General features: G+C 41.7%; 2 protein-coding genes across 2 annotated transcripts; both read left to right on the plus strand.

The window, feature by feature from the left end:
• Window positions 1-5,166: 5,166 nt before the first annotated feature.
• LOC120041684 (NACHT, LRR and PYD domains-containing protein 12-like) lies at window positions 5,167-20,504 on the plus strand. Its single transcript, XM_038986547.1, has 7 exons — window positions 5,167-5,325; window positions 5,575-5,627; window positions 6,774-8,550; window positions 11,049-11,234; window positions 11,736-11,909; window positions 12,239-12,412; window positions 20,429-20,504. Exons 1-7 carry the CDS (start codon window positions 5,321-5,323, stop codon window positions 20,502-20,504), a joined length of 2,445 nt encoding a protein of 814 aa, XP_038842475.1. The 5' UTR covers window positions 5,167-5,320.
• Window positions 20,505-23,634: 3,130 nt separating this feature from the next.
• Window positions 23,635-38,262, plus strand: LOC120041685. Its single transcript, XM_038986549.1, has 9 exons — window positions 23,635-23,644; window positions 24,642-26,197; window positions 27,626-27,684; window positions 27,792-28,006; window positions 33,875-34,125; window positions 34,422-34,547; window positions 34,685-34,826; window positions 37,493-37,519; window positions 37,901-38,262. Exons 1-9 carry the CDS (start codon window positions 23,635-23,637, stop codon window positions 38,179-38,181), a joined length of 2,667 nt encoding a protein of 888 aa, XP_038842477.1. The 3' UTR covers window positions 38,182-38,262.
• The last annotated feature ends 33,827 nt before the right edge of the window (window positions 38,263-72,089 follow it).

The following is a 72,089-nucleotide window of genomic DNA, read 5'->3' on the forward strand; positions in this document are numbered from 1 at the left end:
TTCAATCGGTGACGTCACCTGCTCTGAGACCTAGAAGTACTGATTTCCCTAGTTCTGCATCAGCCGCAGCTTTAGTGGGGGGATAGGTAACGAGTCTTGACGTAGATACATATCACATCATTGTATCTGGCCCATTGGCGTCTGTGAGAGTATGGGCAGCGCCATTGAGGCCATATCTATTTTGAAGAAGTCATTTGTCTTCCACTACTTTTCTGAGTTGGCAAGCAAACTGAAAGAGTGCACACTGCCACCTGGAGTGTGTTGTTTGAACAGGTATAAAGCCAAGGTTGGCTGATCCCTCCCGGTGACCTGGATGGAATTATGTGATCCTTCCTCTTAACCAATAGGAAGTCCAACCCAGTTGACTACTTCAAAATTGTGAAAGTCCTAAATGGCGCTGCCCATGCTAAAACAAGCTTTTGGGCCCAAGAGTCCTCTATCATTCTCTATGGTAACGATCCTTTTTGGATGACAGTTGTCGATGTGTTCAGAGGGTCCCTGGTTTGAGCCCAGAATAGAGTTCTAGTGTTCTAGATCTGAGTAGAGTTATAGGTCTGAGTAGAGTTATAGGTCTGAGTAGAGTTATAGATCTGAGTAGAGTTATAGATCTGAGTAGAGTTCTAGATCTGAGTAGAGTTCTAGATCTGAGTAGTGTTCTAGATCTGAGTAGAGTTCTAGTGTTCTAGATCTGAGTAGAGTTCTAGATCTGAGTAGAGTTCTAGATCTGAGTAGAGTTCTAGTGTTCTAGATCTGAGTAGAGTTCTAGTGTTCTAGATCTGAGTAGAGTTCTAGTGTTCTAGATCTGAGTAGAGTTTTAGATCTGAGTAGAGTTCTAGTGTTCTAGATCTGAGTAGAGTTCTAGTGTTCTTAGTGTTCTAGAACGAGGAGAGGATGGAAGCAATACTTTTGATATTGAGGGACTTACCCGAATTGTCCAATAAGAAACTCTTGTTTTCATTGCAAAAAGTTTTCTGTTGTGGCCAATGATGTCGTCTCAGAATGGGTTGAAAAACCTGACAGAAATATGACTATGGCTGATGCTTTTCAACATCTGCAGTTGTATTTTGTGTGTTTTATTTGAGGTTTTAAATACAATACAAATAATTGGGTATGAGTCCAATAACACATGTAGTTTTATGTGTTCACTCACAGGTCTCATAGATCAAGACTCTTTAGAGACAACGAGATGGGGAGCAACTGCATCAAAAGGACGAGAGAAGAGGAGAGCATTCCCCCTGTCAGGTGGAGACGCTCAGGGAGGAGATGTGGGGTCTCTATGTTGTAGTACCATGTTGAGGACACAGGGGGCGGTGTTACCAGATACTGTATATACAAAATGGGTCTCCAACCTTTAGCATAAAATATGTAACATGTCTTGAGCTACTCATTGTTTTCTAGCTTTCAAATAGGCACATTCTTCACTTCTCCTCTCCCCTGCAACTCTTCCCCTGGTCCTTAGAGAGAAAGTAGTGCCCTATGTTATCAACTCTTCCCCTGGTCCTTAGAGAGAAAGTAGTGCCCTATGTTATCAACTCTTCCCCTGGTCCTTAGAGAGAAAGTAGTGCCCTATGTTATCAACTCTCCCCCTGGTCCTTACTCACTTCATGGTAAAGTTTGCAAACAACAAATGATAGATACAAATGATATATTTACTCATGATAGACTTCTGCCAGGTAAGCCTACTTTGCAGAGAACATTTAATTGAGAAGGCTTTTGAGAAAGTTTTTCGGTCAACCCACAAGACGGTTATCACATCAACTGGCTACACAGGGAGTGATAGGCAGACGTGCGCACCACACAGACACAGGAGAAATATTGCTGGAAATTAATTGGCAGATACTGTGTTTGGGGAAGGGTCAAGTGCAAGTACTGGTTCAGGTGAGGAGGAGGATTATTATATAATACAAATCAATATATTGAGTTTATTGATTTACTTTGTGTTCACTCACAGTGCTCACACCTCTCATGGATTAAGTATATCCACCGGGTTGGATAGCAACTGGTTCAGGGTTGGAGGAGGATTATTTAACATACTGTTTGAAGAGGGGGACAGTAAAACATCTGAAGGGGGGGACAGTAAAACATCTGAAGGGGACAGTAAAACATCTGAAGGGGGGGACAGTAAAACATCTGAAGAGGGGGACAGTAAAACATCTGAAGGGGGGGACAGTAAAACATCTGAAGAGGGGGACAGTAAAACATCTGAAGGGGGGGACAGTAAAACATCTGAAGAGGGGGACAGTAAAACATCTGAAGAGGGGGACAGTAAAACATCTGAAGGGGGGGACAGTAAAACATCTGAAGGGGGGGACAGTAAAACATCTGAAGGGGGGGACAGTAAAACATCTGAAGGGGGGGACAGTAAAACATCTGAAGGGGGGGACAGTAAAACATCTGAAGGGGGGGACAGTAAAACATCTGAAGGGGGGGACAGTAAAACATCTGAAGAGGGGGACAGTAAAACATCTGAAGGGGGGGACAGTAAAACATCTGAAGGGGGGGACAGTAAAACATCTGAAGGGGGGGACAGTAAAACATCTGAAGGGGGGGACAGTAAAACATCTGAAGGGGGGGACAGTAAAACATCTGAAGGGGGGGACAGTAAAACATCTGAAGGGGGGGACAGTAAAACATCTGAAGAGGGGGACAGTAAAACATCTGAAGAGGGGGACAGTAAAACATCTGAAGAGGGGGACAGTAAAACATCTGAAGAGGGGGACAGTAAAACATCTGAAGGGGGGGACAGTAAAACATCTGAAGGGGGGGACAGTAAAACATCTGAAGGGGGGGACAGTAAAACATCTGAAGGGGGGGACAGTAAAACATCTGAAGGGGGGGACAGTAAAACATCTGAAGGGGGGGACAGTAAAACATCTGAAGGGGGGGACAGTAAAACATCTGAAGGGGGGGACAGTAAAACATCTGAAGGGGGGGACAGTAAAACATCTGAAGGGGGGGACAGTAAAACATCTGAAGGGGGGGACAGTAAAACATCTGAAGGGGGGGACAGTAAAACATCTGAAGGGGGGGACAGTAAAACATCTGAAGGGGGGGACAGTAAAACATCTGAAGAGGGGGACAGTAAAACATCTGAAGAGGGGGACAGTAAAACATCTGAAGAGGGGGACAGTAAAACATCTGAAGAGGGGGACAGTAAAACATCTGAAGAGGACGACAGTAAAACATCTGAAGAGGACGACAGTAAAACATCTGAAGAGGACGACAGTAAAACATCTGAAGAGGACGACAGTAAAACATCTGAAGAGGACGACAGTAAAACATCTGAAGAGGACGACAGTAAAACATCTGAAGGGGGGGACAGTAAAACATCTGAAGGGGACAGTAAAACATCTGAAGAGGGGGGACAGTAAAACATCTGAAGGGGGGGACAGTAAAACATCTGAAGGGGGGGACAGTAAAACATCTGAAGAGTGGGACAGTAAAACATCTGAAGGGGGGGACAGTAAAACATCTGAAGAGGGGGACAGTAAAACATCTGAAGAGGGGGACAGTAAAACATCTGAAGAGGGGGACAGTAAAACATCTGAAGAGGGGGACAGTAAAACATCTGAAGAGGGGGACAGTAAAACATCTGAAGGGGGGGACAGTAAAACATCTGAAGAGGGGGACAGTAAAACATCTGAAGGGGACAGTAAAACATCTGAAGGGGGGGACAGTAAAACATCTGAAGGGGGGGACAGTAAAACATCTGAAGGGGACAGTAAAACATCTGAAGGGGGGGACAGTAAAACATCTGAAGGGGACAGTAAAACATCTGAAGGGGACAGTAAAACATCTGAAGAGGACAGTAAAACATCTGAAGGGGGGGACAGTAAAACATCTGAAGAGGGGGACAGTAAAACATCTGAAGAGGACAGTAAAACATCTGAAGGGGACAGTAAAACATCTGAAGAGGGGGACAGTAAAACATCTGAAGAGGGGGACAGTAAAACATCTGAAGAGGGGGACAGTAAAACATCTGAAGGGGGGGACAGTAAAACATCTGAAGGGGGGGACAGTAAAACATCTGAAGAGGGGGACAGTAAAACATCTGAAGGGGGGGACAGTAAAACATCTGAAGGGGGGGACAGTAAAACATCTGAAGGGGGGGACAGTAAAACATCTGAAGGGGGGGACAGTAAAACATCTGAAGGGGGGGACAGTAAAACATCTGAAGAGGGGGACAGTAAAACATCTGAAGAGGGGGACAGTAAAACATCTGAAGGGGGGGACAGTAAAACATCTGAAGAGGGGGACAGTAAAACATCTGAAGGGGGGGACAGTAAAACATCTGAAGAGGGGGACAGTAAAACATCTGAAGAGGGGGACAGTAAAACATCTGAAGGGGGGGACAGTAAAACATCTGAAGAGGGGGACAGTAAAACATCTGAAGAGGGGGACAGTAAAACATCTGAAGAGGGGGACAGTAAAACATCTGAAGGGGGGGACAGTAAAACATCTGAAGGGGGGGACAGTAAAACATCTGAAGAGGGGGACAGTAAAACATCTGAAGAGGGGGACAGTAAAACATCTGAAGAGGGGGACAGTAAAACATCTGAAGAGGGGGACAGTAAAACATCTGAAGAGGACAGTAAAACATCTGAAGAGGGGGACAGTAAAACATCTGAAGGGGGGGACAGTAAAACATCTGAAGGGGGGGACAGTAAAACATCTGAAGGGGGGGACAGTAAAACATCTGAAGAGGGGGACAGTAAAACATCTGAAGAGGGGGACAGTAAAACATCTGAAGAGGGGGACAGTAAAACATCTGAAGAGGGGGACAGTAAAACATCTGAAGAGGGGGACAGTAAAACATCTGAAGAGGGGGACAGTAAAACATCTGAAGAGGACAGTAAAACATCTGAAGGGGACAGTAAAACATCTGAAGAGGACAGTAAAACATCTGAAGGGGGGGACAGTAAAACATCTGAAGAGGGGGACAGTAAAACATCTGAAGAGGGGGACAGTAAAACATCTGAAGAGGGGGACAGTAAAACATCTGAAGAGGGGGACAGTAAAACATCTGAAGAGGGGGACAGTAAAACATCTGAAGAGGGGGACAGTAAAACATCTGAAGGGGGGGACAGTAAAACATCTGAAGAGGGGGACAGTAAAACATCTGAAGGGGGGGACAGTAAAACATCTGAAGGGGGGGACAGTAAAACATCTGAAGAGGACAGTAAAAAAATCTGAATTGTATATAGTCGTTTTTCTATGGTCAACATATTATATAATACAAATCAATATATTGGCTTTATTGATTTACTATGTGTTCACTCACAGGGATGATGGATCACATCTTCATGACTTTAGCTACATTATGAGGTGAGGAGGAGGATTAAACTATTGGCTAAACTATAGACCTGTGGCCCTTCTTTTCTTTCAACCCTAGCCAGTCAGGCTACAAGACGGGTCAATCTCGGTTGAGGAACAGAAGATCGTTCTGAGAGCGATAACGAGAAAGTGTTTTGGAAAGAAAAGAAGGGACACAGGTCTATTTTATTACTGGTAGCTTTCGATCGACCTCTTGGAGACCCATGATATACAATGTGTCCATGTTTGTTGTTGTTCCAGATCCGCCCACCGTTTTGAGGACGTTGAGACAGAGAAGATATGTGAGGAAACCGGTAAGTAAAGCTGTGACACTGAGTTGAAACACCAGAAAGGGTCTCCTTATGAAGTAATGTATCTGAGGTGAAACACCAGAAATGGTCTCCTTATGAAGTAATGTATCTGAGGTGAAACACCAGAAATGGTCTCCTTATGAAGTAATGTATCTGAGGTGAAACACCAGAAATGGTCTCCTTATGAAGTAATGTATCTGAGGTGAAACACCAGAAATGGTCTCCTCATGAAGTAATGTATCTGAGGTGAAACACCAGAAATGGTCTCCTTATGAAGTAATGTATCTGAGGTGAAACACCAGAAATGGTCTCCTTATGAAGTAATGTATCTGAGGTGAAACACCAGAAATGGTCTCCTCATGAAGTAATGTATCTGAGGTGAAACACCAGAAATGGTCTCCTCATGAAGTAATGTATCTGAGGTGAAACACCAGAAATGGTCTCCTCATGAAGTAATGTAGCTGAATATAGCTTTATCTTTCTATTATTTACATCCATTTTGTTTATTGTTCTATTTTAAACTGGTCTTGTATGTCAAAGATCTATAGGATATACTTTTGATTTACTGGTCTGTTTCTTACCTAGATTTACATGTAACATAAAGTGTGTATGTGTATGGGGGAAAAAAACAATAGCTATGTTTACATTTTTACTGGTCAAACCACAACTGAGCTAGCCAAATCCAACATTTTTACTGGTCAAACCACAACTGAGCTAGCCAAATCCAACATTTTTACTGGTCAAACCACAACTGAGCTAGCCAAATCCAACATTTTTGTTTTACCCAATCTCTGACACTAGAACCTCTTATTTCAGTCTCTGAAAAGTGATTTTTTTCTACGCTTTTTTGGGGGGTTGCGCCTGTAGGCTATTTCATGGTACGGCGCTGTATATTCCCCATGGGCATTAAAGGAATGACTTTGACCATATATGGTTAATTAGGGGTGTTTCTAAGGTCATGGCCAAGGTCATGCACGAGCACTGAGGCTGAGAACAATTGGTATTTATCAATGGTTATCTCCTACCACTGTGCCTATGACACTTATAGGATTGTTTGATAAATCACACTTTTTGTATGCATACGGATATTCTAAATTATGTTCTTAAGTAATATATATATATATATTTTTAATGTGTTCTTCTTTCCAGTGGATGACATCACACAGAGAGTTAAAGGGAAACTGAAAGCCAGTCTGAAGAAGAAGTTTAGATGTGCGTTTGAAGGCACAGCTGAGGAACAAACTGGACTTGATAGCGTTTACACACAGCTCTACATCACACAAGAAGAGGTTAATAAAGAACATGAGGTTCAACGGATTGAATATACATCCAAGAGAAACATATCAGACACTCCAATAAACTGCAATGACATCTTCAAACCATTACCTGGAGAAGAGAAGAGACCCATCAGAACTGTAATGACAAAGGGAATCACTGGCATTGGAAAAACAATCTCTGTACATAAGTTCATCCTCGACTGGGCAGAAGGAACTGCCAATCAGGATGTTGATTTCATCTTTGTTCTTCCTTTCCGAGAGCTGAATTTGATTAAAGATGAGCAGTACAGTCTTCATGGACTTCTGAATGAATTCCACCCTGAACTAACAGAGATAGTAGAAGCAAAGATTTATGCTACCTGCAAAGTTCTGTTCATCTTTGATGGTCTGGATGAAAGCCAACTGCCTGTGGATTTTGAAAAACACAAGAGGGTGACTGATGTTACACAGACATCATCGGTGGATGTGCTGCTGACAAGCCTCATCAAGGGGAATCTGCTTCCTAAAGCTCTCCTCTGGATAACCTCCAGACCAGCAGCAGCCAATCAGATCCTGCGTCAGTATATCAGCAAGGTGACAGAAGTACGAGGGTTCAACGACAAACAGAAAGAAGAGTACTTTAGGAAGAGATTCACAGATCAGAACCGGGCCAGCAGAATCATCTCACACATTAATACATCAAGGAGCCTCCACATCATGTGCCACATACCAGTCTTCTGTTGGATTACTGCCAGGGTTCTTGAGCAAATGTTGAGTGATGATAAGAGCAGAGAGATCACAACTCTGACTGAGATGTACAATCACCTTCTACTCATTGATACAAACCTGAAAAGCAAGACGTATAGTGGGGAAAATGTGACGGATCTGACCATAATCGTAGAAAGAAACAAAGAAAACATTGTGAAACTGGCTCAACTGGCATTTAAACAGCTGGTGAAGGGCAATCTGATATTCTCTAAGAAAGACCTGGAGGAAAGTGGCATTGATGTCAGTGAAGCCTCAGTGTACTCTGGGTTTTGCACAGAAATCTTGAAAGAAGAGCATGGGTTGTATCGGAAGGAGGTGTACTGCTTTGTTCACCTGAGTTTCCAGGAGTTCCTTGCTGCTCTGTACGTGTTCCACTGCTGTGTGAGCAAGAACATCAAGGCCCTGGAGTCTTTCATTGGGGATGTGTCTTCAGAGCTGCCCTTGCATGAGCTGCTGAAGATGATGGTGGATAAAGCCTTGGAGAGTGAGAATGGACACCTGGATCTGTTCCTCCGCTTCCTTGTTGGCATCTCAACAGAATCCAACCAGAGACTGTTACAAGACCTACTGCCACAAACAGAGATCAGCTCAGAGACTGTTGACGAAATTAAGAAATACCTCAGGAAGCCAAATGTAGAGCAAGTTTCACCTGATAGGTACATCAATCTACTCATCTGCTTGACTGAGATGAAAGATGATTCAGTACATGAGGACATTGACAAGTTCCTGAAGTCTGGAAAACCTGCAGAAATAGAAAGGTCACCTGGTGACTGCTCAGCATTGGTCAATGCGCTGCTGATATCAAAGGGCGTGCTGGATGACCTTGACCTGCAGAGATACAACACATCTGAGGAGGGGCGTTTGAGACTGATCCCAGCTGTGAGGAATTGCAGAAAGGCAATGTAAGTAATAATGTAAATCTCGCAAATACCATACTTAAAGCCCCCAAACCGTATTTGTGTGTGTTTATTTTCTGAAAATAGCTCCAAATACGTTTTTATTCATTTATTTCTCGGAGCCTCCTTTTGCCATTGAAATGCTCAGTCTGATCTTGTAGGTGTGTTGATACAAATTGTAATATATTTACATACACAGCCCTGATTTAAAAAATATATATAATTGGCAGATACTGTAGGATCGTTTAGACTCAACTTTGGACCCTCTAATCAGGGAGTGATTTAGAACTGGGACACCAGGTGGGTGCAGTTAATTATCCGGTTGAACAGAAAACCTGCAGGCTCCGGACCTAGTAGAGTAAAAGTTGAATACCCCTGGTCTAGAGCCTACCCCCCTTACCACTTCAAAGTAGGACGATACATATGCAAATAAAAGATGACTGGTCACTGGTCAGAATAATAATAATCAAATCAGATTGTGATGTCATGCTGTGGTCCAAAAACTCCATCCCACCTGAACAAGCTCTTACATTAAAAAACTATTACAGTATCATTATTTTCACAATTTCAGTGATATTTCGACCTCATAGTGTGGAAATATCAGAAACAGAAAAATCACGTTTTTTTTTACTGCACTGCCCTTTTAAAACCATTTTGAAACCTAACCAATATTTCTGAAAATAAATGAATTGCTTACTTGTGAAGTAGTTGAAAACTAATCATTTTAAACTTTTATGCTCATTTTGAACAAATCAACTAGCTCCCTTTCAATCACATATACTTTTTTATTAGAAATGTTAAAATGTCACAACAGGTTTAGAAACATTATGCATATAGGAAGGAGGTCATGTAACCTTCCTTAAGACCTGCTGTTATATTCAGAGCTGCCAAGGCTTTTGAATCATGTGGACAACCATGGTTCGTTACCCAGATGGTCACGCATATACTGTACATGGAAGGAAATTCCATTGAATGAATACGGATTATAATACTGAATATGCTAAGATGCTCTTAATTAAAGCAATTATTTATAACTTTTCTTTGACAGTTTATTTGGGACTCGTTGAAAAAATAGTTATCGTTGTTTCAAACAATTTCAAATTGGATAACTTCAAAGAATATCAATATTTAAATACCTACAAATATTATTGTATTTTTGCAAGACTTGTTTTTTAATATCAAAATAAATGTTTTCCTTTTATCATCTATGTTTGACTAACTCAACTATCTGGATTTTTTGATGAAATACATATATGATATATTTTTGGCCCAGGTCTTAATATCACCGTAATCAGAGAATCACTAGTGTTAAACATCCCCAACTCGCACTTCAACACAATCTGTCTGGGGTCTGGGGGTCCTCCCTCAGAACTTTCTGGGGCATCTAAAGCTCATTTCCACACAATTTAATATAACCCTTTTGGGGTAATTTTGGGGTCACTTTATTGTAATTAAGAATAGAATATGTTTCTAAACCCTTCTACATGATTTTGGATGCTACCATGATTATGGACCATGCTGAATGAATTGTGAATAATGATGAGTGAGAAAGTTATAGACACATGAATATCATACCCCACCAAAAATGCTAACCTCCCCTGATATTGTAATGGTGAGAGGTTAGCATGTCTTGGGGGTATGATATTTGTGCGTCTGTAACTTTCTCACTCATCATTATTCATAATTAATTCAGGACTATCCGTAATGATGGTAGCATCCACATTAATGTAGAAGTGTTTAGAAACATATTCTATTCTTACTTACAATAAAAGGGACTCCAAAAATGACACAATACATTATTTACCATTAATTTCTATTGGGCACAAAATAATCTGAAACACAACCAAAACAAACAGCAAATGCATCTAACAAATGTGTAGAGTCACAAGCTTGATGTAGTCATCGCGTGCTATGAATGTAGGACCAAATACTTCACTCTTTACTACTTTAATACACATACAAGTTCACCCGATTAATGGTACATCAACTGGCGAAAACTAGCCAAGTTAATTTACTTCTGTTGAAACGGGACAAAACAAAGGCTACAAAACATTTCCATACACACAACAGCTGTGACGGATACTGATATAGCTAGAAGCTAGAGCTGAACTAGCTGTGGTAGCTACTAGCTAGCTCAGCACTGGGAATCTACTTTTTCCCCTGTTAAGTCAAACACCAGTTACCTTGCATCAGTCAAATAAACTAGCCAGTTTCTGTTCTGCTTGCCTTTACAACTCGGAGAAAAAGCACAACACACAGCATCTGCCTCTGTTCATCTCTCCCGTGGCGGTCCTATAAGCCAGCCTTTCAGAAACTTTTCCTTCACACTGTCCAGGCTGAAACCACCAAACAGCCTACCTGACCGCTCTGAGGCATACGCTTGTTCCTAAAGCACACCGATAACACTTTTTGTATCACAGTGCAATGATAAAACTGGGAGGGGACAAAAAAATGCAGTTTCAGAATGAAGTGAAAGTTGCGCCCCTGCATCTCTGTTTCTGCAGACTAGCAGGCTGTAGACTCCTACCTGAGCACTATGAATCACTGGCCTTCGTTCTCCAATCAGCAGACTCATCCTTGAGAGAGCTCGACCTGAGGAACTGTACGCTGTCTGATGGTGATGATGAGGGCAGACTGAGTGTTCTCTTTGCTGCATTGAAACATCCACTCTGTAAACTGGAGACACTGAGGTCAGTACTTTGGGAGGTGTTTTCAGATGACGAGAACCTGAAGATTGTTGGATAGCTTTTAGGGTCATTTTGTCACCCTGACAGCTTGTATATGTACTGATCATATGTTCTTGATCATTGTTGTAATGGCGGCAGGTAGCCTAGAGTGTTGGGCCAGTAACCAAAAGGTCATTGGTTCAAATACCTGAGCCAACAATGTGTCAAATCTGTCAACGTGCCCTTAAGCAAGGCACTTAACCCTAATTTGCTCTAGGGGTTTCGTACTATGTCTGACCCTGTAAAACAACACATTTCACTGCACCTATCTGGTGTATGGGACAATAATACTAATATATAACATCTATTATTTGTTTTAACACTTAGCTTAGGGTATGAATGCATATCAAACCTTTCCTCACAAGAATGTTGATGTTTTTTGGGTAGCACTTTCTTTGTAGTATAGTCTTATGAAGTATTATATATAAATATCCTATCATAAAATGGTTTTCTCTGTTGTTGCAGACTTGCTGGCTGTGAACTCACTGAGTGGTTTTATGAAGTGTTGGCCTCAGTTCTCAGCTCAAATGACTCTCACCTGAGAGAGCTGGATCTGAGTCACAATGACCTGCAGGATTCAGGAGTGAAGCTGCTCTCTGCTGGACTGGGGAATCCACACTGTCAACTAGAGACACTGAGGTCAGTACTTAGAAACATTGTTACTGTTACTGAGACCAAAATGTCTGTGTAAGAAAACAATCCATCCTCAGTTTTTTGGAACAGTTTAAAAAATATATAGTATACTGCTATATTGACTGACCATATATTGTTGAGTCAGAATATCCACAGGGGCCCATTCCTTCAGAAAATATACCTTAAACACCTTAGTTTCTCCAATCCATCTATCTTATATAACAAGACTGTCCCTTTTAGAATAATGTGTCCATTAGATATTTTGTATTGCTCAATAATGTTACCAAATAAATGTTATATTTTGATGTGTTTTACCCTACCTCTGTTCACTGCAGGATGTCATTCTGTAGAGTCACAGAGGAAGGCTGTGCTTCTCTGGCTTCAGCTCTGAGGTCAAACCCCTCCCACATGAGAGAACTGGACCTGAGCTTCAATCACCCAGGTGACTCAGGAGTCAGACTGCTCTCTGCTAGACTGGAGGATCCACACTGTAGACTGGAGAAACTCAAGTTAGTAAAGTTCCTGTGGAAACCATACATTTCTAGTGCCTTTCTTTCCCATTTATACCACCTCCTTTGAGTTCTGACCAAAACAGAATGCCAAACAGTCTTGTAACTGATTGATTGAATATTGCATTTGTCTTATTATTCTGAGAACAGCCAGGTATGGATATGGGGTAGAGCTCTTACTTTGTCACCTTTTTGGACTAGACTAGACAGTCTGGACTAGACTACACTTCATACAGGCTGGACTAGACTACACTTCATACAGGCTGGACTAGACTACACTTCACACAGGCTGGACTAGACTACACTTCACACAGGCTGGACTAGACTACACTTCACACAGGCTGGACTAGACTACACTTCATACAGGCTGGACTAGACTACACTTCATACAGGCTGGACTAGACTACACTTCATACAGGCTGGACTAGACTACACTTCATACAGGCTGGACTAGACTACACTTCATACAGGCTGGACTAGACTACACTTTATACAGGCTGGACTAGACTAGACTTCACACAGGCTGGACTAGACTAGACTTCATACAGGCTGGACTAGACTAGACTTCATACAGGCTGGACTAGACTAGACTTCATACAGGCTGGACTAGACTAGACTTCATACAGGCTGGACTAGACTAGACTTCATACAGTCTGGACTAGACTAGACTTCATACAGTCTGTACTAGACTACACTTCATACAGGCTGGACTAGACTAGACTTCATACAGTCTGGACTAGACTAGACTTCATACAGTCTGGACTAGACTAGACTTCATACAGTCTGGACTAGACTAGACTTCATACAGTCTGGACTAGACTAAACTTCATACAGGCTGGACTAGACTAGACTTCATACAGGCTGGACTAGACTAGACTTCATACAGGCTGGACTAGACTAGACTTCATACAGGCTGGACTAGACTAGACTTCATACAGTCTGGACTAGACTAGACTTCATACAGTCTGGACTAGACTAGACTTCATACAGGCTGGACTAGACTAGACTTCATACAGGCTGGACTAGACTAGACTTCATACAGGCTGGACTAGACTAGACTTCATACAGGCTGGACTAGACTTCATACAGGCTGGACTAGACTTCATACAGGCTGGACTAGACTAGACTTCATACAGGCTGGACTAGACTAGACTTCATACAGGCTGGACTAGACTAGACTTCATACAGGCTGGACTAGACTACACTTCATACAGGCTGGACTAGACTACACTTCATACAGTCTGGGCTAGACTACACTTCATACAGGCTGGACTAGACTACACTTCATACAGGCTGGACTAGACTACACTTCATACAGGCTGGACTAGACTACACTTCATACAGGCTGGACTAGACTACACTCCACACAGGCTGGACTAGACTACACTCCACACAGGCTGGACTAGACTACACGTCACACAGGCTGGACTAGACTACACGTCACACAGGCTGGACTAGACTACACGTCACACAGGCTGGACTAGACTACACTTCACACAGGCTGGACTAGACTACACTCCATACAGGCTGGACTAGACTACACTTCACACAGGCTGGACTAGACTACACTTCACACAGGCTGGACTAGACTACACTTCACACAGGCTGGACTAGACTACACTTCATACAGGCTGGACTAGACTACACTTCATACAGGCTGGACTAGACTACACTTCATACAGGCTGGACTAGACTACACTTCATACAGGCTGGACTAGACTACACTTCATACAGGCTGGACTAGACTACTCTTCATACAGGCTGGACTAGACTACTCTTCATACAGGCTGGACTAGACTACACTTCACACAGGCTGGACTAGACTACACTTCACACAGGCTGGACTAGACTACACTTCACACAGGCTGGACTAGACTACACTTCACACAGGCTGGACTAGACTTCATACAGGCTGGACTAGACTTCATACAGGCTGGACTAGACTAGATTTCATACAGTCTGGACTAGACTACACTTCATACAGTCTGGACTAGACTACACGTCATACAGGCTGGTCTAGACTACACGTCATACAGGCTGGTCTAGACTACACGTCATACAGGCTGGTCTAGACTACACGTCATACAGGCTGGACTGGACTACACTTCATACAGGCTGGACTAGACTACACTCCACACAGGCTGGACTAGACTACACTCCACACAGGCTGGACTAGACTACACTCCACACAGGCTGGACTAGACTACACTTCACACAGGCTGGACTAGACTACACTCCATACAGGCTGGACTAGACTACACTCCATACAGGCTGGACTAGACTACACTTCATACAGGCTGGACTAGACTACACTTCATACAGGCTGGACTAGACTAGACTTCATACAGTCTGGACTAGACTTCATACAGGCTGGACTAGACTAGACTTCATACAGGCTGGACTAGACTACACTTCATACAGGCTGGACTAGACTACACTTCATACAGGCTGGACTAGACTACTCTTCATACAGGCTGGACTAGACTACACTCCACACAGGCTGGACTAGACTACACTCCACACAGGCTGGACTAGACTACACTCCACACAGGCTGGACTAGACTACACTCCACACAGGCTGGACTAGACTACACGTCACACAGGCTGGACTAGACTACACTTCACACAGGCTGGACTAGACTACACTTCACACAGGCTGGACTAGACTAGACTTCATACAGGTTGGACTAGACTAGACTTCATACAGGCTGGACTAGACTAGACTTCATACAGGTTGGACTAGACTACACTTCATACAGGCTGGACTAGACTACACATTATACAGGCTGGACTAGACTACACTTCATACAGGCTGGACTAGACTAGACTTCACACAGGCTGGACTAGACTAGACTTCATACAGGCTGGACTAGACTAGACTTCATACAGGCTGGACTAGACTAGACTTCATACAGGCTGGACTAGACTAGACTTCATACAGTCTGGACTAGACTAGACTTCATACAGTCTGGACTAGACTAGACTTCATACAGTCTGGACTAGACTAGACTTCATACAGGCTGGACTAGACTAGACTTCATACAGGCTGGACTAGACTAGACTTCATACAGTCTGGACTAGACTAGACTTCATACAGTCTGTACTAGACTACACTTCATACAGGCTGGACTAGACTAGACTTCATACAGGCTGGACTAGACTAGACTTCATACAGGCTGGACTAGACTAGACTTCATACAGGCTGGACTAGACTAGACTTCATACAGTCTGGACTAGACTAGACTTCATACAGGCTGGACTAGACTAGACTTCATACAGGCTGGACTAGACTTCATACAGGCTGGACTAGACTAGACTTCATACAGGCTGGACTAGACTAGACTTCATACAGGCTGGACTAGACTAGACTTCATACAGGCTGGACTAGACTAGACTTCATACAGGCTGGACTAGACTTCATACAGGCTGGACTAGACTTCATACAGGCTGGACTAGACTTCATACAGGCTGGACTAGACTAGACTTCATACAGGCTGGACTAGACTAGACTTCATACAGGCTGGACTAGACTAGACTTCATACAGGCTGGACTAGACTAGACTTCATACAGGCTGGACTAGACTAGACTTCATACAGGCTGGACTAGACTACACTTCATACAGGCTGGACTAGACTACACGTCATACAGGCTGGACTAGACTACACGTCATACAGGCTGGACTAGACTACACTCCACACAGGCTGGACTAGACTACACGTCACACAGGCTGGACTAGACTACACGTCACACAGGCTGGACTAGACTACACTTCACACAGGCTGGACTAGACTACACTCCACACAGGCTGGACTAGACTACACTTCACACAGGCTGGACTAGACTACACTTCACACAGGCTGGACTAGACTACACTTCACACAGGCTGGACTAGACTACACTTCATACAGGCTGGACTAGACTACACTTCATACAGGCTGGACTAGACTACACTTCATACAGGCTGGACTAGACTACACTTCATACAGGCTGGACTAGACTACACTTCATACAGGCTGGACTAGACTACTCTTCATACAGGCTGGACTAGACTACTCTTCATACAGGCTGGACTAGACTACACTTCACACAGGCTGGACTAGACTACACTTCACACAGGCTGGACTAGACTACACTTCACACAGGCTGGACTAGACTACACTTCACACAGGCTGGACTAGACTTCATACAGGCTGGACTAGACTTCATACAGGCTGGACTAGACTAGACTTCATACAGACTGGACTAGACTAGACTTCATACAGACTGGACTAGACTAGACTTCATACAGACTGGACTAGACTACACTTCATACAGTCTGGTCTAGACTACACGTCATACAGGCTGGTCTAGACTACACGTCATACAGGCTGGACTGGACTACACTTCATACAGGCTGGACTAGACTACACGTCATACAGGCTGGACTAGACTACACTTTATACAGACTGGACTAGACTACACTCCACACAGGCTGGACTAGACTACACTTCACACAGGCTGGACTAGACTAGACTTCATACAGGCTGGACTGGACTAGACTTCATACAGACTGGACTAGACTAGACTTCATACAGGCTGGACTAGACTAGACTTCATACAGGCTGGACTAGACTACACTTCATACAGGCTGGACTAGACTAGACTTCATACAGGCTGGACTAGACTACACTTCATACAGGCTGGACTAGACTACACTTCATACAGGCTGGACTAGACTACACTTCATACAGGCTGGACTAGACTACACTTCATACAGGCTGGACTAGACTACACTCCATACAGGCTGGACTAGACTACACTCCACACAGGCTGGACTAGACTACACTCCACACAGGCTGGACTAGACTACACGTCACACAGGCTGGACTAGACTACACGTCACACAGGCTGGACTAGACTACACTTCACACAGGCTGGACTAGACTACACTCCATACAGGCTGGACTAGACTACACTTCACACAGGCTGGACTAGACTACACTTCACACAGGCTGGACTAGACTACACTTCACACAGGCTGGACTAGACTACACTTCATACAGGCTGGACTAGACTACACTTCATACAGGCTGGACTAGACTACACTTCATACAGGCTGGACTAGACTACACTTCATACAGGCTGGACTAGACTACACTTCATACAGGCTGGACTAGACTACTCTTCATACAGGCTGGACTAGACTACACTTCATACTGGCTGGACTAGACTACACTTCATACAGGCTGGACTAGACTACACTTCATACAGACTGGACTAGACTTCATACAGACTGGACTAGACTTCATACAGACTGGACTAGACTTCATACAGGCTGGACTAGACTAGACTTCATACAGGCTGGACTAGACTAGACTTCATACAGGCTGGACTAGACTAGACTTCATACAGACTGGACTAGACTAGACTTCATACAGGCTGGACTAGACTACACGTCATACAGGCTGGTCTAGACTACACGTCATACAGGCTGGACTAGACTACACATCATACAGGCTGGACTAGACTACACGTCATACAGGCTGGACTAGACTACACGTCATACAGGCTGGACTAGACTACACTCCACACAGGCTGGACTAGACTACACTCCACACAGGCTGGACTAGACTACACTCCACACAGGCTGGACTAGACTACACTTCACACAGGCTGGACTAGACTACACTCCATACAGGCTGGACTAGACTACACTTCACACAGGCTGGACTAGACTACACTTCACACAGGCTGGACTAGACTACACTTCATACAGGCTGGACTAGACTACACTTCATACAGGCTGGACTAGACTACACTTCATACAGGCTGGACTAGACTACACTTCATACAGGCTGGACTAGACTAGACTTCATACAGGCTGGACTAGACTAGACTTCATACAGGCTGGACTAGACTAGACTTCATACAGGCTGGACTAGACTAGACTTCATACAGGCTGGACTAGACTAGACTTCATACAGGCTGGACTAGACTAGACTTCATACAGTCTGGACTAGACTAGACTTCATACAGGCTGGACTAGACTAGACTTCATACAGGCTGGACTAGACTAGACTTCATACAGTCTGGGCTAGACTACACTTCATACAGGCTGGACTAGACTAGACTTCATACAGGCTGGACTAGACTAGACTTCATACAGGCTGGACTAGACTAGACTTCATACAGGCTGGACTAGACTAGACTTCATACAGTCTGGACTAGACTAGACTTCATACAGGCTGGACTAGACTAGACTTCATACAGTCTGGACTAGACTAGACTTCATACAGGCTGGACTAGACTAGACTTCATACAGGCTGGACTAGACTAGACTTCATACAGGCTGGACTAGACTTCATACAGGCTGGACTAGACTTCATACAGGCTGGACTAGACTTCATACAGGCTGGACTAGACTAGACTTCATACAGGCTGGACTAGACTAGACTTCATACAGGCTGGACTAGACTACACTTCATACAGGCTGGACTAGACTACACGTCATACAGGCTGGTCTAGACTACACGTCATACAGACTGGACTAGACTACACTCCACACAGGCTGGACTAGACTACACTCCACACAGGCTGGACTAGACTACACTCCACACAGGCTGGACTAGACTACACGTCACACAGGCTGGACTAGACTACACGTCACACAGGCTGGACTAGACTACACTTCACACAGGCTGGACTAGACTACACTCCATACAGGCTGGACTAGACTACACTTCACACAGGCTGGACTAGACTACACGTCACACAGGCTGGACTAGACTACACGTCACACAGGCTGGACTAGACTACACTTCACACAGGCTGGACTAGACTACACTTCATACAGGCTGGACTAGACTACACTTCATACAGGCTGGACTAGACTACACTTCATACAGGCTGGACTAGACTACACTTCATACAGGCTGGACTAGACTACACTTCATACAGGCTGGACTAGACTACTCTTCATACAGGCTGGACTAGACTACTCTTCATACAGGCTGGACTAGACTACACTTCATACAGGCTGGACTAGACTACACTTCACACAGGCTGGACTAGACTACACTTCACACAGGCTGGACTAGACTAGACTTCACACAGGCTGGACTAGACTTCATACAGGCTGGACTAGACTTCATACAGGCTGGACTAGACTAGACTTCATACAGACTGGACTAGACTAGACTTCATACAGTCTGGACTAGACTACACGTCATACAGGCTGGTCTAGACTACACGTCATACAGGCTGGTCTAGACTACACGTCATACAGGCTGGTCTAGACTACACGTCATACAGGCTGGACTGGACTACACTTCATACAGGCTGGACTAGACTACACTCCACACAGGCTGGACTAGACTACACTCCACACAGGCTGGACTAGACTACACTCCACACAGGCTGGACTAGACTACACGTCACACAGGCTGGACTAGACTACACGTCACACAGGCTGGACTAGACTACACTTCACACAGGCTGGACTAGACTACACTCCATACAGGCTGGACTAGACTACACTTCACACAGGCTGGACTAGACTACACTTCACACAGGCTGGACTAGACTACACTTCACACAGGCTGGACTAGACTACACTTCACACAGGCTGGACTAGACTACACTTCATACAGGCTGGACTAGACTACACTTCATACAGGCTGGACTAGACTACACTTCATACAGGCTGGACTAGACTACACTTCATACAGGCTGGACTAGACTACACTTCATACAGGCTGGACTAGACTACTCTTCATACAGGCTGGACTAGACTACACTTCATACAGGCTGGACTAGACTACACTTCACACAGGCTGGACTAGACTACACTTCACACAGGCTGGACTAGACTACACTTCACACAGGCTGGACTAGACTACACTTCACACAGGCTGGACTAGTCTACACTCCATACAGGCTGGACTAGACTACACTTCATACAGGCTGGACTAGACTAGACTCCACTTCATACAGGCTGTGTGTCATTCACTCTGTCTGTTCCTCTGTCACTCCCACAGTGTGGAACATAATGAAGAAATTTGGGTAAAACCACAGCTGATAAAGAAATGTAAGTGTGATAAAGAACTGGAATAGAACTTTATGAAATATTATTATTCTATTCTATTCTCTTTTATTATATGATTTTTTAAAAACATTTATAAATCACACATTGTTTTTTAATCTTTATTTTTGAGAGGCTATTTTCAGATTTGATTGAACACCATGTCAGCATAGGTTTGATTCTGGCCTACTGCTCTTTGACACAACCTCTCTCTATCTTTCCCAACTGTCATTCTCTTCCTGGTCCATTTCAATACAGAAATCTTCCAATAGAATATTCTATCAGATTTTGGAACCTATCCTATAGGACTTGTTCCAAAATCTGATAGGATTATTGTATAGGAATCATATAGGATACTATAAGATAAAATCCTATAGGATAGAATCCCATAGGAGTCCAAAGGACTGGTTCCAAAATATGATAGGATTGTATTACTCCTATATTGTGGTGGTGTGTTGAACAGGTTGAGAACCTCAGGGAATTACTATTGGTGTGAGTAGGCAAAGAGATGGAGATTGTGCTCCAGAGAGACATTGGAGAAAGACTGTTCCTCAGTTTACTGGTCTTGATTGCCGTTTAACATCTATGTGCAGATTTCTGTGCCATATTTAGCTGTGAGATTGTCCAATAAAGCTACATATTAGAATGTTTAAGATTATTTCTGTTAATTTCCTGTACGTGGACAGTATGTGATACTACATTACACAACCTCATGATTTGACCACTTCAAATTGAGGGTAATTACACAACCTTTTTACTTCAGATTAGTATAAATGTTTATAGTAATCACATTGACAAAATTGATTGCTTAAAACAGATCAATATCATTGGTTTTGTCATACTCACCAGCGGTTTTAGGACTTCTATGAAACTCAAATGACAGGGAAAAATTGGGGTGCTATCTGTATAAAAGTCACTGGCCTCACAACAAATACATGGGCTTGCGAGTCAAATTATCACTAAAATAACAGCCAACCCTTGTCACTGTTGATATTCTATGGAGGGTTGTGATTTGTTTCCTGCCCCGTTTCGGCAGCCTCTGAAAACTTCGACCTTATAGAATTTAGAGGACTGTCTTCAGCAAATTCTCTTCTAATCAGTGATATACAAATTATTCTCAGATTCACTGTAGCCTTTGAATAATGTTAGTTTTAACAGCGCATACACGTTTTCCCCCGATCGAATGATTCCAAATTGAAATCGACATGAATGATTAACAAAATAGTGTTGTGTTTAGCTTTCTGCGTTGGCGACCCACTTGAAACAAAATGCAACAATCCACAATGTAGCTGGCTGTCTGTGTGTCTATGTACGCTGCTGACTCAACACTATACACTTCGGCTGCAACAATAAAATAAATAACTGAGACACTTAACATAGATTTCTAGTCAGTTTTATAATGTGTAACTAGCAATAGACTGGTGCTAAATTATCTCAAACTAAAAGCATCATTTTTGGGACAAATCACTCGCTCAACGCTAAACCTCGTTTGGATTCATTATTGAATAATGTGGCTATTGAGCAAGTTGAGGAGACTAAACCGCTGGGTGTCACCCTAGATAGCAAGCTGTCATGGTCAAAACATAGACTCAATGGTTGCTAAAATGGGAATTGGTCTGTCCATGATAGGGCGTTGCTCTGTCTTGACTTCTCAGTTGACCAGACATGTCCTACAGGCCCTAGTTTAGTCGCATCTGGACTACTGCCCAGCTGTGTGGTCATGTCCTACAGGCCCTAGTTTAGTCGCATCTGGACTACTGCCCAGCTGTGTGGTCATGTCCTACAGGCCCTAGTTTAGTCGCACCTGGACTACTGCCCAGCTGTGTGGTCATGTCCTACCGGCCCTAGTTTAGTCGCACCTGGACTACTGCCCAGCTGTGTGGTCATGTCCTACAGGCCCTAGTTTAGTCGCACCTGGACTACTGCCCAGCTGTGTGGTCATGTGTTTAGTCGCACCTGGACTACTGCCCAGCTGTGTGGTCATGTCCTACAGGCCCTAGTTTAGTCGCACCTGGACTACTGCCCAGCTGTGTGGTCATGTGTTTAGTCGCACCTGGACTACTGCCCAGCTGTGTGGCCATGTCCTACAGGCCCTAGTTTAGTCGCATCTGGACTACTGCCCAGCTGTGTGGTCATGTGTTTAGTCGCACCTGGACTGCTGCCCAGCTGTTTGGTCATGTCCTACAGGCCCTAGTTTAGTCGCATCTGGACTGCTGCCCAGCTGTGTGGTCATGTGTTTAGTCGCACCTGGACTGCTGCCCAGCTGTGTGGTCATGTCCTACCGGCCCTAGTTTAGTCGCATCTGGACTGCTGCCCAGCTGTGTGGCCATGTCCTACAGGCCCTAGTTTAGTCGCATCTGGACTACTGCCCAGCTGTGTGGTCATGTGTTTAGTCGCACCTGGACTACTGCCCAGCTGTGTGGCCATGTCCTACAGGCCCTAGTTTAGTCGCATCTGGACTGCTGCCCAGCTGTGTGGTCATGTGTTTAGTCGCACCTGGACTGCTGCCCAGCTGTGTGGTCATGTCCTACCGGCCCTAGTTTAGTCGCATCTGGACTACTGCCCAGCTGTGTGGTCATGTCCTACAGGCCCTAGTTTAGTCGCATCTGGACTGCTGCCCAGCTGTGTGGTCATGTCCTACAGGCCCTAGTTTAGTTGCACCTGGACTGCTGCCCAGCTGTGTGGTCATGTCCTACAGGCCCTAGTTTAGTTGCACCTGGACTGCTGCCCAGCTGTGTGGCCATGTCCTACAGGCCCTAGTTTAGTCTCATCTGGACTACTGCCCAGCTGTGTGGTCATGTCCTACAGGCCCTAGTTTAGTCGCATCTGGACTGCTGCCCAGCTGTGTGGTCATGTGTTTAGTCGCACCTGGACTACTGCCCAGCTGTGTGGCCATGTCGCATCTGGACTACTGCCCAGCTGTGTGGTCATGTCCTACAGGCCCTAGTTTAGTTGCACCTGGACTGCTGCCCAGCTGTGTGGTCATGTCCTACAGGCCCTAGTTTAGTTGCACCTGGACTGCTGCCCAGCTGTGTGGTCATGTGCTGCAGGGAAGGACAAAGCAGCACATATCACACTTTGATGCACACGGAGAGAAAGTGTCAGTAACTTGCATGTCAGTCTCTCCTGGCTCAAAGAGGAGGATGGATTGACTGCATCACTATGGGTCGTTGTGAGAGGTGTTGACGTGTTGAAGGTACCCAACTGTCTGTTCAAGCAGTTGGCACACAGATCAGACACTCATCAGTACAACACTAGACATGTAACCAGAGGTCTCTTCACAGTTCCAGGTCCAGAACAGAGGCTGGGAAACACACAGTATTAAATAGAGCCATGACTACATGGAACTCTTTGCCACCCTTTAAACAAAAGAACACCTTACTGCACAAAGGGGACTGTGAAGAGACACAGCCATTTTATATATATTGTATTGTAATTTGCACTGTGCTAAGTATTAGACCTAGATATTGTGTGTATGTACTGATATGTAGGCTATGCTTGACGTTTTAAAGGTGTGTAGTTCAGTCCTTGACTAATAATGTCCTGTACTATGTATTATGTCATGTTTCATTTGGATCTCAGGAAGAGTAGCTGGTGATTTTACAGCGGCTAATGGGGATCCTGATTAATTACCAAAATACCTAAAAAACTGTTACAAAGATAATGTTAGGAAACCAGAGATTCTCTGCACAGCCACAGGCGGCGAGCTGAACTTGGTAGTTAATTAACACTGCAAGCCTGTGGTAGCTGTGATGTCATCAGTCATTCTTAAAAGGGACAATAGGATTCTTTTTGATTCCCAATAAGAAAAAAGTAGTCCAATAGGATTCTGATAAAGGTGTCCAAAATCATATAGTATTGTGAGAATCCAATAGGATTCCAATAGGATTCTGATAAAGGTGTCCAAAATCCTATAGTATTGTGAGAATCCAATAGGATTCTATAGGAAAAGTCACTATTCCTAAAGGATATTTTGACTAGGGCTTTCACTGTCCATTCAATAACATCTGAAAATACTCCTTAAAAAACACAATGTGTGAAAGAATTTAGAGAAAGTTTACTAAACATATTGTAGTATTGAGACATTAGATATAATTTGTTTTCAGCACAAACACTGATCTAATCCAGCCAACTCTCTCCTAAACCTCTCCTCCTGTCTGCAGATGCCTGTGATCTCACACTGGACCCAAACACAGCACACAGAAACCTCTCTCTGTCTGAGGGGAACAGAAGGGTGGAGAGGGTTAAAGAGGAGCAGCCGTATCCTGATCAGCCAGAGAGATTTGATTTGGTTCCCCATGTGCTGTGTAGAGAGGGTCTGACTGGGCGCTGTTACTGGGAGGTCGAGTGGAGCGGGCTGGCTGACATAGGAGTGACATATAAAGGCAACAGCAGAAAAGGAGACGGTTCTTTCTGTGACTTTGGATACAATAACAAGTCCTGGCGTCTGGCCTGCCGTGGGAATCATTACATTGCTCTCCACAATAATGAATATACTACTATACCTGCACCACACCTCATCAACCCTCCTCAACCCCAGGGAGACCTGTCCTCCTCCACTCCACACCTCATCAACCCTCCTCAACCCCAGGGAGACCTGTCATCCTCCCCTCCACACCTCATCAACCCTCCTCAACCCCAGGGAGACCTGTCCTCCTCCCCTCCACACCTCATCAACCCTCCTCAACCCCAGGGAGACCTGTCCTCCTCCCCTCCACACCTCATCAACCCTCCTCAACCCCAGGGAGACCTGTCCTCCTCCACTCCACACCTCATCAACCCTCCTCAACCCCAGGGAGACCTGTCCTCCTCCCCTCCACACCTCATCAACCCTCCTCAACCCCAGGGAGACCTGTCCTCCTCCCCTCCACACCTCATCAACCCTCCTCAACCCCAGGGAGACCTGTCCTCCTCCCCTCCACACCTCATCAACCCTCCTCAACCCCAGGGAGACCTGTCCTCCTCCACTCCACGCCTCATCAACCCTCCTCAACCCCAGGGAGACCTGTCCTCCTCCCCTCCACACCTCATCAACCCTCCTCAACCCCAGGGAGACCTGTCCTCCTCCCCTCCACACCTCATCAACCCTCCTCAACCCCAGGGAGACCTGTCCTCCTCCCCTCCACACCTCATCAACCCTCCTCAACCCCAGGGAGACCTGTCCTCCTCCACTCCACGCCTCATCAACCCTCCTCAACCCCAGGGAGACCTGTCCTCCTCCCCTCCACACCTCATCAACCCTCCTCAACCCCAGGGAGACCTGTCCTCCTCCCCTCCACACCTCATCAACCCTCCTCAACCCCAGGGAGACCTGTCCTCCTCCCCTCCACACCTCATCAACCCTCCTCAACCCCAGGGAGACCTGTCCTCCTCCACTCCACGCCTCATCAACCCTCCTCAACCCCAGGGAGACCTGTCCTCCTCCCCTCCACACCTCATCAACCCTCCTCAACCCCAGGGAGACCTGTCCTCCTCCCCTCCACACCTCATCAACCCTCCTCAACCCCAGGGAGACCTGTCCTCCTCCACTCCACGCCCCAGAGTAGGAGTGTTTCTGGACTGGCCGACCGGCACTCTGTCGTTCTACAAGGTCTACTGTGGCTTGATGACCCACCTGTACACATTCCAGACCATATTCACAGAGCCCCTCTATCCCACTTTTGGGCTTCAGCATCCTCACACCTCTGTGTCCCTCGGGTTTGCCAGCAATCCTGTATCATCTGAGGTAGACAACGTTTAAAATATTATTATAGATATTCTCCTCACTGTATTTTCTGTTATGAATTTAAATTGAAGAAGCTATTGATCAAATAATCGTTCATTAATTAATTCAGAGTTGATAAAGGCTGTGTTCGAGCTCATTAAATCTGTTTTGTATTGTTAGTAAATTGTGACTCACTGACTGATCTACAAACAATAATAGTTTGTAGATTAAACTAGTTTTTAATCTATTTTTTGTAGATCAGTGATTTGAAGATCAGTCAGTCAGGCAGTCGATGATGCTGTCAATGTTAAACAAACTATATTAAGCAATGAAGTAAAACAAATTGTGACTTCAGGCTTTGACTGATTTGATGTTCCACCCTGACGTATTGGTCTATCATCCAATGAGATATGAGCAAAGGCGGGCTTATAATAGATGACTGTACCAAGTATGTACAGGGGCGGCAGCCTAGTGGTTAGAGCGTTGGACTAGTAACCGAAAGGTTGCTAGCTCGAATCCCCGAGCTGACAAGGTAAAAATCTGTCGTTCTGCCCCTGAACAAGGCAATTAACCCACTGTTCCTAGGCCGTCATTGTAAATAAGAATTTGTTCTTAACTGACTTGCCTAGTTAAATAAAGATAAAATGTGAAGTATATTATATCCATCCTTTATCATGAGAGTCATAAATGAGCTGGGCTACTATTCCTTTTCATTAGAGGGAGAGCATTTCCACTTGATGAATGAAATACATCTTTTACTCTGTTTGAATACATTCAAATTCAGTTGTAACATCTTTTGTCTTATGATCTTTTAATCAGAGACCAGGATTGGTTGGTGGAAAGTTGTAAAATGGCTCTCTATTTGCGCTTTGCGTGTAGACTAGACACCAATACAAGACTACCACTGAAGAACACCATTGGCATTGTTCTCAGTTAATTTGCATGCCGCTGTCAGTCACTGAATAGTTAGGCTCTGCGGGGTCGTCAACAACCAGACGTCTGGTTTTCAGGGGAAATGGAAGAGAGAGGCTGTGACAAGGGAGAGACTTTTATTCTTGTCAAGACCAGAATGTGGGTTATCTAGTTTCAGGCATTACTTTTACCTCTGCTATGTCAGGTTACTGAATAGTAATGAGAAAAGTGAGAAGGGAGGAGCCAACTGTCAAATCCTGGAGAATTTGGGGGTGGAGACTATTCAGTTAATCAAATATATTTATGATTTCTGCACGTCTAAATTGTGTGGAGAAATGCACAAATAATGTTATTCATAATAATTATCATAATAATACTTCCAGAACCACCAGAAATATGCAGAGAAGAAGAAGGAAAAGAGGAAGATGATGATGAAGTAAAATACAGAGAAGCGTGTATGTAGTCACGCTTATGTAGTCATGTTTATATTCAACTACTGTTCAAACTATAACACATTTTATTGTCTTTACATTGTAGACGGTTCCCAATCACTTTGAACCTGAAATCTATAGTCATGAGGGCAAGGGAGCATACCGGTAATGTTTTTTCCTCAATAATAGTTTCTAAGGACAATGCCCCATTTAGAAAAATCAAATACAGGGAATGTAATTAAAATGTCATTCTTCACCATTGTTTCCTCTAGGTTCCAGTGCCCCAGTGCAGGTCTGTTCCAGTGCAGTATAACAGGCCTGGTGTTCAGGATGGAGGGAGAGGGAGAGGTGCTCTATAGGACAGTCCACTGGGACAGAAAGCTTCTATCCCAGAGTGGCAAGAGGCCTGCAGGACCCCTGTTCAACATCGACTGCCCCCAGAAGGCTGTCTGTCAACTACACCTCCCACACTGTCAGATTCATTCTGGTGAGTAATCATTTCAAGCAATGGTCATTAATGAAAGATGTTGTAGCTCAGACACACAGGTAGGATTGTCAAACGTTGGCGTGCCAACAGCACTTAGCACCTACGAACAGTCAATATCTTTTGTGTTCACATAGCAAAGAAAAACTAACAGGTCTGTGAGAGCCGGAATTCTTACTGGTTGGTAAGTCATCAAATACTTATGTCATGCAATAAAATGCAAATGAATTACTTAAAAATCATACAATGTGATTTTCTGGATTTTTGTTTTAGATTCCGTCTCTCACAGTTGAAGTGTACCTATGATAAAAATTACAGACCTCTACATGCTTTGTAAGTAGGAAAACCTGCAAAATTGGCAGTGGATCAAATACTTGTTCTCCCCACTGTATATATAGTTGAAGTCGGAAGTTTACATACACCTTAGCCAAATACATTTAAACTCAGTTTCACAATTCCTGACATTTAATCCTAGAAAAAAATGCACTGTCAGTTAGGATCACCACTTTATTTTAAGAATGTGAAATAATAGTAGAGAGAATGATTTATTTCAGCAGGATTGAGGTCAGTGCTTTGTGATGGCCACTCCAATACCTTGACTTTGTTGTCCTTAAGCCATTTTGCCACAACTTTGGAAGTATGCTTGGGGTCATTGTCCATTTGGAAGACCCATTTGCAACCAAGCTTTTACTTCCTGACTGATGTCTTGAGATGTTGCTTCAATATATCCACATAATTTTATTCCCTCATGATGCCATCTATTTTGGGAAGTGCACCAGTCCTTCCTGCAGCAGTCCTTCCTGCACCCCCACAACATGATGCTGCCACCCCCGTGCTTCACGGTTGGGATGGTGTTCTTCGGCTTGCAAGCCCCCCCTTTTTCCTCCAAAAATAACGATGGTCATTATGGCCAAACAGTTCTATTTTTGTTTCATTAGACTAGAGGACAAAAAGTACAATCTTTTGTCCCCATGTGCAGTTGCAAACCGTAGTCTGGCTTTTTTATGGCAGTTTTGGAGCAATGGCTTCTTCCTTGCTGAGCGACCTTTCAGGTTATGTCGATATAGGACTTGTTTTACTGTGGATGGCCTGGAGATAGAAGCTGTTTTTCAGTCTCTGGGTCCCAGCTTTGATGCACCTGTACTGACCTTGCCTTCTGGACGATAGCGGCGTGAACAGGCCGTGGCTCGGGTGGCTGAGGTCCTTGATGATCTTCTTGGCCTTCCTTTGACACCGGGTACTGTAGATGTCCTGGAGGGCGGGCAGTGTGCCTTGTCTGTGATGTGCATACGTTGTCAGGAATGTTATCATTGTGGAACTTAAAGATTTTCACCCTCTCCTCTGCGGCCCAGTCGATGTGGGCCTGCTCCCTTTGCTGTCTCCTGAAGTCCACGATCAGCTCCTTCATTTTGTTGATGTTGAGGGAGAGGTTATTTTCCTGGCACCACTCCGCCTGGACCCTCACCTCCTAGGGCCACAAGCTTAGTTATGGTGTTGAAGGCTGAGGTGAACAGCACTCTTATATAGGTATTTCTCTTGTTCAGATGGGATAGGACAGTGTGTATTGCGATGGCGATTGCGTCAACTGTGAATCTGTTGGGGTGTTATGCAATTTGTAGTGGGTCTAGGGTGTCAAACTCATTCCACAGAGTGTCTGCAGGTTTTTTTCCTTTCAATTAAGAACTAGACAACCAGGTGAGGGAGAGTTCCTTACTAATTAGTGACCTTTATTTATCAATCAAGTACAAGGGAGGAGCAAATACCTGCAGACACTTGGCCCTCTGTGGAATGACTTTGACACATGTGGTCTAGGGTGTCGGGTAAGGTGGAGGTGATATGATCCTTAACTAGCCTCTCAAAGAACTTAATGATTACAGAAGTGAGCGCTACGGGGCGATAGTCATTTAGTTCCGTTACCTTTGCTTTCTTGGGTACAGGAACAATGGTGGACATCTTGAATCTTACGCTGCTGCTACTCTCTGTTTATTATCTATGCATAGTCACTTCACTTCACCTCTACCTACATGTACATATTACCTCAATTACCTTGACTAACCAGTGCCCCTGCACCTTGACTCTGTACCGGTACCCCCTGTATATAGCCTCCACATTGACTCTGTACCGGTACCCCCTGTATATAGCCTCCACATTGACTCTGTACCGTAACACCCTGTATATAGCCTCCACATTGACTCTGTACCGGTACCCCCTGTATATAGCCTCCACATTGACTCTGTACCGTAACACCCTGTATATAACCTCCACATTGACTCTGTACCGGTACCCCCTGTATATAGCCTCCACATTGACTCTGTACCGGTACTCCCTGTATTTAGCCTCCACATTGACTCTGTACCGGTACCCCCTGTATATAGCCTCCACATTGACTCTGTACCGGTACCCCCTGTATATAGCCTCCACATTAACACTGTACCGGTACCCCCTGTATATAGCCTCCACATTGACTCTGTACCGATACCTCCTGTATTTAGCCTCCACATTGACTCTGTACCGATACCTCCTGTATTTAGCCTCGCTATTGTTATTTTATATTTTGACTTATCTTTTTTTGACTTAACACTTATGTTTCTTAATCCAGCCACCGTGTCAGATTTCAAAAAGGCTTTATGGCGAAAGAAAACCATGCGATAATCTGAGGACAGCGCCCAGCATACCAACACATGAAGCATGAAAATCAGAATTCAACCCATAGGCGTGACACAAAAGTCAGAAATAATGATTTAATTCATGCCTTACCTTTGAAGAAATCCTTCTGTTGGCACTCCAATATGTCCCATAAACATCACACATGGTCCTTTTTGTTCGATTAATTCCATCGTTATATCTCCAAAAAGTCAATTTATTTGGCGCGTTTGATAAAAAAAAACACTGGTTCCAACTAGCGCAACATGACTACAAAATATCTTATAAATTACCTGTAATCTTGATCCAAACAACTTTCCTAATAAAACTTTAGGATTTTTAAATGTAAATAATTGATCAAATTTAAGACGGACTATACCGTGTTCAATAGAGGATAAAATGAAAGTGGAGCGAGCACGCGCACCAAACCAAACAATCCACCTGGCTCGAGCCTCAGAAAGGAATGGGCTACTTCTTCACCACTCAAAGGAAAAACATCAACCAATTTCTAAAGACTGTTGACATCTATTGGAAGCCGTAGGAACTGCAAGCATATTTATATTGAAACGGGCTTGCCATAGAAAACTAATAGAAAACAGATTGACCTAAAAAAAATAAAAAAAATCCCTGGATGGATTGTGCTCAGGGTTTTGCCAGCCAAATCAGTTCTGTTATACTCACAGACATTATTCAAACAGTTTTAGAAACTTTAGAGTGTTTAGTGTTTTCTATCCAAATCTACCAATTATATGCATATCCTAGCTTCTGGGCCTGAGTAGCAGGCAGTTTACATTGGGCACATTTTCATCCGGACGTGAAAATAGTGCCCCCAATCCTAAATAAGTTTTAAACTGCATTGTAGGTTAAGGGCTTGTAAGTAAGCATTTCACTGTAAGGTCCTACACCTGTTGTATTTGGCGCATGTGACAAATACAATTTGATTTGACAACAGACTGTCATAGGGAGGGATTTTAATACGTCCATCAAATCAAATCAAGTTTATTTTATATAGCCCTTCGTACATCAGCTAATATCTCGAAGTGCTGTACAGAAACCCAGCCTAAAACCCCAAACAGCAAGCAAAGCAGGTGTAGAAGCACGGTGGCTAGGAAAAACTCCCTAGAAAGGCCAAAACCTAGGAAGAAACCTAGAGAGGAACCAGGCTATGAGGGGTGGCCAGTCCTCTTCTGGCTGTGCCGGGTGGAGATTATAACAGAACATGGCCAAGATGTTCAAAATGTTCATAAATGACAAGCATGGTCAAATAATAATCAGGAATAAATGTCAGCTGGTCTACTGACATTTTGCCTGTTTCATTGCCTTACGGAGGGCGTAGCTGGACTGTTTGTACTCGTCCATGTTCCCAGGCACCTTGCCTTGGTTAAATGCTGTGTTTTGCGCTTTTAATTTCACCTTTATTTAACCAGGTAGGCTAGTTGAGAACAAGTTCTCATTTACAACTGCGACCTGGCCAAGATAAAGCACAAAAGTTCGACACATACAACAACACAGAGTTGCACATGGAGTAAACAAACATACAGTCAATAATACAGTAGAAAAAAGAAAAAAAGAAAAAGTCTATGTAGAGTGTGTGCAAATGAGGTAAGATAAGGGAGGTAAGGCAATAAACAGGGCCTGGTGGTGAAGTAATTACAATATAGCAGTTAAACATTGGAATGGTAGATGTGCAGAAGATGAATGTGCAAGTAGAGATACTGGGGTGCAAAGGAGCAAGATAAATAAATACAGTATGGGGATGAGGTAGTTGGATGGGCTGTATACAGATGGCCTATGTACTGTAAGGTTTACACCTGTTGTATTCGGCGCATGTGACAACAGACTGGGATAGGGAGGGATTTGAATATGTCCGTCAACACTCCAGCCAGCTGGTCTGCACATGCTCTGAGTAATGCTGCTATCTATCCGCAGTTCTGCCATCTGTCCAAGTTCTGATCGCCACAGTGGGAACAACATTCTATGCACTTCCTGATAAACTCAGTCACCAAGCAGTGTATATGTCAATGTTATTCATATCCCTGTTACATTCCCCAGCAAGAAAACCCAAATAATGTCGCTCAAACAGAAGGGGGAACTAACAAAGAGTCACTGACAACAACCAAAACAAAACAGCTGGGGTTCTAGGAGGGGTTCTGAACGACACTCATGGGGGTGTCCACTGAAAGTTGACTGACAACAGCAACTGGAACCTAAAAGACACCCACCATTAGCACCCACTAAATTTGCCCAAGAAGAGGCGAACAAAAGAAAAACCCACATCAAACTTAAAGACACGAAGCAAACCAAAAAGTGGATTAAAATGAAAACAGGAAAGAGCAGATAAAAGATTGTTTGTCTAGAAATCAAAATAGGCATCACCAACTAAATGTGTTAACCCTCCACATATCTCAACACAACTAGAGCACTGGGCCAGCCATTCTTAAATAGCACCTGGGCCAACACAGGTGAAACCCCTTCACACTAACGAGATGGCAACCAGCACAGGTGTAACACATACTGACTAACAAGGTGACACAAATCGGTGCGCCCTATGTGCTAACGTGCTAAAAGTCCAACCTCAAAACCTAAATGGAAAAACCAAAACCTAAAACAATCTTGAAGCATAGATTCCGATTGGTCAGACCAACGTTGAACAATCCTTACTACGTGTTTAAGTCTATAGGAAGGGAGGAGCAGAATGGAGGCGTGATCTTATTTGCAGTAGGGGGAGCCGGGGAAGGCCCTGACACTGACAGTCACTCAATTAGCGCATGTAAGCTAAAATCTTTTTGATTTGTAAGTTAGTCTAGCCAGCTATCTAAACTTGATCGAATTACTGACCGGGGCGCCCCCATTGATTTTGTTAGTCACTCTCACTCAAACTGCAAACATTTCTCTCCACCCCATGGACAAATGTGTAGAATTGCAGCAAACTTGCTTTAAAACTACAACATTTTCTCTACGCCCCATTGCAAATTGTGTAGAATTGCAAATTAACTCTACAGCTTCTACCGGGTCGGCACGCTGAAGCTGCTGGTTTTGTTCTAGCGAGAGAAGGAACGGCCTCCCACTGTGATAAGTACCTATCGGCAGTAAGATTCTCTGTGTGTTTCATGCTTTAGACTTCCCTAAACAAGATTACTCTGATCATTTGTTCCAATACCTTGTTTGTCATTGTTATCGTAGTAGTAACCTATATCAGAGAAAGCTCAGAATGTTATCTTTCTTCAGGTGGTGGATGTGACTTCCTGTCTGTAGCCCATGTGACTGAGGATGACATCATTGAGTTTCTCCCTCCCCATGAGATAACAGACACACATGTCATAATAAGCATCACTGGATTCTCTGCTTATGGTGATGTCACAGATGAGGATGCTCCCATCTCCCCCATACTTGCACATGTGTTGTTATTCTACCAACCACTTGGCAAGAGGTCCATCCTGAATGTGTTGTTGCTTCCCAGTAATGTTGTGAGAAAAGAGGTGAGCTGGAACCCTACAACCCTAAAAAAAAACACTTCTATCTGACTGGAATTCAATCAAATACACAATGGGGAATGTAATGCTGTTTTAGCATAACGGCAAAAAAAATGAGGAGAGTTGCAGCAACATGTTTGACTGAAATACATATTTTCACTTATTTAGTAGTTTGTTCCATTTTTTATTCTTGAGTTTCAGATATTGTTTTAACTTACATTCCCTGCAATCATTTAAATAATCAATTGCATTTTTATTCCTATTGACACCCAAGTTAACTGTATATTTTTGGTCCTTTTGAGGTGCGGGAGTTGATTGAAAGGGATGGAATAAGAGAAATTCTAACAACTTCTCTGTGTACACTTACCCCAAAGCAAGAATACACCCTCTCCACTAACCCTGCAGATGCACATCCAATACAACCAAACGTAAATCTGAGATATGTTTGAATAATACATTTGTTATTACTATAATGCATAATTTCATTCTCACTTATCATTTCACTGACTCGCAATGTCTCTATTTCAGAAATCAGTTTGTGAAATGTCCTTTTTTTTTGTTCCAGCCAGCAAAATTTGTGGATTCCTATGAAAACTACGTCCCCACATTTCAGTTGTTTATTAAACCTGTTGTTGAAGAAGTGAATCTTCTTCTGGAAGAAAATAAAGCTGATAAACTTGTATGGAACGGACTTATCTGGCTTCCAGGTAACAGAAATTCTAAACTCAAATTCAATCAAATGAACTTGGATGGACCATGTGGACCACATAACTAACCCAAGATAGTTAATCTGTGTTGTTTACAGGGGAGCAAGTTACGCATAGTGGGAAGAACAAGTAAGGAGGTGGGCAAAGCCGAGCCGAGCTAGCCAGATCCTTTTGGCGCATTGTAGCATGTATTTGCACATTTCCGTCAGGGACCACCATCTCTGTTAAGTGTGTGTTTGTGCACAAACTCAATTCAACCTTGAACTCCTTCAAAAACATTTATTTTACTTTGTCAATTAGTCAAATATATAAAACGTTATGCACTGTGTTTGTAACAGATTTTCGTTTTGGGGAGAGAAACATTTATTGAGATCAGATATTTAATCAATGAGAAAATGTGCAGAATATCAGGCCAGTTTCACCTTGATCCACCGTCTCCCACTACCTACAACTGGACTTCTTCTCTCACGACCATATTTGGTGGTGAGAACATTCTAAACGGATGCTTCAGCTTCATATCCCCTGTGACATGTCTGGGTTTCCCCTTCTGTCTGTATTCCCACAATATTTCATTAGGTTGTGGGAGCATTGTGTGGACATGACGAGATATGTTACCAAAACACAAAAACTGTCCAGTTAAAAACATTTGCCTGATTTTGCAAGAACGTTCCCGGAACATATTTTTTACGTTCTTTAAAAAATTCATAAAACATTTCTTTAGGTTCTGGGAACATATGACGCTTCTCAAAACACTAAATCTGTCCAACAACTCTGATCCGAAGGTGCAAACCGCTGGCGGTCGGTTCCGTTTAAGATGAGGGAGAGCGAAACGTTTTGCAACAGAAACAGCAGAATGATCACCGGCCACACAGTTCACTTTCATAGCAGCCATACAAACAGCATCATTGCATCTATGCGCTCTCCTCCTTTCACATTTTCCCTTCACTTGTGGACTTCAGTAAACAACATAAGCTGAAAAACAGCTAAAAAAAAAAAAAAAAAACTCTCCAACTAAAGCCAAACCTTCATACCATAATCGCTACACACAGCCTACATCATAGTCAACATATTAGCTACTATAACTAAAGCGTTGGTAAACCCACAATCCAATCCATGTGTTCAATCATGCAATGCAGTGTACAGGAAGCAGTTTAGCAATTACATCGGTGGGCCCTTGCAAGAGTTAAAGTGTTGGATAGCCTTAGCTAGCTAGATAACATAAATAGCATTCCTCTCTGTTTGAGTTAAGTTAAACTATTTCCTTTCTTTCTCTGAGTCAACTACTCACCACACTTTATGCACTGCAGTACTAGATGCATTCTCTGATCCTTTGATTGGATGAACAACATGTCAGTTCATGCTGCAAGAGCTCTGATAGGTTGGAGGACGTCCTCCGGAAGTCGTCAGAATTACTGTGTAAGTCTATGGAACGGGGTGAGAACGGGGTGAGAACCATGAGACTCCTAGGTTTTGTCTTGAAGTCAATGTACCCAGAGGAGGACAGAAGCTAGCTGTCCTCCTGCTACACCAGGGTGCTACCCTAAAAGAGTGCTGCTGAGACTACTGTAGACCTTCATTGCAAAACAGTGTGTTTTAATCAATTATTTGGTGACGTGAATATATTTTGTATAGTTTTATCTAAAAAGTCCAAACAGATCTGCAAGGAAGGTGGATGCTTTTAAAAAATACTATTGAATGAACAATATATATTTTTTAAATTACTCATTAATCTATATGGTCCAAATAAGGATGATCCACACTTCTTTGAAAAATATTTATAACAATCTATCAAGCTCACAAGCAACATACGATCGATCCTATTATTATGGTGGGAGATTATAACACAGTTTTAAGTACTTCAATGCACCGTAAAGGAAATCACACTACAAACTATCACCCTCATGCACTTAAGGAGATCACACTACAAACTATCACCCTCATGCACTTAAGGAGATCACAACTATCATGGACACATTAGAACTAGTGGATATATGGATGCTTAAAAATCCAGACCTAGTTAGATATACATGGAGGAGGCTTAATCAAGCTAGTCGTCTTGACTTCTTTCTTGTATCCTTTGCGCTGGCACCAAAAGTAAAAACACATTTGATTGGGAGCAGAATGCAGTCGGACCATAAAATAATTGTCATCCGCATTACTCTTACAGAATGTCCACGTGGACAAGAATATTGGAAATGTAATCAAAGCCTACTGGATGACAACCTGTTTTTAACTAAGACAAAGGATTTCATAACTGACTTTTTCCGACATAATAGGTACAACAGATCCCCTTATTGTATGGGACACTTTTTAAATTAGGTCATGCAATTCAGTACTCATCTTTAAAACAAAAACTATTTTGGTCAAAAGTGTTCATATTAACAAAGGAAATAGAGGAAATTACAGTACAGATGTATAGCACTAAAAATGGTACCATTTGCAAACATTTCTAAAAACCAATTTTTGCTTTGTCATTATGGGGTATTGTTTGTAGATAGATGAGGTAAAAAACGAGAACAAGTCTGTAACATCCTTTTTTTTAAAGTCAAGGGATCTGAATACCTTCTGAATATACTGAATATACCCACTTTTTAATGATATTCATGGTCTGTCAAATGACAATTTGTTGAGGAGCATGTGTAATCAAGGTCTCTTTTTACCCACAGTTACACCACCAGGTGGCGCTACAGCAGGTAAATATTATTTCCTGTCTTCCCCAAGAGATTTAATTATGTTAGAGGAGAGTTCCCTAATATCATATTTTTACAGTAAACACAGTAATGTAGCTTTTTAGAATCCTAAAGATAGAAAGAAAACAGGTACTTAATGCTGAGTGAGTGTTGCACCTTTTTCCTTTTCAATTATGAAATAGTTGTTCGGTTGCACCTCGACTCCTGTGGTTAATCGCCTTCCACTTCTTTCCTAATTCAATTACAATTATTAAAGGTAGACTCAGCAAGATGGCATCATTACACACAACAGGGAACTTGTTGTTTACATTCATCAACAAAAAGCAGAATTCTGATCCGTCAGGACTGTTTAGTTATGTTTCATATTATTATTTCTGTTTCCAGGGACAACGAAGGTTCATTTTCTGCTGATTAACATTCTGAAAGAGCTGGGCCAAAGCGACCTGAAGACATTTCAGTGGTACCTGACTAAGGGTGTGGATGAATTTCCTTCCATCTCAGTGGGCCTCCTGGAGGGTGCTGATAACCTGGTCACAGTGGATAGGATGGTAAGCTTCCATGATGAGGGAGCTGTGAAGATCACACTGAAGATCCTGAGGGAGATGGGCCTGAACAGCCTGGCTGAGGAGTTAAAAAAACAAAGGAAGTTGAAAAAACAGGTCTGAATGCCATAATCTATCTGCAATATTAAAGCTGATTTTTGTATGTTTATGGGGCAGTGTTTAGTCTAGGTGTATGTATGTCTATGGTTGCCTGGATTGGTTCTCAATTAGAGACAGCTGTCTATCGTTGTCTCTGATTGGGAGCCATATTTAGGCAACCATAGTCATTAGGTAGGTTGTGGGTGATTGTCTATGTGTAAGTTGCCAGTGTCTGCACTTATTGTTTGTATAGCCTCACGTTCGTCTGTTTGTTGTTTTGATTAGTGTGTATAGTGTTCGTTTCGTTTTTGTCTTCTAATAAAAAGGAAGAATGTATTGTTATCACGCTGCGCCTTGGTCCTCTCTTTCACGTAATGATGATCGTGACAGATATAGACATATCTGATATTGGCAGAAAACTTTAATTCTTGTTAATCTAACTACACTCTCCAATTTACAGTAGCTATTAGAGTGAAATAATACCATGCTATTGTTTGAGGAGAGTGCACAGTTATGAACTTGAAAATGTATTAATAAACCAATTAGGCACATTTTGGCAATCTTGATACAACATTTTTAACAGAAATTCAATGGTTCATTGGAACAATCTAAAACTTTACACATACACTGCTGCTATCTAGTGACCAAAATCTAAATTGCGCCTGGGCTGGAATAATAGATTATGGCTTTTCTCTTGCATTTCAAAGATGATGGTACAAAAATACGCATGTTTTTTTCTTTGTATTATCTTTTGCCAGATCTAATGTGTTATATTCTCCTACATTAATTCAACATTTCCACGAACTTCAAAGTGTTTCCTTTCAAATGGTATCAAGAATATGCATATCCTTGCTTCAGGTCCTGAGCAACAGACAGTTAGATTTGGGTATGTCATTTTAGGCGAAAATTGAAAAAAAGATCCTTAAGTCAATGTGTGAAATGTTTTCTGGAAGCTGTTCTGTGCCATTTTCCCTACATTTCCACCCCATGTGGGCCAACCCCGAGCAATTTGAGTTCCAGACAATGAGATTCAGCCTCACCATTTGACTGACAACTAGCAAGATTCACACAAAGCAGAGCGAGAGAGAGAGAGCAATGACGTGGTGCACATTTCTGCACATGTGTGAGGTATTATGACATTTTTGGGGACCACTTTTGGCCCTGGGGCCTACTTTCAGAACTACTGGCTGAAAAGTATACAAAAGTACCGGAGAATCCCTTTAACTGTCTTGAATTAGCTTCATGTCTCAGGTGAAGTCACTGCTCAGGGAAAGCTCAGGGACTTTGCTTTTTAATGGTTGAATAAGGGACATATGTTTTATATCATTGTATATACAGTTGAAGTCGGAAGTTTACATGCACCCTAGCCAAATACATTTAAACTCAGTTTTTCACAATTCCTGACATTTAATCCTAGTAACAATTCCCTGTTTTAGGTCAGTTAGGATCTCCACTTAATTTTAAGAATGTGAAATGTCAGAATAATAGTGTAGAGATTTTTTTCAGCTTTTATTTCTTTCATCACATTCCCAGTGGGTCAGAAGTTTACATACACTCAATTAGTATTTGGTAGCATTGCCTTTAAATTGTTTAACTTGGGTCAAACGTTTCGGGTAGCCTTCCACAAGCTTCCCAAAATAAGTTGGATAAATTTTGGCCCATTCCTCCTGACAGAGCTGGTTTAAGTGAGTCATTGTCCATTTGGAAGACCCATTTGCGACCAAGCTTTAACTTCCTGACTGATGTCTTGAGATGTTGCTTCAATATACCCACATAATTTTACCTCCTCATGATGCCATCTATTTTGTGAAGTGCACCAGTCCCTCCTGCAGCAAAGCACCCCCACAACATGATGCTGCCACCCTCGTGCTTCACGGTTGGAATGGTGTTCTTCGGCTTGCAAGCCTCCCCCTTTTTCCTCTAAACATAATGATGGTCATTATGGCCAAACAGTTCTAATTTTGTTTCATCAGGCCAGAGGACATTTCTCCACAAAGTATGATCTTTGTCCCCATGTTCAGTTGCAAACCGTAGTCTGGCTTTTTTATGGCGGTTTTGGAGCAGTGGCTTCTGCCTTGCTGAGCGGCCTTTCAGGTTATGTTGATTTAGGACAAATTTTACTGTGGATATAGATACTTTTGTACCTGTTTCCTCCAGCATCTCCACAAGGTCCTTTGCTGTTGTTCTGGGATTGATTTGCACTTTTTGCACCAAAGTACATTCATCATTAAAACTCGTTTTACAACCACTCCACATATTTGTTAATAACAAACTATAGTTTTGGCAAGTCGGTTAGGACATCTACTCTGTGCATGACACAATACATTTTTCCAACAATTGTTAACAGACAGATTATTTCACTTATAAATCACTGTATCAGAATTCAAGTGGGTCAGAAGTTTACAACACTCAATCAAATTCAATCTAAGTGTATGTAAACTTCCGACTTCAACTGTAGGAGCTGGCAAGTAAGCATTTCCCTGTGCCATTTACACCCGCTGTATCCTGTTCACGTCATGAATAAACATTTGATTTGATTTATAGTAGGATACACTGCATAAGTATATAAAGGTATTTTATAAGCGTTTAACATTTTCACATCATTATCCCTACATTAACATATTTATCGAATCGATTCATTCATCAAATCCTTAATTTCATTGAATTAAGACAAACTGTTATCATGAGATTATTGTGGTCACAGGTCCCAAAGTGCAGTCATCATCATCAACTCCACCACCATCATCATCATCATTTTTGAACTGACTTGTTTTTGTCAAAACCTTACTGATGCATTGAGAACAAGCATTTCCAACAGTAATTATTTATCTAGAAACGATATTCAGTCTTTGGAGAAGAATGTTTAACCTTAGCTTGTGTTCTCTTGCTCGAACGTTCGCAGAGCCTGTTTTGACTGGAGTGATGCTTAGAATTCCATTTCGCCTAAATGGCACAACAACAAAAAAATCTATTTTTATTTTACCACTACAATACGTTCCTCGGACGAAACTGGAAAAAAATTACTTGTGTAGAAAGTAAACACCTCGATGGTGTCAACCGTGCTTATGTCTGCGTAATGAGAAAGTAGGGGAAAAAATGAAAACAAGCTCGCTGCCCAGATTTACATAATTACAAAGAGGAGATTCTCATGATTGAAATGGCGTCCGGCTTGGAAAAAAAACTAAATATACACATTGCGAGATATTTGGCGAAATAGACAGACATGCCTATATTCCCCCTATAGGAAACAATGGGACGAGCTCAGAGTTACAAGATAACTTTTGTTGTTTACATTTTAACTAACAACGTGAGCAGGTCTCATTGCCAACAATACCGAAGCTGGCGTTGTGACGTAGAACCATGGGCTGGGAATAGAACGTTCGGAAAGCCAGTTGGTGCCACGGTGCTCAGTAGAACTAATAGGAGATGGCAGGGTGAAAAATGCCCTAAAATAAGGCCTGTTTTTTCGTGATCACTTCAAAACGACGTCAAGCAGCTGGAAAAAATGGTCATATTATGAAACTGGGCTCCACGGCGGATGCAATGAACTAGTTTTTATTAAAAACAAACGTTGTTAAAAATGTCATGTGTCCAGCCTACCTGTGATGCAACATCTATTGGTTGCCAACCGCTGTTAAACCTCATTGAAGAAGAAGGATGGGCTGGGCGGTTGGAAACAAGTAAACTGTAAACGGACCCATCCATGGTAAGAAATATAGTTTAAGGAAGACTGCGTATGCTATTATTTCATGGATAAATATATTATATCTGTACAGTACAGTAGTAGTATCCGTTTCACGTACAGAAACATGTTAGTTCGAGATTGACTTGACCAAGAAACATAATACAATGTCTGGAAAAATGTTAATCTTGCTATGAATTCATAACACTGTAATATCATATGAATTCATAGCAAGGTTATACTCTTCATTGTAGTTAACCTTAGTAAGCTTTTGCGACTTAAATCGCATAACATTTTTCCATCAAGTTACCAAACATGGCACTTGCGTCCTCACAGTTATGAAGTTGTATCAAAGATACTGGTTTCCCCTTTTGTCTGTTTAGGCTAGTCCCTAGCCTACTTTGATATCAATACGTTTTAGTGCCACACTTGTGTGGATGTATAATTGTTTTAGGCTACAAGTAAAGCCAATAATAACAATACACATACAGTGCATTCTGAAAGTATTCAGACCCCTTGAATTTTCCACATTTTGTTACGTTACAGCCTTATTCTAACAGAAACACACATCATTATAAACGTCACTGGATTCTCTGCTTATGGAAATGTCCATGAAGAAGATGCTCCCATCTCCCCTATCCAGGGGCTTGTGTTGTTGTTCTACCAACCGTTTGTCCCTGAACAGAGGTCCATCCTGAATGTGTTGTTGCTTCCCAGTAATGTTGTGAGAAAAGAGGTGAGCTGGAACCCTACAACCCTACAAACCCACTTCTATCTGGCTGGAATTCAATCAAACACACAATGGGAAAGGTAATACTAGCATGACGGCTAAACATTTAATCAAACCATTATGGAGAGTAGCAAGGACCAAGTAGCAAGTTTGACTGAATTTCATCTTTTGACCTTATTGCATTATTCTCAAGCTTTAAGTATTGTTTTACTCACATTCTCTTCAAAAAAATGAAGGAAACACACAATTGTTGGTCCTTTCAAGGTGCGGGAGGTGATTGAAAGGGATGGAATTACAGAAATTCTAACAGTGTTTAAACCAAGTCCATATTTGAGGCTCCATTCAGACGAGACCTGAATCATCATCCTCAAAACTCTGCACTTAGAACCCCCAAACCAAACCCCCTTCCCCTTTTCAATCAAAGTATTTCATCAAACCAAACCCCCTTCCCCTTTTCAATCAAAGTATTTCATCAAACCAAACCCCCTTCCCCTTTTCAATCAAAGTATTTCATCAAACCAAACCCCCTTCCCCTTTTCAATCAAAGTATTTCATCAAACCAAACCCCCTTTTCAATCAAAGTATTTCATCAAACCAAACCCCCTTTTCAATCAAAGTATTTCATCAAACCAAACCCCCTTTTCAATCAAAGTATTTAATCTGTAACGGTAATCCTCTTCCTCTGAGGAGGAGGAGTAGTGATTCGACCAAGGCGCAGCGGGTTGTGAATACATAATTTTAATTAACAAGACCGAAAAAACACGAAACGAAATACACTTGAATGATTAACAAAATAACAAAACGGAATAGACAGACCTGGACATGGAACTTACATAAAACACGAAGAACGCACGAACAGGGAAAATAGACTACACAAAATGACGATGTACAAAAACAAACCGAACAGTCCCGTATGGTGCGACAAACACTGACACAGGAGACAACCACCCACAACGAACACTGTGAAACAACCTACCTAAATATGACTCTCAATTAGAGGAACGCCAAACACCTGCCTCTAATTAAGAGCCATACCAGGCAACCCTTAAACCAACATAGAAACAGAAAACATAGAATGCCCACCCAAACTCACGTCCTGACCAACTAACACATACAACAAACTAACAGAAATAGGTCAGGAACGTGACAATCAAACCAAACCCCCTTTTCAATCAAAGTATTTCATCAAACCAAACCCCCTTTTCAATCAAAGTATTTCATCACAAACCAAACCCCCTTTTCAATCAAAGTATTTCATCAAACCAAACCCCCTTTTCAATCAAAGTATTTCATCACAAACCAAACCCCCTTTTCAATCAAAGTATTTCATCAAACCAAACCCCCTTTTCAATCAAAGTATTTCATCACAAACCAAACCCCCTTTTCAATCAAAGTATTTCATCACAAACCAAACCCCCTTTTCAATCAAAGTATTTCATCACAAACCAAACCCCCTTTTCAATCAAAGTATTTCATCACAAACCAAACCCCCTTTTCAATCAAAGTATTTCATCACAAACCAAACCCCCTTTTCAATCAAAGTATTTCATCACAAACCAAACCCCCTTTTCAATCAAAGTATTTCATCACAAACCAAACCCCCTTTTCAATCAAAGTATTTCATCAAACCAAACCCCCTTTTCAATCAAAGTATTTCATCACAAACCAAACCCCCTTTTCAATCAAAGTATTTCATCAAACCAAACCCCCTTTTCAATCAAAGTATTTCATCACAAACCAAACCCCCTTTTCAATCAAAGTATTTCATCACAAACCAAACCCCCTTTTCAATCAAAGTATTTCATCACAAACCAAACCCCCTTTTCAATCAAAGTATTTGTGTGACAATGTCTTTACCTATGTTAAGAGCATCTTTTAAAATGTCATTATTTTCTAACAGTAGGGACTAGTGGTCTTCTTTTTGTGATTGATCAGGATAAATATGCGCAACTCTCGCTCTTGAGATTGCAAATACTGTATATCCTTTATCCAAACAATGATTTGAAGGTAACTATGAAGTTTTGTCCATATTGGAGTCAGCAGTGGGGGGAAACAGCACCACTGGCCTCCCCACCACCTTGTTTTTGTTGCTGCGGAGCGTCGTGCAGCATGGTACAAATAATTGCAGTTCATATTGTGCTCTTCTATCATGTGTATAATGATGTCTGAGGGGAAAACAGTATGGTTGTTTATAGTGACTTCTCCTTTGTAATATCTCAAACGGACGTGGCTGTTTCACCATTATGGATTCCAGATCTAATCAGACTGAATGTCAGGGACTCTTTTCACTCTCAGGGAAATAGGTTGTATTTTGTAGTGTTGTTGTGGCCAATTACAGAATTTAATTGAGAATGACTGAAATTCCAATTAAATTAATTTGAATTGAAGTAGTAAACAGGATTCATAATTGCAATTCGAATTTGAACGAAAGAAAATATAATTGAATTCTGTGAAATGAAAATGTGTCTTCTATTCTTTAGGTGTAGTCTATACAAATGTACAAATTGTAAATTCAATATCAAACATGTAATGTACATGCATATAAAATATTAGTGAAACAATTCATTTTCAGCACAAACTCTTGAAATGGATAATTAAAGAAAACAAAACCTTTATGCAAATATTCTACGGTATTATATTTCATTCGTAACTAAATGTCAGTTACGAATGAAATATAATACCGTAGAATATTTGCATAAAGATTTTGTTTTCCTTGATTATCCATTTCAGGGAGTTCAACATGAGGGAAATACTACATTTCTCACAATACATTAGTTTAATTAACACTCAAGTTAATTAACACCATAAATCATAAAAAAGCCAAACAAATGAAATGGTTGGTGTAAATATAATGGTATATTCTTTTTTATTTTTATTTTACCCCCTTTTCTCCCCAATTTTCGTCCTATCCAATTGCTAGTAATTACTATCTTGTCTCATCGCTACAACTCCCGTACGGGCTCGGGAGAGACGAAGGTCGAAAGCCATGCGTCCTCCGAAACACAACCCAACCAAGCAGCACTGCTTCTTAACACAGCACGCCTCCAACCCGGAAGCCAGCCGCACCAATGTGTCGGAGGAAACACCGTGTACCTGGCCCCCTTGGTTAGCGCGCACTGCGCCCGGCCCGCCACAGGAGTCGCTGGTGCGCTGGCTTTTTGTGTTCCAGACAGCAGAATTTATGGATTTCCAGTCCTATGAAAACTACTTCCCCACATTTCAGTTGTTCTTGCTGACTGTTGTTAAAGAGTTTGATCTTCTTCTGAAAGAAAATGGCAGCACTGAACATGAATGGGAGAGACGTGTCTGGCTTCCAGGTAACAGACATTTAGAGCTGAACTCAAATGAACTCTGACATGTGGTGTAGGTGGAAGTAGCATTAGGAATAGAAGTACAACCACAGGTGCTGCTGTTATTGAATTATGATGAAATGTTCTCATCAGGTCTTCTATGATATTGGTGATATGTTCTCATCAGGTCTTCTATGATGATGACGATGATATGTTCTCATCAGGTCTTCTATGATGATGATGATGAAATGTTCTCATCAGGTATTTGATGATGATATGTTCTCATCAGGTCTTCTATGATGATGATGATATGTTCTCATCATGTCTTTGATGATGATGATATGTTCTCATCAGGTCTTTCTGATGATGATGATGATATGTACTCATCAGGTCTTCTATGATGATGATGATGATGATATGTTCTCATCAGGTCTTCTATGATGATGATGATATGTTCTCATCAGGTCTTCTATGATGATGATGGTGATATGTTCTCATCAGGTCTTCTATGATGGCGATGGGGATATGTTTTCATCAGGTCTTCGATGATGATATGTTCTCATCAGGTCTTTTATGATGATGGTGATGATATGTTCTCATCAGGTCTTCTATGATGGTGATATGTTCTCATCAGGTCTTCTATGATGACGATATGTTCTCATCAGGTCTTCTATGATGATGATGATGATGATATGTTCTCATCAGGTCTTCTATGATGATGATGATATGTTCTCATCAGGTCTTTGATGATGATAATGATATGTTTTCAGCAGGTCTTTGATGATGATGATATGTTCTCATCAGGTCTTCTATGAGGATGATGATATGTTCTCATCAGGTCTTCTATGATGATGATGGTGATATGTTCTCATCAGGTCTTCTATGATGATGATGGTGATATGTTCTCATCAGGTCTTCTATGATGATGGTGATATGTTCTCATCAGGTCTTTTATGATGATGATGATGATATGTTCTCATCAGGTCTTCTATGATGATGGTGATGATATGTTCTCATCAGGTCTTCTATGATGATGGTGATGATATGTTCTCATCAGGTCTTCTATGATGATGGTGATGATATGTTCTCATCAGGTCTTCTATGATGATGGTGATGATATGTTCTCATCAGGTCTTCTATGATGATTATGATATGTTCTCATCAGATCTTCTATGATGGTGATATGTTGTCATCAGGTCTTCTATGATGATGGTGATATGTTCTCATCAGGTCTTCTATGATGATGATGATATGTTCTCATCAGGTCTTCTATGATGGTGATATGTTCTCATCAGGTCTTCTATGGTGGTGATATGTTCTCATCAGGTCTTCTATGATGATGATGATGATGATATGTTCTCATCAGGTCTTCTATGATGATGATGATATGTTCTCATCAGGTCTTCTATGATGGTGATATGTTCTTATCAGGTCTTCTATGATGGTGATGATATGTTCTCATCAGGTCTTCTATGATGATGGTGATATGTTCTCATCAGGTCTTCTATGATGATGGTGATATGTTCTCATCAGGTCTTCTATGATGGTGATATGTTCTCATCAGGTCTTCTATGATGATGATGATATGTTCGCATCAGGTCTTCTGATGATGATGATATGTTCTCATCAGTTCTTCTATGATGGTGATATGTTCTCATCAAGTCTTCTATGATGGTGATATGTTCTCATCAAGTCTTCTATGGTGGTGATATGTTCTCATCAGGTCTTCTATGATGGTGATATGTTCTTATCAGGTCTTCTATGATGGTGATGATATGTTCTCATCAGGTCTTCTATGAGATGGTGATATGTTCTCATCAGGTCTTCTATGATGGTGATATGTTCTCATCAGGTCTTCTATGATGATGATGATATGTTCTCATCAGGTCTTCTATGATGATGATGATATGTTCTCATCAGGTCTTCTATGATGGTGATATGGTCTCATCAAGTCTTCTATGATGGTGATATGTTCTCATCAGGTCTTCTATGATGATGATGATGATATGTTCTCATCAGGTCTTCCATGATGATGATGATATGTTCTCATCGGGTCTTCTATGATGATGATATGTTCTCATCAGGTCTTTTATGATGATGATGATATGTTCTCATCAGGTCTTCTATGATGGTGATATGTTCTCATCAGGTCTTCTATGATGGTGATATGTTCTCATCAGGTCTTCTATGATGATGATGATATTTTCTAATCAGGTCTTCTTATGATGATGATGATATGTCCTCATCAGGTCTTCTATGAATGGTGATATGTTCTCATCAGGTCTTTCTATGATGATGATGATATGTTCTCATCAGTCTTTTATATGATGTTATGATATGTTCTCATCACAGGTCTTCTATGATGATGATGATATGTTTCTCATCAGGTCTTCTATGATGATGGTGATATGTTCTCATCAGGTCTTCTCTGATGGTGATATGTTCTCATCAGGTCTTCTATGATGGTGATATGTTTTTCATCAGGTCTTCTATGATGTGATATGTTCTCTCAGGTCTTCTAATGATGATGATGATATGTTCTCATCAGGTCTTCTATGATGGTGATATGTTCTCATCAGGGTCTTCTATGGTGATGATGATATGTTTCATCAGGTCTCTATGATGATGATTGATATGTTCTCATCAGTGTCTTCTATGATTGTGATATGTTCTCATCAAGTCTTCTATGATGAGTGATAGTGTTCTCATCAGGTCTTCTATGATGGTGATATGTTCTCATCAGGTCTTCTATGATGGTGATATGTTCTCATCAGGTCTTCTATGATGATGATGAATATGTTCTCACAGGTCTTTATGATGATGGTAATATTCTCATCAGTCTTCTATGATGGTGATATTGTCTCATCAGCCTTCTATGATGGTGATATGTTCTCATCAGGTCTTCTATGTGGTGTGATATATTGTGTCTCATCAGGTCTTCTTTTAGGTGATATATGTTCTCATCGGTCTTCTAGATGATGATGAGGATTGTTCTCATCATGGTCTTCATGATGATGATGATATGTTCTCATCAGGTCTTCTATGATGATGATGATATGTTCTCATCAGGTCTTCTATTGATGAGTGATATGTTTCATCTCAGGGTCCAAGGTCTTCTATGATGGTGAGTATGTGTTCTCATCAGGTCTTCTATAATGATGTGATGATATGTTCTCATCAGGTCTTCTATGATGATGATATGTTCTCATCAGGTCTTCTATGATGATATGATTTCTCATCAGGTCTTCTATGATGGTGATATGTTCTCATCAGGTCTTCTATGATGAGTGATATGTTCTCATCAGGTCTTCTATGATGGTGATATGTTCTCATCAGGTCTTCTATGATGATGAATGTTTCTCATCAGGTCTTCTATGATGTGTATGTTCTCATAGGTCTTCTATATGATGGTGATATGTTCTCATCAGTCTTCTATGATGATGATGATATGATGGATATGTTCTCATCAGGTTTTCTATGATGATGATGATATGTTCTCATCAGGTCTTCTATGATGATGATGATATGTTCTCATCAGGTCTTCTATGATTGATGATGATATGTTCTCATCAGGTCTTCTATGATGATGGTGATAATGTCTCTATCAGGTCTTCTATGATGGTGATATGTTCTCATCAGGCTTCTATGATGGTGATATGTTCTCATCAGGTCTTCTATGATGGTGATATGTTCTCATGGTCTTCTATGATGATGATATGTTCTCATCAGGTCTTCTATGATGTGATATGTTCTCATCAGGTCTTCTATGGTGATGATATGTTCTCATCAGGCTTCTATGATGATGAGATATGTTTCATCAGGTCTTCTATGAGGTGATGATGTTCTCATCAGGTCTTCTATGATGGTGATATGTTCTCATCAGGTCTTCTATGATGATGATGATATGTTATATCTGATTAGTCATATACTTAGAGAGTATATATCTGATTGTCATATACATAGAGAGGTATATATATCTGATATAGTCATATCATAGAGAGATATATATTCCTGATAGCTATCTAGAGAGTATTATTCTGAATAGTCATTACATAGAGAGGTATATATCTGATAAGCCATATCATAGAGAGTTTTTCTGATATGTCTCATAGAGTCTTCTATGATGGTGATATGTTCTCAGCAGGCTTCTATGATATGATGATGATATGATATGTTCTCATCAGGTCTTCTATGATGATGATGATATGTTCTCATCAGGTCTTCTATTATGGTGATATGTTCTCATCAGGTCTTCTATGATGATGATGATATGTTCTCATCAGGTCTTCTTGATGATGGTGATATGTTCTTATCATCTTCTATGATGGTGATATGTTCTCATCAGGTCTTCTATGATGGATGATATGTTCTCATCAGGTCTTCTATGTGGTGATATGTTCTCATCAGGTCTTCTATGATGATATGATATGTTCTCATCAGGTCTTCTATGATGGTGATATGTTCTCATCAGGTCTTCTATGATGGTGATATGTTCTCATCAGGTCTTATGATGATGATGATATGTTCTCATCAGGTCTTCATGATGATGATGATATGTTCTCATCGGGTCTTCTATGATGATGATATGTTTCTCATCAGGTCTTTTATGATGATGATGATATGTTCTCATCAGGTCTTTCATGATGTTGATATGTTCTCATCAGGTCTTCTATGATGGTGATATGTTCTCATCAGTTCTTCTATGATGATGATGATTGTTCTATCAGGTCTTCTATGATGATGATGATATGTTCTCATCGGTCTTCTATGATGGTGATATGTTCTCATCAGGTCTTCTATGATGGATGTGATATGTTCTCATCAGGTCTTTTATGATGGTGATGATATGTTCCATCAGGTCTTCTATGTGATGATGATATGTTCTCATCAGGTCTTCTATGATGATGGTGATATGTTCTCATCAGGTCTTCTATGATGGTGATATGTTCTCATCAGGTCTTCTATGATGATGATATGTTCTCATCAGGTCTTCTATGATGGTGATATGTTCTCATCAGGTCTTCTATGATGATGATGATATGTTCTCATCAGGTCTTCTATGATGGTGATATGTTCTCATCAGGTCTTCTATGGTGATGATGATATGTTATCATCAGGTTCTTCTATGATGATGATGATATGTTCTCATCAGTTCTCTATGAATGGTGATATGTTCTCATCAAGTCTTCTATGATGGATATGTTCTCATCAAGTCTTCTATGATGGTGATATGTCTCATCAGGTCTTCTATGATGGTGATATGTTCTCATCAGGTCTTCTATGATGATGATGATATGTTCTCACCAGGTCTTCTATGATGATGGTATATATTCTCATCAGGTCTTCTATGATGGTGATATGTTCTCATCAAGCCTTCTTATGATGGTGATATGTTCTCATCAGGTCTTCTATGATGGTGATGTTCTCATCAGGTCTTCTAGTGATGTGATATGTTCTCATCAGGTCTTCTATGATGATGTGATATGTTCTCATTCTATGTCTATGTGATCTGATGATTTCTATGATGATGATGATATGTTTCTCATCAGGTCTTCTATGAGTGGTGATGTGTTCTCATCAGGTCTTCTATGATGTGATGATGATATGTTCTCATCAGGTCTTCTATGATGGTGATATGTTCTCATCGGTTTCTATGATGTGTGATTGTTCTCATCAGGTTCTCTATGTGATGGCGTGGGGGAATATGTTCTCATCAGGTCTTATATGATGGTGATATGTTCTCATCAGGTCTTCTATGACTGTGATAGTGTCTCATTAGGTCTTCTATGTATGGTGATATGTTTCATCAGGTCTTCTATGATGGTGATATGTTTCTCAGCAGGTCTTCTATGATGATATTGATGATGATGATATGTTCTCATCAGGTCTCTATATGATGATGATGATATGTTCTCATCAGGTCTTCTATTATGGTGATAGTTCTTCTATCAGGTCTTCTATGATGATGATGATATGTTTCTCATCAGGTCTCTCGATGATGATGGGAATATGTTCTTATCAGATCTTCTATGATGGTGTATGTTCGTCAGTTCTTCTATGATTGTGATGAGATTGTTCTCATCGGTCTTCTATGATGGTGATATGTTCTCTATTAGGTGCGTTCTATGATGATGATATGTTCTTCATCAGGTCTTCCATGATGATGATGATATGTTCTCATCAGGTCTTCTATGATGATGATATGTTTCTCATCAGGTCTTCTATGATGATGATGATATGTTCTCATTAGGTCTTCTATGATGGTGATATGTTTCATCAGGTCTTCTATGATGGTGATATGTTCTCATCAGTTCTCTATGATGATGATGATATGTTTATTATCCTGATATAGTCATATACATTAGAGAGAGGTATATAATTCTGATATAAGTCATATACATTAGAGAGAGGTATATATTCCTGATATAGTCATATACATTAGAGAGAGGTATATATATCTGATAGAGCCATATACATTAGAGAGAGGTATATGATCTGATATAGTCATATCATTAGAAAGAGAGGTAATATACTATCTGATGTAGTCATATACATTGAGAGAGGAGGTAGTATATCCTGATCTGAACCAATATTATTATGAGAGAGGTCTATTGTACAGATGGTTGCATCTTAATTTGAATAGTTTGCTACGCAGAGGAATTAGTCCTGCAAGCAACGAGACGTTGCATTATTATGTAGATTATAATAATTAACCATTTTAAATAAGAAAAGTGAATTTATCATTTCAGAAGACCGTTTTTTAAAGCTTAAATACACTCAATTACACGACACCGTTTTAGTTTTCCCTGTAACAGGGTGATCATATTTTTTTCTTTCCCCATGCCTGTGGCCCTCGCCAACTGGCCACCCGGCCCATAGAGACTAAAGGACTATGCTGTGGCCCTCACCAACTGGCCATCTGGCCCATAGAGACTAAAGGACTATGCTGTGGCCCTCACCAACTGGCCACCTGGCCCATAGAGACTAAAGGACTATGCGGTGGCCCTCACCAACTGGCTACCTGGCCCATAGAGACTAAAGGACTATGCTGTGGCCCTCACCAACTGGCAATCTGGCCCATAGAGACTAAAGGACTATGCTGTGGCCCTCACCAGCTGGCCATCTGGTCCATAGAGACTAAAGGACTATGCTGTGGCCCTCACCAACTGGCCATCTGGCCCATAGAGACTAAAGGACTATGCTGTGGCCCTCACCAACTGGCCACCAGAACATGTCAAGTCATTGAGATATTTTCCGTTCTCCTGAGAGAGCACCTTCCTGATGTCTAGTGCTCTGTATATTCTGATGGATGAGGCCTGAGCTGGAACGTGAATCTAACTGAATCTGGCTATTTTTAGAAAACCAATATATCAAGGCTGTATCATAGTTTACCCCTCAGGCTACGTTCAGGTTTCAGCATCAGGCAGGTATCAACAGCCGAGTTGTAGGCTACAACCTGGGTTGTATTCATTAGTTTACTCCACAGCCAACAGTTTTAAAATGTTGCATAAACAGTTTACTCTAAACGCTGTACAACGTGGACTAAACGGTTTCTGTTGCCAAACGTTTTGCTACGGTGGGCACTAATGAATACACACAACCTGTTTTGAGGAAGTGTAATTTGTTGTTAGTCTTTCCACAATATTTATTTGTCTCTTTCACACAACAAACCTTCCTGAGTGAAAAGCATTAACAGTAGATTAGAAAGAGAAAATGTTTGTTTGTTGCTTGTTGTGAGAAGACAAGTCTGTAGACCTATGATACAGTACACTCTTAGAATAAAGGGTTCCAAACGGGTCCTCCGGCTGTCCCCATAGGAGAACGCTTTTGGGTTCCAGGTAGAACCCTTCTGGCTTCCATGTAGAACCCTTTGTGGAAAGGGTATTTCATTTGAACCCAAAAGGGTTCTCCCTAGTACCAAAAAGGGTTCTACAAAGGGTTCTACTATGGGGACAGCCAAATAACCTTTTTAGATTCTAGATAGTGTAGGAGCGATCACCCTGGGGCACACAGATGGGCACAGAACGAATTCACCCCACGCATCTAATTTATATCAAATACATTTTAAGGAGAGTAGGACTATTATAACACTGTCCACAAAAATATAATCAACTATATGAATACACATAACAATATCATCAACTATATGAATACACGTAACAATATCATCAACTATATGAATACACATAACAATATCATCAACTATATGAATACACATAACAATATCATCAACTATATGAATGCACATAACAATATCATCAACTGTATGAATACACATAACAATGTCATCAACTATATGAATACACATAACAATATCATCAACTATATGAATACACATAACAATATCATCAACTATATGAATACACGTAACAATATCATCAACTATATGACTACACGTAACAATATCATCAACTATATGAATATACATTACAATATCATCAACTATATGAATACACATAACAATATCATCAACTATATGAATACACATAACAATATCATCAACTATATGAATACACATAACAATATCATCAACTATATGAATACACATAACAATCGTCGTCTTACCTTGTATCTCTCAGTAGAAACAGAGTCTGAATGATCATTTGGTCGTAGAAAGTTACTTCTGTTTACTCAACTCATTTACATATCAGGTTCTGCCTCTCTCTCTCTCTCTCTCTCTCTCTCTCTCTCTCTCTCTCTCTCTCTCTCTCTCTCTCTCTCTCTCTCTCTCTCCTCTCTCTCTCTCTCTCTCTCTCTCTCTCTCTCTCTCTCTCTCTCTCTCTCTCTCTCTCTCTCTCTCTCTCTCTCTCTCTGCCCTCTCTCTCTCTCTCTCTCTCTCTCTCTCTCTCTCTCTCTCTCTCTCTCTCTCTCTCTCTCTCTCTCTCTCTCTCTCTCTCTCTCTCTCTCTCTCTCTCTCTCTCTCTCTCTCTCTCTCTCTCAACCAACATAACAAATAAAACATGTACTAAATTAACCAGACAGGTACAGAAACATTTCTTTGACTCAAAAGTTCCAAGAAATATAATATTTTAGTACCAAGTGATATGACATCATCATGATTTATGAATGAAACTTTCATTTGAGGCATTAGAATGTATGTAAGAGACATGATTGTGTGAAATCTATGTCAATGTAGACCAGCATAAAGTACAACAACAGATCTATGTCAATGTAGACCAGCATAAAGTACAACAACAGATCTATGTCAATGTAGACCAGCATAAAGTACAACAACAGATCTATGTCAATGTAGACCAGCATAAAGTACAACAACAGATCTATGTAAATGAGGACCAGCATAAAGTACAATAACAGATGTCAATGTAGATCAGCATAAAGTACAAGAACAGATCCATGTCAATGTAGACCAGCATAAAGTACAACAACAGATCTATGTCAATGTAGACCAGCATAGAGTACAACAACAGATCTATGTCAATGTAGACCAGCATAAAGTACAACAACAGATCTATGTCAATGTAGACCAGCATAAAGTACAACAACAGATCTATGTCAATGTAGACCAGCATAAAGTACAACAACAGATCTATGTCAATGTAGACCAGCATAAAGTACAACAACAGATCTATGTCAATGTAGACCAGCATAGAGTACAACAACAGATCTATGTCAATGTAGACCAGCATAAAGTACAACAACAGATCTATGTCAATGTAGACCAGCATAAAGTACAACAACAGATCTATGTCAATGTAGACCAGCATAAAGTACAACAACAGATCTATGTCAATGTAGACCAGCATAAAGTACAACAACAGATCTATGTCAATGTAGACCAGCATAGAGTACAAGAACAGATGGACAAGTGGAATTCAGTAAATACTTTATGACCTTATCGCCAAGACCTTGCTTCCCTTCCTTGAGTACAACAACAAATCCATGATAGAGGTGTCTTATGTAATTACGTCATATAGTGTGCTAGTCATTACAAATCAGGAAGGACGGACATGGTAACGACAAGTTGTCTAATATTATTTTCTTTGCCGTTCGGCCGTGGAAGTTTTTAGAGTGTGTTTATTAAATGTATTAAATCTTTAAGCACTGCTATTCAATCTTTATGGTAAGTATTGTTGTGGCAGCATCATGTTATGGGTATGCTTGTCATCAGCTGGGGAGTTTGTCAAGATCAAAATAAACATGAATGGAGAAAAGCCCAGGTAGAAAGTTCAAGGAAAACTTGCCTCAGTCTTCTGAAAACCTTGGGATAGAGTTTTATTATTCAGCTTGACAATTACACAGATGTTAATGCTAAAGACCCCAGAATGGCTTTTCAAGAGGTGTTGGGTGTTTCTGAGTGGTCTAGTCTCAGTCCTGACTTATTCTGAGTGGTCTAGTCTCAGTCCTGACTTATTCTGAGTGGTCTAGTCTCAGTCCTGACTTATTCTGAGTGGTCTAGTCTCAGTCCTGACTTATTCTGAGTGGTCTAGTCTCAGTCCTGACTTATTCTGAGTGGTCTAGTCTCAGTCCTGACTTATTCTGAGTGGTCTAGTCTCAGTCCTGACTTATTCTGAGTGGTCTAGTCTCAGTCCTGACTTATTCTGAGTGGTCTAGTCTCAGTCCTGACTTACTCTGAGTGGTCTAGTCTCAGTCCTGACTTATTCTGAGTGGTCTAGTCTCAGTCCTGACTTATTCTGAGTGGTCTAGTCTCAGTCCTGACTTATTCTGAGTGGTCTAGTCTCAGTCCTGACTTATTCTGAGTGGTCTAGTCTCAGTCCTGACTTATTCTGAGTGGTCTAGTCTCAGTCCTGACTTATTCTGAGTGGTCTAGTCTCAGTCCTGACTTACTCTGAGTGGTCTAGTCTCAGTCCTGACTTATTCTGAGTGGTCTAGTCTCAGTCCTGACTTATTCTGAGTGGTCTAGTCTCAGTCCTGACGTATTCTGAGTGGTCTAGTCTCAGTCCTGACTTATTCTGAGTGGTCTAGTCTCAGTCCTGACTTATTCTGAGTGGTCTAGTCTCAGTCCTGACTTATTCTGAGTGGTCTAGTCTCAGTCCTGACTTACTCTGAGTGGTCTAGTCTCAGTCCTGACTTATTCTGAGTGGTCTAGTCTCAGTCCTGACTTATTCTGAGTGGTCTAGTCTCAGTCCTGACTTATTCTGAGTGGTCTAGTCTCAGTCCTGACTTATTCTGAGTGGTCTAGTCTCAGTCCTGACTTATTCTGAGTGGTCTAGTCTCAGTCCTGACTTATTCTGAGTGGTCTAGTCTCAGTCCTGACTTACTCTGAGTGGTCTAGTCTCAGTCTTGACTTATTCTGAGTGGTCTAGTCTCAGTCCTGACTTATTCTGAGTGGTCTAGTCTCAGTCCTGACTTATTCTGAGTGGTCTAGTCTCAGTCCTGACTTATTCTGAGTGGTCTAGTCTCAGTCCTGACTTATTCTGAGTGGTCTAGTCTCAGTCCTGACTTACATTTGCTTTAACATTCAAGGTTTGAATATTGCTGTCCATCAATGATTCCCAATCAAATGTAAAGTGCTTGAGCAATTTTGACAAAAAGTATGAATATACATGAATATGTTGCTCAAAGAGCAAAGTTGGTAGAATCTTATTACAAATTGCTTCCACCAAGTATTAAGTCATGGGGTGGAGACTTCACTCAGGGGGTGGAGACTTCACTCAGGGGGTGGAGACTTAACTCAGAGGGTGGAGACTTAACTCAGAGGCTGGAGACCTAACTCAGGGGGGTGGAGACTTATCCAATTATGACATTTAAGGTTTTTTCTTTGTGTTTAAAAAAACATAATCTAGAACTTTCTTAACACTTTTTGAATGTGGAGTAGGTTGTGTACAGTGGTTTCTCCTTTAAAAGTTGCGAGTTTACACACCGAGACTTAGAGGTACCCAGCGTCACGGCTTCATTGCTCCAGACCACCACCAGGGGGAGTTAGAGGTACCCAGCGTCACGGCTTCATTGCTCCAGACCACCACCAGGGGGAGTTAGAGGTACCCAGAATCACGGCTTCATTGCTCCAGACCACCACCAGGGGGAGTTAGAGGTACCCAGCGTCACGGCTTCATTGCTCCAGACCACCACCAGGGGGAGTTAGAGGTACCCAGCGTCACGGCTTCATTACTCCAGACCACCACCAGGGGGAGTTAGAGGTACCCAGCGTCACGGCTTCATTGCTCCAGACCACCACCAGGGGGAGTTAGAGGTACCCAGCTTTACGGCTTCATTGCTCCAGACCACCACAAGGGGGAGTTAGAGGTACCCAGCTTTACGGCTTCATTGCTCCAGACCACCACAAGGGGGAGTTAGAGGTACCCAGCTTTACGGCTTCATTGCTCCAGACCACCACAAGGGGGAGTTAGAGGTACCCAGCGTCACGGCTTCATTGCTCCAGACCACCACCAGGGGGAGTTAGAGGTACCCAGCGTCACGGCTTCATTGCTCCAGACCACCACCAGGGGGAGTTAGAGGTACCCAGCGTCACGGCTTCATTGCTCCAGACCACCACAAGGGGGAGATAGAGGTACCCAGCATCACGGCATCATTGCTCCAGACCACCACCAGGGGGAGTTAGAGGTACATTGTAATATGTGTTGTTTAATGTTATAGGGACTCCTGAGAAAACCAGCAAACCGGGCTGTCTACCTGGGAAACAGTGGATGTGAAAAATCGAGCTAGCTAAAGCATTTTCTACATTTACTACAGTATGTAGCCGATCTGTGTATGGACCCTAAAACATTAGGTTCTGAACTAATATTCATACTGTTAGGTTCTTATTTTTCAGTGTAAACAACTCACAGACACTAGAGAAGCTTTAACCAAGTGTAATGCTTCCCAAAGGTTCTGTACAGCTGTAATTCAGCCAACATGTCTCCCATCACAGGTATATATATCCCCCTTAAGACACGCCTCCTTCTCCCCATTCCCTCCTTCTTCTGGTTCCACAGGAACAGGAAACCTTTATTACTCCCTTCAGGGGATCTGACCTCCTGACCTCAACCCCTCCTTCTTCTGGTTCCACAGGAACAGGAAACCTTTATTACTCCCTTCAGGGGATCTGACCTCCTGACCTCAACCCCTCCTTCTTCTGGTTCCACAGGAACAGGAAACCTTTATTACTCCCTTCAGGGGATCTGACCTCCTGACCTCAACCCCTCCTTCTTATGGTTCCACAGGAACAGGAAACCTTTATTACTCCCTTCAGGGGATCTGACCTCCTGACCTCAACCCCTCCTTCTTCTGGTTCCACAGGAACAGGAAACCTGTATTACTCCCTTCAGGGGACCAGACCTCCTGACCTCAACCCCTCCTTCTGGTTCCACAGGAACAGGAAACCTGTATTACTCCCTTCAGGGGACCTGACCTCAACCCCTCCTTCTTCTGGTTCCACAGGAACAGGAAACCTGTATTACTCCCTTCAGGGGATCTGACCTCCTGACCTCAACCCCTCCTTCTTCTGGTTCCACAGGAACAGGAAACCTTTATTACTCCCTTCAGGGGACCTGACCTCCTGACCTCAACTCCTTCTTCTTCTAATCCACAGATGTCCATCCTCCCCCCTATAGCAATCCTTTGAGCTCCTCCCGTCCACCCAACACATTCCACAGCCACTCTGTCTTTCTACAGATCTCACTCCTTAATATACTATGCGTCTGATCTGTTCTTATCAATGGCGGTGCATCATCCAACACATGGACTATCGACTTAGGCAGCCTCAGAGGTACTGGCAGCCTCAGAGGTACTGGCAGCCTCAGAGGTACTGGCAGCCTCAGAGGTACTGATCGCCCCAGAGGTACTGGAGCCTCAGAGGTACTGGAGTCTCAGAGGTACTGGAGCCTCAGAGGTACTGGAGTCTCAGAGGTACTGGAGCCTCAGAGGTACTGGAGCCTCAGAGGTACTGGAGCCTCAGAGGTACTGGAGCCTCAGAGGTACTGGCAGCCTCAGAGGTACTGGAGCCTCAGAGGTACTGGGAGCCTCAGAGGTACTGGCAGCCTCAGAGGTACTGGCAGCCTCAGAGGTACTGGCAGCCTCAGAGGTACTGGAGTCTCAGAGGTACTGGCAGCCTCAGAAGTACTGCAGCCTCAGAGGTACTGGCAGCCTCAGAGGTACTGGCAGCCTCAGAGGTACTGGCAGCCTCAGAAGTACTGCAGCCTCAGAAGTACTGCAGCCTCAGAGGTACTGGAGCCTCAGAGGTACTGGAGCCTCAGAGGTACTGGCAGCCTCAGAGGTACTGGCAGCCTCAGAGGTACTGGCAGCCTCAGAGGTACTGGGAGCCTCAGAGGTACTGGAGCCTCAGAGGTACTGGCAGCCTCAGAGGTACTGGCAGCCTCAGAGGTACTGGCAGCCTCAGAGGTACTGGCAGCCTCAGAGGTACTGGAGCCTCAGAGGTACTGGCAGCCTCAGAGGTACTGGCAGCCTCAGAGGTACTGGCAGCCTCAGAGGTACTGGCAGCCTCAGAGGTACTGGAAGCCTCGGTGTCTGACATCTCAGGATACAATAAAATGATATTAGTCATGTGTAAATTAGGCAACAGGACATGATAACGATTCAACCATCCCCAGTATCCTCATTCTAAACAACTGACCAACCTGAACTTGGGGATTTATCATTTCCTTTTCAAATCTGGCCTCCCAAGTAAAATTATGTTTCTTTAGAGTTTCCATGCATCTTCTTATCCGCTGCAAAGCCTTTGAAAAGGAAGACAAGAAACAAAAAGAATAGTTGAGACTTCGGAACCCCGCCCACATTCCACTGAAAAGGCAGAGCGCGAAATTCAAAGAATATTTTGTAGAAATATTAAACTTTCACACATTAACAAGTCCAATACAGCAAATGAAAGATAAACATCTTGTGAATCCAGCCAACATGTCCGATTTTTAAAATGTTTTACAGCGAAAACACGACGTATATTTATGTTAGCTCACCACCAAATACAAAAAAGCAAAGATATTTCTTTCACAGCACAGGTAGCTTGCACAAATCCAACCGAACTAACCAAGAACCAACCAAACTAACCAAGAAACAACTTCATCAGATGACAGTCTTATAACATGTTATACCATAAATCTATGTTTTGTTCGAAAAATGTGCATATTTGAGGTATAAATCATAGTTTTACATTGGAGCTACCATCACAAATAGCACCGAAGCAGCCAGAGTAATTGCAGAGACCAACGTGAAATACCTAAATACATAAAACATTTATGAAAAATACATGGTGTATAGCAAATCAAAGACAAACCTCTTGTGAATCCAGCCAATATTTCCGATTTTTTTACCTGATGAGGACAGAGGGCGCTGTTTTCACTTTGGGGGAAAATCGTGCCCAATTTAAACGGCCTCGTACTCAATTCTTGCTCGTAAAATATGCATATTATTATTACTATTGGATAGAAAACACTCTCTAGTTTCTAAAACCATTTGAATTTTGTCTGTGGGTAAAACAGAACTCATTTGGCAGCACACTTTCTGACCAGGAAGTGGAAAGTCTGAAATCGATGTTCTGTTCAAGGACCTGCCTATAAATGGGCATGATACGTATGACTATACGTGCACGTCATACACCTTCCCCTAGATGTCAAGAGGAAGTGAGAGAAGAAATGATTTGATTATCTCGGTATGAGATGGAAAGAAACCTCTTGGAGCGACGTGTCCTCCATTTTCTGTTTTCTGCAAGGCGCATGGAAGGACCTGTTATTGCCTTCTGAAAAACTGTCGTTATAGGCAAATACTATCTCCGGCTTTGATTTTATTTGATACATGTCACAATATCATCGTAAAGTATGTTTTTTCAATATAGTTTTATTAGATTATTGAAATTTTTTCGGGACGTTAGGCGTGTTGCTTTGTCTGCATATGTTCAGGAAGGATAGCTTCGCGCCACTTGGCCAGTGTGCTTGCTAATTCAAGAGGGAAAAAGAACGTTCTAATACCAAACAAAGACGGTTCTGGACAAAGGACCCCTTGTACAACATTCTGATGGAAGACCACCAAAAGTAGGAACCATTTTGTGATGCTATTACATATATCTGTCGAACTGTGTACTAGTAGCTTTGCGCTCAGGTTTTGGTTATTCCCTTACTATAACTAGGTCTTATGTCGTAATGAAGATATTTTTAGAATTCTAACACTGCGATTGCATTAAGAACTAATGGATCTATCGTTTCCTATACAACATGTATTTTTTTGTAATGTTTATGAATAGCTATTTGGTCAGAATAGGTGAGAGTCTAATAGAAATATCCGCACATTCTGGGAAAAAGATGCTACGTTAGCACATTGTATAACCACTGATTTCAGCTCTAAATATGCACATTTTCGAACAAAACATAAGTGTATGTATAACCTGTGGTTATAGGACTGTCATCTGAGGAAGGTTTATGAAGGTTAGTGAAATTTAATATCTTTTATTGGTTTATTCGCTAACGCTAACGTGCCTATTGCTATCGCTAACGTGCCTTGATGAATGAATGCGGTAGTGTGGTAGGCTATTGTAGTAAGCTAATATAATGCTATATTGTGTTTTCGCTGTAAAACACTTAAAAAATCGGAAATATTGGCTGGATTCACAAGATGTTTGTCTTTAATTTGCTGTACACCATCGATTTTTCAGAAATGTTTTATGATGAGTATTTAGGTAATTCACGTTGGTCTCTATAATTACTCTGGCTGCTTCGGTGCTATTTTTGACGGTAGCTGTGATGGTAGCTGCAATGTAAAACTGATTTATACCTCAAATATGCACATTTTTCGAACAAAACATCGATTTATTGTGTAACATGTTATAGGACTGTCATCTGATGAAGTTGTTTCTAGGTTAGTTTGGTTGGATCTTGGTTAGTTATGTTGGTTTTGTGCATGCTACCTGTGCTGTGAAAAATGTCTGTCTTTTTTTGTATTTGGTGGTGAGCTAACATAAATATACGTGGTGTTTTCGCTGTAAAACATTTTAAAAAATCGGACATGTTGGCTGGATTCACAAGATGTGTATCTTTCATTTGCTGTATTGGACTTGTTAATGTGTGAAAGTTAAATATTTCTAAAAAATATTTTTTGAATTTCGCGCTCTGGCTTTTCAGTGGAATGTGGGAGGAGTTCCGCTAGCGGAACCCCAGAGTCAGACAGGTTATTAAGTGTTTTACAGCGAAAACACAATATAGCATTATATTAGCTTACCACAATAGCCAAAAACACGTAAAAAAACAGCAAAAGATATATAATTTTTCACTAACCTTGATAAGCTTCATCAGATGACAGTCCTATAACATCAGGTTATACAATACACTTATGTTTTGTTCGAAAATGTGCATATTTAGAGCTGAAATCCGTGGTTATACATTGTGAACATGTAGCAACTTTTTTCCAGAATGTCCGGATATATTTCTGACACTCACCTATTCTGACCAAATAACTCATAATAAACATTACTAAAAAATACATGTTGGACAGCAAATTAAAGATACACTAGTTCTTAATAGAATGACAAGATTGGCTCACAACATAGAGGATGGTCTGTGGGACACCAATGACTGTTATCATTGACTAATAGAGACAATGTGGGACACCAATGACTGTTATCATTGACTAATAGAGGGTTCCCAGGGACACCAATGACTGTTATCATTGACTAATAGAGGAGCTGTGGGACACCAATGACTGTTATCATTGACTAATAGAGGAGCTGTGGGACACCAATGACTGTTATCATTGACTAATAGAGGGGCTGTGGGACACCAATGACTGTTATCATTGACTAATAGAGGGGCTGTGGGACACCAATGACTGTTATCATTGACTAATAGAGGGACTGTGGGACACCAATGACTGTTATCATTGACTAATAGAGGGGCTGTGGGACACCAATGACTGTTATCACTGACTAATAGAGGGGCTGTTATCATTGACTAATAGAGGAGCTGTGGGACACCAATGACTGTTATCATTGACTAATAGAGGGGCTGTGGGACACCAATGACTGTTATCATTGACTAATAGAGGGGCTGTGGGACACCAATGACTGTTATCATTGACTAATAGAGGGGCTGTGGGACACCAATGACTGTTATCATTGACTAATAGAGGGGCTGTGGGACACCAATGACTGTTATCATTGACTAATAGAGGTGATGTGGGACACCAATGACTGTTATCACTGACTAATAGAGGGGCTGTTATCATTGACTAATAGAGGAGCTGTGGGACACCAATGACTGTTATCATTGACTAATAGAGGGGCTGTGGGACACCAATGACTGTTATCATTGACTAATAGAGGGGCTGTGGGACACCAATGACTGTTATCATTGACTAATAGAGGAGCTGTGGGACACCAATGACTGTTATCATTGACTAATAGAGGGGCTGTGGGACACCAATGACTGTTATCATTGACTAATAGAGGGGCTGTGGGACACCAATGACTGTTATCATTGACTAATAGAGGGACTGTGGGACACCAATGACTGTTATCATTGACTAATAGAGGAGCTGTTATCATTGACTAATAGAGGGGCTGTTATCATTGACTAATAGAGGGGCTGTGGGACACCAATGACTGTTATCATTGACTAATAGAGGGGCTGTTATCATTGACTAATAGAGGGGCTGTTATCATTGACTAATAGAGGGGCTGTGGGACACCAATGACTGTTATCATTGACTAATAGAGGGACTGTGGGACACCAATGACTGTTATCATTGACTAATAGAGGGACTGTGGGACACCAATGACTGTTATCATTGACTAATAGAGGAGCTGTTATCATTGACTAATAGAGGGGCTGTTATCATTGACTAATAGAGGGGCTGTGGGACACCAATGACTGTTATCATTGACTAATAGAGGGGCTGTTATCATTGACTAATAGAGGGGCTGTTATCATTGACTAATAGAGGGGCTGTGGGACACCAATGACTGTTATCATTGACTAATAGAGGGGCTGTTATCATTGACTAATAGAGGGGCTGTTATCATTGACTAATAGAGGTGATGTGGGACACCAATGACTGTTATCATTGACTAATAGAGGGGCTGTGGGACACCAATGACTGTTATCATTGACTAATAGAGGGGCTGTTATCATTGACTAATAGAGGGGCTGTGGGACACCAATGACTGTTATCATTGACTAATAGAGGGGCTGTGGGACACCAATGACTGTTATCATTGACTAATAGAGGGGCTGTGGGACACCAATGACTGTTATCATTGACTAATAGAGGGACTGTGGGACACCAATGACTGTTATCATTGACTAATAGAGGGGCTGTTATCATTGACTAATAGAGGGGCTGTTATCATTGACTAATAGAGGGGCTGAGGGACACCAATTACTGTTATCATTGACTAATAGAGGGGCTGAGGGACACCAATTACTGTTATCATTGACTAATAGAGGGACTGTGGGACACCAATGACTGTTATCATTGACTAATAGAGGGGCTGTGGGACACCAATGACTGTTATCATTGACTAATAGAGGGGCTGAGGGACACCAATTACTGTTATCATTGACTAATAGAGGGACTGTGGGACACCAATGACTGTTATCATTGACTAATAGAGGGGCTGTGGGACACCAATGACTGTTATCATTGACTAATAGAGGGGCTGTGGGACACCAATGACTGTTATCATTGACTAATAGAGGGGCTGTTATCATTGACTAATAGAGGGGCTGTGGGACACCAATGACTGTTATCATTGACTAATAGAGGTGATGTGGGACACCAATGACTGTTATCATTGACTAATAGAGGGGCTGTGGGACACCAATGACTGTTACCATTGACTAATAGAGGGGCTGTGGGACACCAATGACTGTTATCATTGACTAATAGAGGGACTGTGGGACACCAATGACTGTTATCATTGACTAATAGAGGGGCTGTTATCATTGACTAATAGAGGGGCTGTGAGACACCAATGACTGTTATCATTGACTAATAGAGGGGCTGTGGGACACCAATGACTGTTATCATTGACTAATAGAGGGGCTGTTATCATTGACTAATAGAGGGGCTGTTATCATTGACTAATAGAGGGGCTGTTATCTTTGACTAATAGAGGGACTGTGGGACACCAATGACTGTTATCATTGACTAATAGAGGGGCTGTGGGACACCAATGACTGTTATCATTGACTAATAGAGGGACTGTTATCATTGACTAATAGAGGGGCTGTGGGACACCAATGACTGTTATCATTGACTAATAGAGGTGATGTGGGACACCAATGACTGTTATCATTGACTAATAGAGGGGCTGTTATCATTGACTAATAGAGGGGCTGTGGGACACCAATGACTGTTATCATTGACTAATAGAGGGACTGTTATCATTGACTAATAGAGGGGCTGTTATCATTGACTAATAGAGGGGCTGTTATCATTGACTAATAGAGGGGCTGTGGGACACCAATGACTGTTATCATTGACTAATAGAGGGGCTGTTATCATTGACTAATAGAGGGACTGTGGGACACCAATGACTATTATCATTGACTAATAGAGGGGCTGTGGGACACCAATGACTGTTATCATTGACTAATAGAGGGGCTGTTATCATTGACTAATAGAGGGACTGTGGGACACCAAGGACTATTATCATTGACTAATAGAGGGGCTGTGGGACACCAATGACTGTTATCATTGACTAATAGAGGGGCTGTTATCATTGACTAATAGAGGGGCTGTGGGACACCAATGACTGTTATCATTGACTAATAGAGGGGCTGTTATCATTGACTAATAGAGGGGCTGTGGGACACCAATGACTGTTATCATTGACTAATAGAGGGGCTGTTATCATTGACTAATAGAGGGGCTGTTATCATTGACTAACAGAGGGGCTGTTATCATTGACTAATAGAGGGGCTGTGAGACACCAATGACTGTTATCATTGACTAATAGAGGGGCTGTGGGACACCAATGACTGTTATCATTGACTAATAGAGGGGCTGTGGGACACCAATGACTGTTATCATTGACTAATAGAGGGGCTGTGGGACACCAATGACTGTTATCATTGACTAATAGAGGGGCTGTTATCATTGACTAATAGAGGGGCTGTTATCATTGACTAATAGAGGGACTGTGGGACACCAATGACTGTTATCATTGACTAATAGAGGGGCTGTGGGACACCAATGACTGTTTATTTTTTTATAATTATTTATTACAAAAAACACAAGGAAGGGGAAACATTAAAATATTAGAACATGAAGGACAAACAATACATCATCAAGACGCTATCAAACATGTATCAGTCTTTCTACAACAGAGACATCCTTATGTGTGAGGGTGTCTACTACTACTATCAAACATGTATCAGTCTTTCTACAACAGAGCCATCCTTATGTGTGAGGGTGTCTAGTACTACTATCAATCATGTATCAGTCTTTCTACAACAGAGCCATCCTTATGTGTGAGGGTGTCTACTACTACTATCAAACATGTATCAGTCTTTCTACAACAGAGACATCCTTATGTGTGAGGGTGTCTACTACTACTATCAAACATGTATCAGTCTTTCTACAACAGAGCCATCCTTATGTGTGAGGGTGTCTACTACTACTATCAAACATGTATCAGTCTTTCTACAACAGAGCCATCCTTATGTGTGAGGGTGTCTACTACTACTATCAGACATGTATCAGTCTTTCTACAGCAGAGACATCCTTATGTGTGAGGGTGTCTACTACTACTATCAAACATGTATCAGTCTTTCTACAACAGAGCCATCCTTATGTGTGAGGGTGTCTACTACTACTATCAAACATGTATCAGTCTTTCTACAACAGAGCCATCCTTATGTGTGAGGGTGTCTAGTACTACTATCAAACATGTATCAGTCTTTCTACAACAGAGACATCCTTATGTGTGAGGGTGTCTACTACTACTATCAAACATGTATCAGTCTTTCTACAACAGAGACATCCTTATGTGTGAGGGTGTCTACTACTACTATCAAACATGTATCAGTCTTTCTGCAACAGAGACATCCTTATGTGTGAGGGTGTCTACTACTACTATCAAACATGTATCAATCTTCTGTAACAGAGACATCCTTATGTGTGAGGGTGTCTAGTACTACTATCAAACATGTATCAGTCTTTAACAGAGCCATCCTTATGTGTGAGGGTGTCTACTACTACTATCAAACATGTATCAGTCTTTCAGAGACAGAGCCATCCTTATGTGTGAGGGTGTCTACTACTATCAAACATGTATCAGTCTTTCTACAACAGAGACATCCTTATGTGTGAGGGTGTCTACTACTACTATCAAACATGTATCAGTCTTTCTACAACAGAGCCATCCTTATGTGTGAGGGTGTCTACTACTACTATCAAACATGTATCAGTCTTTCAGAGCCATCCTTATGTGTGAGGGTGTCTACTACTACTATCAAACATGTATCAGTCTTTCTGCAACAGAGACATCCTTATGTGTGAGGGTGTCTACTACTACTATCAAACATGTATCAGTCTTTCTACAACAGAGACATCCTTATGTGTGAGGGTGTCTACTACTACTATCAAACATGTATCAGTCTTTCTACAACAGAAACATCCTTATGTGTGAGGGTGTCTACTACTACTATCAAACACGTATCAGTCTTTCTACAACAGAGACATCCTTATGTGTGAGGGTGTCTACTACTACTATCAAACATGTATCAGTCTTTAACAGAGACGTCCTTATGTGTGAGGGTGTCTACTACTACTATCAAACATGTATCAGTCTTTCTACAACAGAGCCATCCTTATGTGTGAGGGTGTCTACTACTACTATCAAACATGTATCAGTCTTTCTGCAACAGAGTCATCCTTATGTGTGAGGGTGTCTACTACTACTATCAAACATGTATCAGTCTTTCTGCAACAGAGCCATCCTTATGTGTGAGGGTGTCTACTACTACTATCAAACATGTATCAGTCTTTCTACAACAGAGCCATCCTTATGTGTGAGGGTGTCTACTACTACTACTATCAAACATGTATCAGTCTTTCTACAACAGAGCCATTCCTTATGTGTCAGGGTGTTTACTACTATCAAACATGTATCAGTCTGCAACAGAGACATCCTTATGTGTGAGGGTGTCTACTACTACTATCAAACATGTATCAGTCTTTCAGAGACATCCTTATGTGTGAGGGTGTCTACTACTACTATCAAACATGTATCAGTCTTCTGTAACAGAGACATCCTTATGTGTGAGGGTGTCTAGTACTACTATCAAACATGTATCAGTCTTTCTACAACAGAGACATCCTTATGTGTGAGGGTGTCTAGTACTACTATCAAACATGTATCAGTCTTTCTACAACAGAGACATCCTTATGTGTGAGGGTGTCTAGTACTACTATCAAACATGTATCAGTCTTTCTACAACAGAGCCATCCTTATGTGTGAGGGTGTCTACTACTACTATCAAACATGTATCAGTCTTTCTACAACAGAGACATCCTTATGTGTGAGGGTGTCTACTACTACTATCAAACATGTATCAGTCTTTCAGAGCCATCCTTATGTGTGAGGGTGTCTACTACTACTATCAAACATGTATCAGTCTTTCTGCAACAGAGACATCCTTATGTGTGAGGGTGTCTACTACTACTATCAAACATGTATCAGTCTTTCTGCAACAGAGCCATCCTTATGTGTGAGGTGTCTACTACTACTATCAAACATGTATCAGTCTTTCTACAACAGAGCCATCCTTATGTGTGAGGGTGTCTACTACTACTATCAAACATGTATCAGTCTTTCTACAACAGAGCCATCCTTATGTGTGAGGGTGTCTACTACTACTATCAAACATGTATCAGTCTTTCTACAACAGATACATCCTTATGTGTCAGGGTGTCTACTACTACTATCAAACATGTATCAGTCTTTCTACAACAGAGACATCCTTATGTGTGAGGGTGTCTACTACTACTATCAAACATGTATCAGTCTTTCTACAACAGAGACATCCTTATGTGTGAGGGTGTCTACTACTACTATCAAACATGTATCAGTCTTTCTACAACAGAGACATCCTTATGTGTGAGGGTGTCTACTACTACTATCAAACATGTATCAGTCTTTCTGTAACAGAGACATCCTTATGTGTGAGGGTGTCTACTACTACTATCAAACATGTATCAGTCTTTCAGAGCCATCCTTATGTGTGAGGGTGTCTACTACTACTATCAAACATGTATCAGTCTTTCTACAACAGAGACATCCTTATGTGTGAGGGTGTCTACTACTACTATCAAACATGTATCAGTCTTTCTGCAACAGAGACATCCTTATGTGTGAGGGTGTCTACTACTACTATCAAACATGTATCAGTCTTTCTGCAACAGAGACATCCTTATGTGTGAGGGTGTCTACTACTACTATCAAACATGTATCAGTCTTTCTACAACAGATACATCCTTATGTGTGAGGGTGTCTACTACTACTATCAAACATGTATCAGTCTTTCTACAACAGAGCCATCCTTATGTGTGAGGGTGTCTACTACTACTACTATCAAACATGTATCAGTCTTTCAGAGACATCCTTATGTGTGAGGGTGTCTACTACTACTACTATCAAACATGTATCAGTCTTTCTACAACAGAGACATCCTTATGTGTGAGGGTGTCTACTACTACTACTATCAAACACGTATCAGTCTTTCTACAACAGAGACATCCTTATGTGTGAGGGTGTCTACTACTACTATCAAACATGTATAAGTCTTTCTACAACAGAGCCATCCTTATGTGTCAGGGTGTCTACTACTACTATCAAACATGTATCAGTCTTTCTACAACAGAGACATCCTTATGTGTGAGGGTGTCTACTACTACTATCAAACATGTATCAGTCTTTCTACAACAGAGCCATTCCTTATGTGTCAGGGTGTCTACTACTACTATCAAACATGTATCAGTCTTTCAGAGCCATCCTTATGTGTGAGGGGGTCTACTACTACTATCAAACATGTATCAGTCTTTCTACAACAGAGCCATTCCTTATGTGTCAGGGTGTCTACTACTACTATCAAACATGTATCAGTCTGCAACAGAGACATCCTTATGTGTGAGGGTGTCTACTACTACTATCAAACATGTATCAGTCTTTCTACAACAGAGCCATCCTTATGTGTGAGGGTGTCTACTACTACTATCAAACATGTATCAGTCTTTCTAGAACAGAGACATCCTTATGTGTGAGGGTGTCTACTACTACTATCAAACATGTATCAGTCTTTCTGTAACAGAGACATCCTTATGTGTGAGGGTGTCTACTACTACTATCAAACATGTATCAGTCTTTCTACAACAGAGCCATTCCTTATGTGTCAGGGTGTCTACTACTACTACTATCAAACATGTATCAGTCTGCAACAGAGACATCCTTATGTGTGAGGGTGTCTACTACTACTATCAAACATGTATCAGTCTTTCTACAACAGAGACATCCTTATGTGTGAGGGTGTCTACTACTACTATCAAACATGTATCAGTCTTTCAGAGACATCCTTATGTGTGAGGGTGTCTACTACTACTATCAAACATGTATCAGTCTTCTGTAACAGAGACATCCTTATGTGTGAGGGTGTCTACTACTACTATCAAACATGTATCAGTCTTTCAGAGACATCCTTATGTGTGAGGGTGTCTACTACTACTATCAAACATGTATCAGTCTTTCTACAACAGAGACATCCTTATGTGTGAGGGTGTCTACTACTACTATCAAACATGTATCAGTCTTTCTACAACAGAGACATCCTTATGTGTGAGGGTGTCTACTACTACTATCAAACATGTATCAGTCTTTCTACAACAGAGCCATCCTTATGTGTGAGGGTGTCTACTACTACTATCAAACATGTATCAGTCTTTCAGAGCCATCCTTATGTGTGAGGGTGTCTAGTACTACTATCAAACATGTATCAGTCTTTCTACAACAGAGCCATCCTTATGTGTGAGGGTGTCTACTACTACTATCAAACATGTATCAGTCTTTCAGAGCCATCCTTATGTGTCAGGGTGTCTACTACTACTATCAAACATGTATCATTCTTTCTGCAACAGAGCCATCCTTATGTGTGAGGGTGTCTACTACTATCAAACATGTATCAGTCTTTCTACAACAGAGCCATCCTTATGTGTGAGGGTGTCTACTACTACTATCAAACATGTATCAGTCTTTCTACAACAGAGACATCCTTATGTGTGAGGGTGTCTACTACTACTATCAAACATGTATCAG

Source organism: Salvelinus namaycush, unplaced genomic scaffold (genome assembly GCF_016432855.1).
Source record: "Salvelinus namaycush isolate Seneca unplaced genomic scaffold, SaNama_1.0 Scaffold505, whole genome shotgun sequence".
Lineage (NCBI taxonomy): Eukaryota > Metazoa > Chordata > Actinopteri > Salmoniformes > Salmonidae > Salvelinus > Salvelinus namaycush.

What these genes read in the sequence shown, in the direction of transcription:
- LOC120041684 (XM_038986547.1), top strand. An exon ending in TGTAAACTGGAGACACTGAG is followed by an intron (nt 11,235 to 11,735) that starts GTCAGTACTTTG and finishes CTGTTGTTGCAG; the next exon opens with ACTTGCTGGCTGTGAACTCA. An exon ending in TGTCAACTAGAGACACTGAG is followed by an intron (nt 11,910 to 12,238) that starts GTCAGTACTTAG and finishes TGTTCACTGCAG; the next exon opens with GATGTCATTCTGTAGAGTCA.
- LOC120041685 (XM_038986549.1), top strand. An exon ending in ACACTGTCAGATTCATTCTG is followed by an intron (nt 28,007 to 33,874) that starts GTGAGTAATCAT and finishes ATCTTTCTTCAG; the next exon opens with GTGGTGGATGTGACTTCCTG. An exon ending in CGGACTTATCTGGCTTCCAG is followed by an intron (nt 34,827 to 37,492) that starts GTAACAGAAATT and finishes TTTTACCCACAG; the next exon opens with TTACACCACCAGGTGGCGCT.